Source organism: Nicotiana tabacum, chromosome 16 (genome assembly GCF_000715075.1).
Source record: "Nicotiana tabacum cultivar K326 chromosome 16, ASM71507v2, whole genome shotgun sequence".
NCBI classification, from domain to species: Eukaryota; Viridiplantae; Streptophyta; class Magnoliopsida; order Solanales; family Solanaceae; genus Nicotiana; species Nicotiana tabacum.
This window is the reverse complement of record NC_134095.1, coordinates 35,032,797-35,104,885: the sequence shown is the minus strand read 5'-3', so window position 1 is coordinate 35,104,885 and position 72,089 is coordinate 35,032,797. Positions and strand designations below refer to the sequence as shown.

At 37.4% G+C, this 72,089-nt stretch overlaps 2 protein-coding genes across 2 annotated transcripts; both read right to left on the bottom strand.

The window, feature by feature from the left end:
- Positions 1–37,095: 37,095 nt before the first annotated feature.
- On the bottom strand, positions 37,096–37,709 carry LOC107798044 (uncharacterized). The gene is made up of 2 exons (XM_016620969.2): positions 37,281–37,709; positions 37,096–37,221 (listed from the first exon to the last, which is right to left on the bottom strand). Exons 1-2 carry the CDS (start codon positions 37,707–37,709, stop codon positions 37,096–37,098), a joined length of 555 nt encoding a protein of 184 aa, XP_016476455.2.
- Positions 37,710–66,996: 29,287 nt separating this feature from the next.
- Positions 66,997–67,383, bottom strand: LOC142170193 (uncharacterized). The gene has a single exon (XM_075232038.1). It carries the CDS (start codon positions 67,381–67,383, stop codon positions 66,997–66,999), a length of 387 nt encoding a protein of 128 aa, XP_075088139.1.
- Between the last annotated feature and the right edge of the window lie 4,706 nt (positions 67,384–72,089).

The window sequence follows — 72,089 nt, the reverse complement described above, 5'->3', positions numbered from 1 at the left end:
ATCTAGTGATTGGAGCAGATTTCTTTTCAACCCTTCTAAGTATTGATTTATCAAATCCATTTTATCTCCATCTTGGATTGATATTCTCCGAGCAATATGTTTAACATTGCTTTCTTCTACTATCCTTTTTTGAGGGGCTGTCACATATAAATGAATTTGTGTTTTTATAGAATCTAATAATTCTTGGCCGTATAACGTCTTTGTTTTGGGATCAGTTTTCATCAATTTGTCCCAAAAATTGTTGTAGAATACCCTATATAAACAAGGGATTTGTTCTTCCGTATAACCCATTTCCGGGGTCCATTTATGGATCCAGGGGATAGAAAATTCAATAAAGAAGTAAATCTGATCAATTTTTTCTAAATAGCAGATATGATCTGCGTGATATAAATCTGTTAAGAACGGAGAGGCTTTTGTCCATTCTTTGTATAATTTCAGGAATGGTTCAGGCAAAATTTTGGTAGTAGGACCGTGGTATGACCACCAGTTTAAAAACCAGTTAGGGATAGGTCCTGTAAATACCTTGGCGCATACCTTGATAAACCAAGTATGCTTATGTCTTTCATTATTATAATAAAGCACTCTATCAAATGCTTGAATATAATCCCAATAAGTGAAATTCATTGGTGATTTATTAAGGCTTATCTGCCTTTCTTTCATTGTAGAAATACCCCATTCTTCAACAGATATAATCTGTTTGATAATGACCTTTGAAAAGTTATAAACATTTTCATTTGTGTTATAACCTGAAAAGTGCTGGAATTCTGCACTACCTGTACTGATCAGGATAGTTTCATAATAGGTGCGGGTTTTATATGATTCACCCGGATAGTATAATCCATTAATCAGATATCTCTGAAATATTTTCCACGGTTCTTCTTTTCTCTGAATCTCAGAGTTTTCAAGGAGAAATATCATTTCTCTTTTTGGTAACTTTTCATATGGCTTGATATCATCATTGTCTTCCTCTTTAGCAATTGAAGCAAAAGTATCACTTTGCTTTTTAGATGCTAAATAAGCCTGCAGATGTCCGTATAACGGACTGTCTTCTGGAATATCTTCCAGATGTATAGAATGTCCTGAGGATTCTCCTGTATGCGGCACCTTTGAGTTTATCAAACTCTTTTTTCCTCTTTGTATTACTGGAGAGGTTGATGAGGATCCGTATGACGATCCCTGAGAATAAGTCCTACTAGGGGAAGATCTTCCCCTACCTCTGCCCCGGGTGACCCATGAAGGGTCCATTCTGCGGAAATTGCAAATCATTATTAATTAAAAAGTGATTGCAAATCATTATTAATTAAAAAGGATAACATAATTCTAGTGCTGATATCATCTTGACCGAAGGGACACACATTTTCAATTAACTGAAGAATATCAATAACTTCTTGAAAATTAGAGTGTTCTTTTTCCCTTGTTTGAATAATGTCAGCCATAATAATATCAAGTATAACTTCTTGTAAGTCTCTATTTAATTTAATCACTTTAAGAATAGTGATCAGTACCTTATCATCCAAAAACATGGTATAATAATTCATAATCTATTCTAAATATTCCCGGGATAGAAAATCCGGAAGGGAATTATCAATTCCTTTTTTGTATTGTATTTCAAAATCGAAAGGTGCTAGCTGAGCCTGCCATCTAGCAAATATTAATTTTGAAGCATCGTGCTTAAAATCTTTGTCAAACATGTATTTAACCGATTGAGCATCAGTTTTATCAAAAACTTTTGGTTGTATAAGTCGTCTTGAAATTTTAATACACACTTAACAATTGTTAACATTTCATGCGCCACAGTAGCGTATTTCTTTTGAGCTTCGGTCCATTTACCAGAGTGAAATCTTATTAAGTATTCACTCTTATTATTGGGATTTACTTGTTTCAAAATCCCTCCATATCCAACATTAGACGCATCTGTCTCGATAATCTTTTGCCAAGTAGGATTGGCAAGGGTTAAACATGGTAAAGATTTAACACGCCCTTTAATACTTTTGACTAACTCAGTATGTTGGTTAGTCCAAGGGTGTTTATGATCTTTCTTTAGCCGATCGTATAGAGGGGCTAGATCTCGTGACAAACTTTTATAAAAAGGGGAAATATAATTTAGACTTCCCAAAAATCTTTGTAATTGAGTCCTGTCAGTGATAACATCAGGAAATTTTGAGGCAAAATCAATAGATCTTTGTATTGGGGTAATTTTTCCCTGGCAAATATTATGACCTAGAAAACGAACACTTGTTTGGAATAGACTCATCTTGGGCTTAGAGATTACTAAACCGTTTTGTATAACAATTTTCTTGAAAATATCAAGATGCTTAATATGCATCTCCAGAGTTTTAGAAAATACCAATATGTCGTCAATATAAACGATGATAAAATCCAAATATGGGTTAAAAATATCATTCATAATTTTTTGAAATTCAGAAGGGGCATTTTTCAAACCAAATGGCATAACATTCCATTCATATTGCCCAAATGGAACATTAAAAGCAGTCCTATAAGTATGCTCTTTAAATATTTGAATTTGCCAATAACCAGATTTTAAATCAAATTTTGAAAATATATTGGCGTCATATAATCTGGATAGCAAGTCCCTTTTATTAGGGATAGGATACCTAATCCATTTCAGATGTTTATTTAATGGTTTATAATTTATGACTAAGCGAGGAATACCTCGTTCCTTCTCTGCCGCATTATTAACATAAAAGGCAGAACATGACCAAGGAGATTTTGAGGGTTTTATCAAACCCTTTTGTAACAAACTATCAATCTCGTTTTTGCAGAATTCAACTAGCTCAGCATTCATCTGGCAAGGTCGAGATTTAGTAGGAATATCATCCTCAGAGAAGGTTTCTTCGTATGGAAGAGTTACAATATGCCTTTTCCTGTTCCAAAAGGCACTAGGGTGATCGGCGCAAACATCAACGGCCATTTTTTCAGCAATTAATTTAATCTTCTGCTGAACTTTTGCAGATTGTATAGTATCAAATATATTCATACTAAGAATTTCTAATTGTAGTGAATCAACATGCCTTTGTTTCATATTAATCAAGGCATTAATATCTCTAGTTACGGGATCTGTAACAAAGGAATAACTTATCCTTTTATCTTGATAAGTAGCAGAAAAACCATGTTTATCTATATTATTAAACGGATAAATAGCATTAATAAAAGGTGTTCCAAGTATGATTGGAGGGTATAACTGGTTTTTACCAAAAAGAAGAAATGTGGAATACAGACTTTATTCTGGCAAATATGAGTATTAGGCAATTTGTACTCTATATCTAAAGCATGACCAGAAGCGGATTTCACCAAATGAGTAGTCTTTTGAAAATATCTAGTAGGAATCAATCCTTCCTGAATGCAGCTTACATCTGCACCACTATCAATCATAGCTATATCAGTTATAGAAAAATTATTATCAATTAAAATAGTACATTTAATATACCATTTGTGTGCAGTAACAATTTGCATCATACCTAAAAATAAATCAGATTTTTCATCAGAAATTTCTTTTCCTTTATCATTAGAAAAATCAGAAAATCCTTTAGTCGAAGATTCAGGTAGAGAATTATTTTTCTCAATTTGAGTAATCCGGTGATCGCAAATCATTTGATTTTGCTTAAGAGACTTAATATCTCTTTTCAAATTTTCGATTTCTTCTTTTAAATCATCAAAAGAAGTATCTCGACTAGGAGTACTGGACTTTTGAAGTCTTCTATTTATTTCAGATAAAGAATATGGTGCAAAGTGTTCAAATTCGTTTTTGTATTTTTCAACAGTTTTTGAACTACTAGAACTTGAACTTGCAGCTAAAGTAATAATTTTTTCACGAAGTTTTTCATCAGTAACTTCTTTTAAAAGTTCTATTACATTGTCAGATGTAATAGTTTTTATATTAAGATCATCAAATTGTGATTTCAATTTATAAAATTCGTCACTATCACAAGCACAAATATCACCTTTGCAAGCAGTGCAAGCAGTATCAACATTTTTATTATTATCAGAAAAATCAATTAACTCAACTTCAGCTTCAGATTCAGTCTCTGAGTAATAGTCAGATTCTGATCCCGAAGTGTATAACAAGCCATAAACCTTATCGTGTAACTCATCATCGAGTTCTAAGGTTTTTAGCTTTTGAAGCTTGCAGTTTGGAGAAATATGACCAAACTTTCCACACTTATAACACTTAATATCAGCGAGATCACGTTTGGATCTATTCTTCGCAAATCGAGTAGATTTCCTGTTCGCTTTTCTAGTATCACGTTCTTCCTTAGGCCTATATCTAGACCTCTTTTTCTTATACGGGCTATCCGGGTTAGGGTACCTATGATATTTGGTTTTCTTCTTCCTATTTTGAGTGGAAGTTCCGGGTAAACCAAACTGGGTACAAAAGTCACCTACTTGGGACCTTTCTTTAAGCTTATCTATCTTAAGCTGTCTAGAAAGTCTTAGCTCATTACATAATTTAAGACCTTCTTCTGTACAAACACCTATAAGCTTACCATAGGTATAATTATTATACAGAATCTCTCCGCAACTACCCTTTAACACATTCCTTACTCTTTCAGCAAATAAGGAAGGGAGGCCGTCTATAAACTTGGCTTTCCAGTGCTCATATCTATTCTCGGGTAGTTCCATAACTCTACTCATAAAAGTATCTTTATACCATCTAAACTCACTAAGGGTCTTACATCTAAGTCCATTAAGTAAAGTTCGGACGGTCTGATGGTTTGAGGTAAATCTACCGTTGAAATGCTCTAAAATTGTAAGGATAAGAGTATAAACTGCATCTTCTCTACCCACTACTAGAGCCATACCTATGTTATCAACACCTTCGTCGGTTGCCGTAGCATTTATAACGAACGCCTTTTCCTCTACAGATAAATGATTATCCCACCAGCCACGAAGTTGGCCAGTAAAACCTGCAATAATCATTTTGCAAATAGTTCTATCTGTATTTTTAACACTTTTACAGATAGTCGAATACATGAGCATTCTGTGTACGAGAATGGTTAATTGTCTATCAGTTAGACCATCAAGATTCCATTCATAAATTTCGGAACCGTTATAAGACGTATTAGTCTGATTCCAATCTCGTTCCTCAATCAACACATCTTGAGGAGTAGGACGAGGATAATAATAGGTCTGCATTCTCGGTTTATCAGCATACCTATGATTTTGTTTAACAATCCCTTTGAGTTTATTAAACTCTGACCAAGTCTCAGTTTTATAATCAGAAACGGTCTCCATTTTATCAGCAAAATTTTTTGATAAATCAATAGGTCTAATATTTAAACCAGAAAGCTTTTTATCTAAAAGCTGAGCTAAGTCATCAAGAGATTTAAATTTAAAATCCTGAATCTCAGGAGGTCTTTGAATATGGGTAAGAATGTTTTGATCAACTGTTTTACTTCCTGAAGTGGAGGCAATATCAGTTGGTCCTTTCTTAGTACCCATTTTTTATTTATTAAAATAGTCAAATCATCAAGTTTTTTATCAAGAGAACCAATATGTTCTCCTAAAATTTTAACATATAAACCCAAATAATTGTTTTGAGAAATCAATTTATTAATTTCTGCAATACTAATAGCTGCCACATTATCATCAATAAATTTTTGAAAGGCAGTGAAAGTAATACCAGTATTATTAGGTAAAATAAAGGGAGCCTGAGGCGGATAAATTGCTTTAGTAATATTACCACTCCCGTCTTTATAAGATCTTTCTAATACCTTTATATAAAGAGGTAAATAAGTTGTTATAAACCAAGGAACAAAATACATAATTTGATTATGTAAGGCACAAGTTTCATAAAATTCTTGAGATATATTACTCAAATCCTCTTTACTATAAGTATCAAAAAACCATGTTTTAAACTGGTTCCATTTTTCACTAAAAAATTCTTTTTGAATATAAATACGGGCCCGAGAACCTGGGCTAAAATCAATTTGGTGTGGAATCATTAAATATTATTGGGGTCGAAATCCATCTCAGATGGAGAAGGAATATCCTTATCTGAAATATTGTCATTATCTTGAACAATATTTGTTTGAGGGTTAATCTTAACCCTTTCAACCCTCTTATCTTTGGAATCAGGCTTATCGCTAGCAATAGTGTGTAAAGAAGCCGCACGATTGCGAGCTGGACCGTAAACTGGTTCAACAGGGGAAATATGTTGCATAGCAGGTAGAAGTCTGTGATTAGAAAAAGAATGTCTATTATAAATAGTAGACTTATCATCAAATTGAATACAAATCCTACCATCCGGATTTTGAGTGACATGCGAAAATTCAGTATTTGACAAGTCGTTAGTAATCTGACTTGGGGATATAACAGAATTTAAAGTCCATGTAGTCGGAAAATTAATTTCCTCCCATCTGATAGGTCTCCTAGTGGTGACCTTGGACTTTGCAAAATTGGTTTCGACCAATATGGTCTGATCCGAAGTATCGTATAACTTACATTTCGGATTTAAAGTAGATAATAATTTGAAATAAATCCTATAGGACAGACATATAAGTTCAGAACCAGGCGCATAATTATAACCATGCGTTTTCACATTTAAAGTTAAAGCATCAAGAATATTAACATCAGAAAGAGATAGTTGCAAATTGGGTTGAGTATTAAAATATACTGGACCATAGGCCACTGTAGATTCTATCGAACCCATTAGAGACTGTCTGAAATTCAGATTTCTAGCATCTCTAAGAGCTGCTAAGAAGGTCTCTGGTAACCCTTTAAGGGTTAAAGGTTTAAAAGCAATTTGAACCATACCAATATGCACATAATGGTAATTAGATTTATATAAATCTATATCATGCTTGTTTAACAAACGAATAGTCTGTTCAGATGAATTTAATGCTAAAGACTGTTCAGTCGTTTTTATCAATTGTTTAGAAGAAAGTTTATCAAACCAACCATAATCATAAATGGTTTTTATAGAAACTTTAGGAATTGTCCATTTATTTAACAAATCAAGGTTTTGAGGTATATCTACCTCTTCAAGTCTAGTACTTTTAGTACTTGTTTCTCCCAGATCCATTCCCAAAGGTTCATATCTATGTTGAATCTTTCATATCTATTACACAATTACCATGAAAATTCCTAGGCTCTGATACCATTTTAAATGCTCATGTTGAATGCTCATGTATTCGACTATCTGTAAAAGTGTTAAAAATACAGATAGAACTATTTGCAAAATGATTATTGCAGGTTTTACTGGCCAACTTCGTGGCTGGTGGGATAATCATTTATCTGTAGAGGAAAAGGCGTTCGTTATAAATGCTACGGCAACCGACGAAGGTGTTGATAACATAGGTATGGCTCTAGTAGTGGGTAGAGAAGATGCAGTTTATACTCTTATCCTTACAATTTTAGAGCATTTCAACGGTAGATTTACCTTAAACCATCAGACCGTCCGAACTTTACTTAATGGACTTAGATGTAAGACCCTTAGTGAGTTTAGATGGTATAAAGATACTTTTATGAGTAGAGTTATGGAACTACCCGAGAATAGATATGAGCACTGGAAAGCCAAGTTTATAGACGGCCTCCCTTCCTTATTTGCTGAAAGAGTAAGGAATGTGTTAAAGGGTAGTTGCGGAGAGATTCTGTATAATAATTATACCTATGGTAAGCTTATAGGTGTTTGTACAGAAGAAGGTCTTAAATTATGTAATGAGCTAAGACTTTCTAGACAGCTTAAGATAGATAAGTTTAAAGAAAGGTCCCAAGTAGGTGACTTTTGTACCCAGTTTGGTTTACCCGGAACTTCCACTCAAAATAGGAAGAAGAAAACCAAATATCATAGGTACCCTAACCCGGATAGCCCGTATAAGAAAAAGAGGTCTAGATATAGGCCTAAGGAAGAACGTGATACTAGAAAAGCGAACAGGAAATCTACTCGATTTGCGAAGAATAGATCCAAACGTGATCTCGCTGATATTAAGTGTTATAAGTGTGGAAAGTTTGGTCATATTTCTCCAAACTGCAAGCTTCAAAAGCTAAAAACCTTAGAACTCGATGATGAGTTACACGATAAGGTTTATGGCTTGTTATACATTTCGGGATCAGAATCTGACTATTACTCAGAGACTGAATCTGAAGCTGAAGTTGAGTTAATTGATTTTTCTGATAATAATAAAAATGTTGATACTGCTTGCACTGCTTGCAAAGGTGATATTTGTGCTTGTGATAGTGACGAATTTTATAAATTGAAATCACAATTTGATGATCTTAATATAAAAACTATTACATCTGACAATGTAATAGAACTTTTAAAAGAAGTTACTGATGAAAAACTTCGTGAAAAAATTATTACTTTAGCTGCAAGTTCAAGTTCTAGTAGTTCAAAAACTGTTGAAAAATACAAAAACGAATTTGAACACTTTGCACCATATTCTTTATCTGAAATAAATAGAAGACTTCAAAAGTCCAGTACTCCTAGTCGAGATACTTCTTTTGATGATTTAAAAGAAGAAATCGAAAATTTGAAAAGAGATATTAAGTCTCTTAAGCAAAATCAAATGATTTGCGATCACCGGATTACTCAAATTGAGAAAAATAATTCTCTACCTGAATCTTCGACTAAAGGATTTTCTGATTTTTCTAATGATAAAGGAAAAGAAATTTCTGATGAAAAATCTGATTTATTTTTAGGTATGATGCAAATTGTTACTGCACACAAATGGTATATTAAATGTACTATTTTAATTGATAATAATTTTTCTATAACTGATATAGCTATGATTGATAGTGGTGCAGATGTAAGCTGCATTCAGGAAGGATTGATTCCTACTAGATATTTTCAAAAGACTACTCATTTGGTGAAATCCGCTTCTGGTCATGCTTTAGATATAGAGTACAAATTGCCTAATACTCATATTTGCCAGAATAAAGTCTGTATTCCACATTTCTTCTTTTTGGTAAAAAACCAGTTATACCCTCCAATCATACTTGGAACACCTTTTATTAATGCTATTTATCCGTTTAATAATATAGATAAACATGGTTTTTCTGCTACTTATCAAGATAAAAGGATAAGCTATTCCTTTGTTACAGATCCCGTAACTAGAGATATTAATGCCTTGATTAATATGAAACAAAGGCATGTTGATTCACTACAATTAGAAATTCTTAGTATGAATATATTTGATACTATACAATCTGCAAAAGTTCAGCAGAAGATTAAATTAATTGCTGAAAAAATGGCCGTTGATGTTTGCGCCGATCACCCTAGTGCCTTTTGGAACAGGAAAAGGCATATTGTAACTCTTCCATACGAAGAAACCTTCTCTGAGGATGATATTCCTACTAAATCTCGACCTTGCCAGATGAATGCTGAGCTAGTTGAATTCTGCAAAAACGAGATTGATAGTTTGTTACAAAAGGGTTTGATAAAACCCTCAAAATCTCCTTGGTCATGTTCTGCCTTTTATGTTAATAATGCGGCAGAGAAGGAACGAGGTATTCCTCGCTTAGTCATAAATTATAAACCATTAAATAAACATCTGAAATGGATTAGGTATCCTATCCCTAATAAAAGGGACTTGCTATCCAGATTATATGACGCCAATATATTTTCAAAATTTGATTTAAAATCTGGTTATTGGCAAATTCAAATATTTAAAGAGCATACTTATAGGACTGCTTTTAATGTTCCATTTGGGCAATATGAATGGAATGTTATGCCATTTGGTTTGAAAAATGCCCCTTCTGAATTTCAAAAAATTATGAATGATATTTTTAACCCATATTTGGATTTTATCATCATTTATATTGACGACATATTGGTATTTTCTAAAACTCTGGAGATGCATATTAAGCATCTTGATATTTTCAAGAAAATTGTTATACAAAACGGTTTAGTAATCTCTAAGCCCAAGATGAGTCTATTCCAAACAAGTGTTCGTTTTCTAGGTCATAATATTTGCCAGGGAAAAATTACCCCAATACAAAGATCTATTGATTTTGCCTCAAAATTTCCTGATGTTATCACTGACAGGACTCAATTACAAAGATTTTTGGGAAGTCTAAATTATATTTCCCCTTTTTATAAAAGTTTGTCACGAGATCTAGCCCCTCTATACGATCGGCTAAAGAAAGATCATAAACACCCTTGGACTAACCAACATACTGAGTTAGTCAAAAGTATTAAAGGGCGTGTTAAATCTTTACCATGTTTAACCCTTGCCAATCCTACTTGGCAAAAGATTATCGAGACAGATGCGTCTAATGTTGGATATGGAGGGATTTTGAAACAAGTAAATCCCAATAATAAGAGTGAATACTTAATAAGATTTCACTCTGGTAAATGGACCGAAGCTCAAAAGAAATACGCTACTGTGGCGCATGAAATGTTAACAATTGTTAAGTGTGTATTAAAATTTCAAGACGACTTATACAACCAAAAGTTTTTGATAAAAACTGATGCTCAATCGGTTAAATACATGTTTGACAAAGATTTTAAGCACGATGCTTCAAAATTAATATTTGCTAGATGGCAGGCTCAGCTAGCACCTTTCGATTTTGAAATACAATACAAAAAAGGAATTGATAATTCCCTTCCGGATTTTCTATCCCGGGAATATTTAGAATAGATTATGAATTATTATACCATGTTTTTGGATGATAAGGTACTGATCACTATTCTTAAAGTGATTAAATTAAATAGAGACTTACAAGAAGTTATACTTGATATTATTATGGCTGACATTATTCAAACAAGGGAAAAAGAACACTCTGATTTTCAAGAAGTTATTGATATTCTTCAGTTAATTGAAAATGTGTGTCCCTTCGGTCAAGATGATATCAGCACTAGAATTATGTTATCCTTTTTAATTAATAATGATTTGCAATTTCCGCAGAATGGACCCTTCATGGGTCACCCGGGGCAGAGGTAGGGGAAGATCTTCCCCTAGTAGGACTTATTCTCAGGGATCGTCATACGGATCCTCATCAACCTCTCCAGTAATACAAAGAGGAAAAAAGAGTTTGATAAACTCAAAGGTGCCGCATACAGGAGAATCCTCAGGACATTCTATACATCTGGAAGATATTCCAGAAGACAGTCCGTTATACGGATATCTGCAGGCTTATTTAGCATCTAAAAAGCAAAGTGATACTTTTGCTTCAATTGCTAAAGAGGAAGACAATGATGATATCAAGTCATATGAAAAGTTACCAAAAAGAGAAATGATATTTCTCCTTGAAAACTCTGAGATTCAGAGAAAAGAAGAACCGTGGAAAATATTTCAGAGATATCTGATTAATGGATTATACTATCCGGGTGAATCATATAAAACCCGCACCTATTATGAAACTATCCTGATCAGTACAGGTAGTGCAGAATTCCAGCACTTTTCAGGTTATAACACAAATGAAAATGTTTATAACTTTTCAAAGGTCATTATCAAACAGATTATATCTGTTGAAGAATGGGGTATTTCCACAATGAAAGAAAGGCAGATAAGCCTTAATAAATCACCAATGAATTTCACTTATTGGGATTATATTCAAGCATTTGATAGAGTGCTTTATTATAATAATGAAAGACATAAGCATACTTGGTTTATCAAGGTATGCGCCAAGGTATTTACAGGACCTATCCCTAACTGGTTTTTAAACTGGTGGTCATACCACGGTCCTACTACCAAAATTTTGCCTGAACCATTCCTGAAATTATACAAAGAATGGACAAAAGCCTCTCCGTTCTTAACAGATTTGTATCACGCAGATCATATCTGCTATTTAGAAAAAATTGATCAGATTTACTTCTTTATTGAATTTTCTATCCCCTGGATCCATAAATGGACCCCGGAAATGGGTTATACGGAAGAACAAATCCCTTGTTTATATAGGGTATTCTACAACAATTTTTGGGACAAATTGATGAAAACTGATCCCAAAACAAAGACGTTATACGGCCAAGAATTATTAGATTCTATAAAAACACAAATTCATTTATATGTGACAGCCCCTCAAAAAAGGATAGTAGAAGAAAGCACTGTTAAACATATTGCTCGGAGAATATCAATCCAAGATGGAGATAAAATGGATTTGATAAATCAATACTTAGAAGGGTTGAAAAGAAATCTGCTCCAATCACTAGATCAGTGTGAAAAATCAGACACTTCAATGAGAAGTGAGACGAGTGGTGATGACCTCGTAGAAGATACTCAACCTATACAGCCAGAAATGATATTATCTGACAGAGAAATTGACAAGGTGGAAGAATTCCTCCAACAGATGCAAAATATGGACAAAAAGAAGACTTGACAGCTTATCAGCCGCCAGGACCCACTTAAACAGTAGATACACTGTTCATCAACAGTAGAAACACTGTTTATCTACAGTAAAAACACTGTGTAGGGACCCAGATGTGGGACCCATTTTACTATTCAAGATTCTTTTTTTTGTTATTTAAGAATGCTTCTTCATTTGAAGAAGAAGAAGGCCGGAACCCCCCTCTCTCTCTACTTTCTCTCTCCTCTCTCTCTCTCAACCAACCCCCTTTGTAAACACTTAGTTCATAGCTTAGTTTGTAAATCGAGTTCAAGAATTAATAAAAGTTTTGAAGTTCATCTTCAGGGCCTTGCTTCTCGGCCTACAAGGTACATATTTATTCTTCTTTTAAGTATTTTTAGTATCTCTCCCTAGCCGTGACTATGTCCGGCTAAACGGATTCATATCTATGTTGAAGCACTAATTTCTCTTGCATATTAACCATGAAGAATCCAGACTCTTTCAAAATATAAAGAAATTTTAATATAGTTTCTTGATTTGGTTCCAAGATGGTGGTACAGTCGGTTCTGGTACTACTCTTATTGGCTTTGCCTTAGTGGCTACGTCTAGCCAGCTGTGACATTAAAGCCCGCTGAAGTTGTCAAAAGGGCTATCTCTTTCACAGTTAGAACTGCTAGACACATGGGCTCAGTAAGAGTATGTATCGGCCTTAGACAGGCCCCTTGCTTGGGTAAAAAGATGTAGATCCTTCCATACAGTCATTAAACTATAATAGAATTTCCGTATATTTCGAATCCTTATTGGTCGTGCGGACTACCGCCAACCTTTAAAGTGTACTAAAGCAGCTAGATCTGGATGGCCGTGCGGACTACCGCCCGCCTACCTAGATCCTGGTATAAATTGGTATCAGAGCCTAGGAATTTTCATGGTAATTGTGTAATAGATATGAAAGATTCAACATAGATATGAAACTTTTGGAATGGATCTGGGAGAAACAAGTACTAAAAGTACTAGACTTGAAGAGGTAGATATACCTCAAAACCTTGATTTATTAAAATATTGTCATTTTCTCTCCATATATTTTTCTCTTCCGTATAATTCCTTTGGGAAAGGGTAAAATCCATGCAAAGTTTCCATTATCGTACAGATCATATCTTTACTTCACCAACTTCTTTTACGTTAATTATTAAATTTTATTCACGAATTAATCAGTGGGGTGATTAGTGAGTTAGTTGAGGATTAGCTAGCCAGCCTAATTGCTGCTTGATGGATGTGTGCAGAGCCCTAGTTATTAATATAGAATATAAGTAAAAATATTAAGTAGAGAAGTATCAATTATAAATTATACAGATTTGGTAGAAGGACAATATTTAAAGGATAGAAAAGTATAAAGCAAAGAAGGTCACGAGAATTAAATTGAGTTGAAAATAAAATAAAAAATCTCTAAAGTCGCTAATGAAAAAGAGAGGGAATATTAAATTACGTACTTTAACCCTATTCCTCAGAAAAATAATTGATCATTTGATTCAAATCGACTAAATATTATGTTGTCTGAGCAATTATAGTATGAATACTGTTAGACTTTCCGAAATCTGATGGGACATTTGATCCAACTCTCATATAGTGGACAGCATTTTCATTATCTTGATTCATGAGAATTAGATTCTCTCTCGAAACTTCCTACACTTTTTCTTTTTCTTGCGTTATTTTGGCATGTTATTAGCAAGGGTATATATATATTAGAGAGATATATATACTCCCCAAATGATTCCATTAACGCATTTTTTCCTAACATAAATCTTTCTTATTACCAACAAAGGTTGTGGTGAAAAGATTAATTTCATTTATCCTTAATTAAATATTTTGAGTTCGAGTTCTGGGTATAACATCGTCTTTATATTTTTCAGCGCGAACTCGAATTCAGTCAAACCTCAATGCAAATAGCAGACACCGGTTGAATTTTTTTTTTTTTAATAAATCTTTCCTTATTCATCATATGGGTTTTAAATTAATTAAAAAAGATGTATAGAAAACCAAAAATGCAGATGAGTTTTAGGTTTTGGCCTGTGGGGTTTGTATTGTTATTAATTACTATATTATTTCTTTTCTTGCGTTGTGGGGTTTGTAGGTCAATACAACTGCATTGTGGTTGTTAGAAGAAGACATTTTCTCCAAGGTTTTAAAGGAATACTTTAAAAGAAAAACAAATTGAAGATAGACTACTGGACTTGACCAAGTAAATTTCTGTCCATTAAAAAGAAAGACTTGACCTAGGAAAGAGTGATACATAGACCATCATTAACTAGGGGTATACAAAAAAAATCGATAAACCGCACCAAACCGATAATCCGAGTCAAACCGAAAAAAAAAACCCGATGTGGTTTGGTTTGATTTGATTTGGTATTAGAAAATAAAACCCGACCATAATTGGTTTGGTTTAGTTTTAACTAAAAAAAGTCAAACCGAAACCAAACTAACTCGATAGTACATTTATATAATTTTTAAAAATATTTTATACATATAAATATTTATTATAATGTAATTTATAAATATTTCTTAAACCTTTTTACAGTTTTATCTTTTAATGTATTATTTCAAGTTTGGACTGTCATTCTTGACTGGTAAATAAATTTTATAGCCCATAAATGTAGTAACTCAAACAAAGTTCAAATAAATACTAATGTTAACAAATTAAAAGCAATTCAACACTAGGAATGATGATAGTGTTGGATATCTATTTTTAGTTTCACATTGGTTTATATGAAAATGCATAACTTAGTTTATCTTTTTCTTTAGTGCTTATTATTTAATTAATAATACTTATTAGCTATATTTATTTTAGCATGACCTATATAGTATTTTCATATTATGAGGGCGTTTGGATTGGCTTTTAAACTGGTCAAATCAGCTTTTAAACTCTTTTTAACTTTTTTTTAGTGTTTGGCAAAGTAAAAAAAAATACTTAAAATAAGTTTAAAACTGCTTAAAACAAGCCAAAAACAAGATGCTGGGCAACCGTAACTTTTTTTTTTTTTTTGGCTTAATAGCTATTTCTGTTGAAATACCAATTTTTTTAAGCCAATCCTAACGGGCTCTACGTTAATTTTCATTATGGCTTATTAATTAGCAATATTTGCTTTATGCAATTTAATTATCTTTGTTATTGAATATTTTAGTATAATAATATGATTTATCTCATACTATTGTGTTATTTTCTTGGAAAATATATTATATAGTTATATCTTACTAGGATGAAAGAAATATTTAGAGTACAAGTTACAAATTTTGTGCTATGAAGACTTTACCGGAGAAAAATCCGAAAACTCGAAAAATCCAAGAAAAATTGAGATTGAAAAATCCGACTATGTTGGTTTAGTTGGGTTTGGTTTATAGATTTAAAAACTCGACACTATTGGTTTGGTTAGGTAATTGAAAAATTCGAACCAACCCGACCTATGTACACCCCTAGTTAGGATGACATATCTTGGGACACATAGCACAATATTTTTCAATTTGGCCAAAATAAATTCATACGGTACATTTATTGTAGGCACGTCTAGACATAAGATACAGTATAGCTATATTTTTGTCAAAAATAACTTCAATTTCATCTCAAAGTTGTTAATATAATGGAAGATAGGAAGATCCTTTCCCACAACCAGCTATCGACTGAACAGTTTCATTATATAATCATAAATTAGCGAAAATATATACACCTAATCATAATTAAGAGAAAAACTTATACGAAAAACATGTGCATCTCTTATATTTATTTGTTTCATGCAATATTGAGTGCAAATAAATCTTCACCATAAAAATATGTAATCTCGTGGCTATGAATTTGCATAGACTCCCATTACACGGGGAAGGAGCTTCCGTAATTTGCAAAGATCTCTTATCTTATTTTTCAAATTTTATAATTAAAATAACATTTTTAATAGATGACAAAACCAAATCTCCGTCTATAAAAGAGTATATAGAATTGGAAAATGAAAGTCATCTACTCAAAGTTGACCTTAAGATGTAACAAGCACAAGAATGGCATGGTTCGGGCAACTCCTTTCTATGGTTCAAAAGAAAATAAGAAAACATAAAAAGCATGCAAGATTGTCTCGTACTAGCTACTTCTCAACCATTACAAAAATCAATTTAAAATTGTTCATAAACTACTTGACTAAGTAAGAAGAATTTAATATAAGCAACAGTTAATTTTCCTTAAGTATATTGACAAGAATTGAATCTAAAACCTCAACATTGTTCATGGTAGAGAAATACACTTATCTTTCACTCTGTTGTACACATAAACTATATATTGCATGTCTTAAGCTTTAGGCGGGGGCGGAGCCACAGTGTTGGTTGCTGGTTCGGTCGAATCCAGTTACTTTTGTTCAAACTCTATATTTGCCAATAAATTCAATAAATATGTACAAATTATTAATTTAGAACTCAATAATTAACTTTAAAATATTATAAGCCGAAACCATAAGGTTTATATACTAGCTCCACGTCTGGGTTTAGGTTGGATGTATACTCAAACTTTCATATGGTACCAGAGTTAAACTTTAGTGAACACATGTTTTATCATTGGATTTCTTTCTATAGTAAGCACATCTAGCCGCTCTAGGTTTCTTCTTGTTGAGTTGTCCCACATCAGCGGGATTGAAGTCTTTGGTCTCCTTGTATGGTCTTGGGCAATTCTCACCTCACAAGCTAGTTTTTGGGGTTGAGTTAGACCCAAGATCCATTTATCATTTCTTTATTTGAACGCTCATATTTTTTCATATTTGGTTCATGAAAAAGCAAGTTCACTTGCAAAGTTACTCCCTCCTTTTCCAATTAGATATCAGCTTTTTCTTTTTAGTCTCTCAAACTAATATGCCACTTCTTTTTATGAAAAAAAAAAACTTTTCATGCATATATAATTTCACAACAAGCTAACCCACATTTAACTCATTTCTATACTAATTATTCTTTTCTTTAATCTGCAAAAAGTTAAAGTTTACATATGGCTTACTGAGTTGTTCTGAATCTATAAAATCGTTCCACAAGCCCAGTCCAATTGAGAAAAGTTAGCTATTAGGCTAGTCGGACCTTGTATTTTTGCATGGGAAATTACCAGCTATGTCCATTTATAAGTAGTTCATTATAAAAATTGGTCAATTGATAACATATTATTAATATTAGCCAAATTAACCAATTAGCTATTTGTAGCAAAAAAAATATCAAATTTTTGCTTTGTTTTGAGTGGGTGTTATTAGAATAGATTGGACACAACTTAAGGAGCTTGAATCTCAGTTTTGGGATTATTTGGTGAAGTTTTGAGATGATTTGAATTGAAAATTCGAAGTAAAAGCTGAACATAAAAAAAAATGATATGTATATCATTTGTGTATCACATGCATATCCATGTGTCGCAGAAGACTTTTTTGAACTCGATTTAATTACGAATTTTGATACAAAACCAGTCCAAATCACCTCCAATCTTCCTCAAATTTTGTATATTGACTTATCTTTATATTTTCAATGAATTTCAACTATACCTATTGAAAAAGTTCCTTTTTTGTTTAGATTTTGGAATATTGTATAGATTTTTGTATTTCATCACCTTATTTGTTACCCCGTCCATAAAATTTCCTTTCTGTCTTGTATCTAATGTTGCTAATCACGCAAAAATATGGAAGGTGATTTTTGCATGTGATTCTTTGATAGAAAGAACCCTATTATTTGGCTTTTCAATATTTATTGGTTAGTTTTGGTAAGTCTATGACTAATGGCTAGAAGTTGGTAAGTTGAGATTTATTTGGGACATTTGTGTAAGTTTCCCTTTTCGCATTTCTTGTGACAATCATGGCCCAATATGAGCATTAGGATGAAATTCTAATTAGAGAACTACAGAAATAACCATAAATGTACACTACTTACTAACAAGCCATTAGGTCATGCTACAAAAAAACAGTTACAAAAATTCATCAATGATATACGACATTCAAAAAACCTTGGCAGAAAGGGATTTTATTTTTAATGGGCATAGTTGAATTCGTTAAAAATATATAGACGAAGCAATATACAAAATTTGAGGAGGATTGGAGGTAATTTGGACTGAATTGGAATCAAAATTCATTACCAATCATATATAACATTCAAAAAACAGGCAAAAAAGGTTTGTTGTTCAATAGGTATAGTTGGAATTCATTGAAAACACATAGATAAGCCAATTACAAAATTCAGGGGGGATTAGAGGTAATTTGGACTGATTTGGAATCAAAATTCATTACCAATCATATAAAATATTCAAAAAACATAGGCAAAAAAGCTTGTTGTTCAATGTGCACAGTTGAAATTCTTTGAAAACACATTAATAAGCTAATTTACACAATTCAAGAAAGATTTGAGGTAATTTGAACTGGTTTAAAATCAAAATTCGAGGATTTCCGTGGACAGTCAAAGATCTTGGATTAAGGATGTAAGGAAAGAGATTTGGGTCAGGAATGTTGTAATTGGCCATGAAAAGTTTGTCAGAGATCATCGTGTTCATGGTTTCAGGTGACAAGGAACAGAGAAGAGAATATTAAAGAAAAAGTTTGTCTTTCAGTATTGAACGCGCTCAAAGAGAGTGGAGAATACACACTTTATCATGTCAGCAAAATGTATCTAATAGGTACACTTTTGGATGAGTTAAGGTGTTCAATATGAACAAACCCAAATTGAAGTATCCAAATGAAAAAAAAAGAAGAAGACAAGTTTAAGAGGCTACATATGTATTTGGCCAAAAACTTTCCGTTGAAACATCAATTGGAACCATTACTTCCAAATTTCTTAGGGCATCAGCCCGATAACTAATATAATAATTAAGGAATTAAAATTGTAAGCACTCCGTAGTATTTTTGATATTAAATTGTCGTTGACTAGCGATCTGTTTTTTCAAGCTTTTGATAAGGAAGATGTTAATTCACAAATAAAGATGATAGAAGTCGAAGTAAACGAGAGGCTAGTTCATTCCCAGCACCGAGACCAATATATTCAGGAACTTTATTTAAAAGATTTATAAACCCAAATAGTGTAACGATTTGATGAAGATGTGGCTACAAGATTCAGAGAGCTTTTCGGAGTTGCACTTTAGTACTAAAGTTAATAGTAGTTTTTTACTTTCACCCCATAGTTAGTTTCTTACACAATTTTCCCTTTTCTTTAAATACCGATGTATTGAACATTTTAAAGGATGTTGAATGAAAATTGAGTCTTTCTTTCTCTGCATTTCATTTATTTCTTTTTAGTTCTTGTTTTTCTTTTTCAGACGATTCCAACGTGGGAATCGTTACAATTGCTATCAGAGCCGACGATTCTCGGCCCCGATTGCGCATTGCCTATCCACTATTACTCTCATCCACAAAATCCTTATGAATTTCACAGAATGGAAGAGCAGACCCATTTCTTCCACGCTCCAAGTTCCGAGCAGCCTTCAAGGTGTTACCAAAATCAGTATTTCCATATCCATTCACATGATTCACATAATCCCTACGAGGTTCAAGGTGGGAAGACTGAGCAACAGATTTTAACTGAACCTAGCCTTATCACCAATGAACAGTCTATTTTCGCTGAAATCCTCTCGTTGGTGCGAGAGAACATTCGCCGGTCGGAGCAATTTTGGAGTGATTGTGAAGCCTACCGACAATGGAGCGCCATTTCTTTGGATTCCCCTAATATCGAGTTTAATGGAGGTTCCCCAGCTTCAGCGACTTTGACGGAGTCTACTTGCTTGCTAAAAGCAAGCACTGATGAACCAAACACCAAGGTAACACTGGACACAACGAAAAATTGTTCTAGTGAGTCTTGTTGTTTTTCCTTCATCTGTGGTATCATTTGATCTCATTTCCCACGATCTTGGCGATGGACCACCATTAGAAGCTGATGATGAAGATGCTATAGTTTTGGGTAATAGCGGAGTCTATATGTTCGACAAAAGTCCTCAACAAGATGAAATTGGAGGGGTTGGACTTGTGTCGGTAAGAAGAAATGAGAAAACTTCTGAAAGTAATGGGGACTGGGTGCTTGATGAAAGTCCTCAATGTGACGAAACACATGTCATATTTCAGTATAGTTTTACGCAGTTGCAGTGGTTCCAGAACATTGATGCTTCATTCCATGTTTATGAAATCGATGACAATGGTCCAATTGTCAAGGAAGAACTGGGATCTATAAGTGAACCTGATACTAAAACCATTTTCAGTGAGCTTTCTATGTGCCGAATTGATGGAGAAGGTGAGTTCAAAATTGGATCTCTGGTTGAACTTCAGTCCACAACAGAAATGGAAGAAGAGAGTAGTGAGAAAAATAGGTTCGCCCTCAGATAACAAGCTAAAGCCTAGCGAGGAATCCTTGTAGACCAAGGATAATATGGAGCTGGCAGAAAATCCGATCAGTAACATTTTTAGTTCTGTTCAGTTTCCCTCCTCACTAATGTCACTTGGTCACAATTGGGATGGCATTGCTGTATTTGAAGCTCCAGATGACAATGATCTCAATTCTAACAAGGGTTTATTGATGTCCAATCATTTTGTTCTTATGAATAAAATGTTAGGGGATGATTACCAATATCTAAGTCCTTCAATTTTGGATTCTGGAAAACATGAAGAACCAGCTGATTGGGATAAGGATTCGCCCATGGAAGTTGAAAATGAAAAGGGAACCTCAAGAAATAAAGCAGGTAAGATGTTCGATGATTCTTCTTATGCTCATGTGGATAAGGAAGGTTCAGAGAGCAATGGAGGAATAGTTGTTAACACTACTTTTGGCACTGTCAATTTTAGCGAGCCGAGAAAGTATTTTCCTCCGGTAGTTGCTTCTAAGGAGGAAAATTCAGAAAAAGATGCAGACCAAACATTCAGTAAATGTCTTCAAAGAGCCAGGCAGATTCCTCAAGAGGTTTTCATCCCCGAATGTGATGTAGAGAATGTTGGTTCAGTTTTAGTTATGGTCTTGATGAAAATAAAGAGGGCCAGGTGTTTGATACATATTTCCAAGGAGACAAAGCGGGATTTTCATCTAATATTGCGACATTGAATTATGGAGCTCTTACTAAAGCTCAAAATGAAACCAATTGGAAAAGTTTTGTGTTAACAGAACTCTGTCTATCTAAGGTAAGAGGAAGATTCTCTAGTGCTATTGATCAAACCATGCGAGAGGAGTTGAACGGAAGCGAACGACTCAAGATAATAACTCACAGGAGCTTCAAGAACAAAGTAACAAGTTGGTTCGAGACAATTAAGCTGGTACCTGACAAGTTGGTTTGTGATAGTGTGGCAAGTCGAAAAGAAGATGTGACTGAAGGTTCAAGTTCCAGTGAGATCACATTGTTGCCTCCGTTAGGTGGGAGTTCTTTTATGAATATATACTTCAAGTTTCTTGTGATTGAAAATTTCATCATATATGCCATAAGGTTTTGGGTTCACAATCCAAATCTGGGAATTTTTTGTGAAGAGTTTATGAAGCAAATCATAATGAATTATGTTAATAGAGTTAATGCCTGGTTTGAAAGTTATTTTGGTTCATGCATTTGCGAATTGTTTGTCACCGGACAGAGAATAAAGGCCAATGGGTTCTCCCTCGATGTTTCTATCTGCAATGTTGTGATTGGAAAATATATTAAGTCTGCTAAAGTAGGAGATGTTCAGTTTGTTCTCAAGGAGGTGCCAGAGAAGTTCATAGTAAGATGGAATGTAATTGTTGGTTATGCTCTCTATTCTTTTAGTAATTCTAACTTGTTGCGGATTGTTTCCTCATTTAAAAATGTGAGAAAGAACAGAATGATGTATTTGGTGAATCTTGCTGCCTCTTTAGACTTGCGACTTGGTCCGGAAGCTGATATTTGCGGATACACTGTTGTGCTTTTCTGGCTAGTCTCACTAAATGGATTGAAGCTCATACTCTCCCAGTGGAATAAGGATTTTGGTTTTGGTTCATCCAAACATGTAGATCAATTTCCATTTTTGTCAATTCTACACCAGAAATGGTTGCGGCAGTATTGCATTATTGATGAACAATTACTTCCTGCCTAGTTGAATCATTTGTTCTATAATTTGAGCCGGGCAACGACTGAATTCTCGGTTATAATTCGTAAGATGCAAGAAATGATTGTGCTAGAATCTGGTACCTTTGATATACTTCAGATGCTACAAGCAGTTGTTTCAAATGGCATACCAATGGTTGCAAGGAGATTATACAAGTTTCGCAAAGAGGTGCAAAATGAACTTGGAATAGAGAGGATGTAAAGGTCGTAATTCTGAAATTTGGTGGACAACCTGCAAGTTGGAAGTCGGAAATACGGCACTTGCCAACTGGTTGGTGATGCCTGGTTTGTGTTGTATCTGAGAGACAGCAGCTGTCTCCAAATATCATAAAGCTCAGAAAAGATGGTTATGGTCCTAACAGTAAGGTCCTGGCCTACAGGTTACTGATTGTACTTGTCCATAGAGACTATCTTATTGAAGAACTATTTCTCAGAAATATGCTTGAGAGCTATCAAGGTGGTGAAGTTGCAGCTAGTTTACAAGATATTGCTTATGGTAAAAGCTATATAATAGACAAGCTGAGCAGGCAACATGATGTAATGGTTCTTGGATATCAGTCGCAAAGAGTGCATAGAAGTGATCTTTATATTCCAGATTGGTATTCAAATGTGGACCCAACTAAGATAGAGAAGTGCACCATTAGAGACCTCATAGTTGTTGCTGATCTTTTCAATTGTGAAAAAGATTTCGCTGTGGCAAAATCATCTAGAAGGCTAGCTGGCATGGGTGGAATTTCTTTTCTGGAAGCTTACAAATGCCTATTAGAGAAGCTGTTTAAAGGTTTAATCCCTTACCTATACCATTTAGGTCTCATTCGGAGAAAAATTGCAGCACTGTTTCAAAGAGCTTGCTATGATGTTTGTAGCCTTTTGAGGTTTCAAAATTGTGGAGCATTGTCTAAGCTTGAAGAAGGTCTAATGGGTTGTTGCAGTAATTCTGTCGTTGGCTTCACTATTTTCACGTTTCCAAAATCCCAACCTTGAGGACAAGGTTGTTTTAAGGGGGATGGAATGTAACGATTTGATGAAGATGTGGCTACAAGATTCAGAGAGCTTTTCGGAGTTACACTTTAGTACTAAAATTAATACTAGTAGTTTTTTACTTTCACCCCATAGTTAGGTATTTGCACAATTTTCCCTTTCCTTTAAATACTGATGTATTGAACATTTTAGAGGATGTTATTGAGTCTTTCTTTCTCTGCATTTCGTTTCTTTCTTTTTAGTTCTTGTTTTCCATTTTCATTTCCGTAACGATTCCAACGTGGGAATCGTTACAAATAGAAATTTCGGTTGCAGTACAAATTGTTTGGTTATAGTAAAAGGAAGATACCAGTTTTGCAAAATTAACTTTTAAGTATCCAGCTTAAAAAGTATACGCAATGAAGTGTTTACACCAACTCAATAAATACATAACACATATTTTTTTTAAAAAAAATTTTGCAATCACTATACACATTCACATCTTGATTAAACACTTATTAATCATAATAAATTAGTATAATATTATATAAACATACAGTATAGGTAAGTTTTTACCGAGAAGAAAATATTATCATAAGCTAATATGTGCTCGTAGGTTGACGAACCAGAAATCAATCAATTAAAATGAAGGACTCTAAGAATATTAATACTCTAAAAATAATAGAATTGAGCAAATTTTGGAAACAGACACCAATAGTGAATATCTCCACGGATTATTAATCATGCATAAAATTAATGACCCATAACCATTAGCGTAACTTGAATTAGCCGGCTACTAAAATCATAATAAATATTGTGCATTTCAAATGTTTATACGAGGTTCGGGAAGCAACAGCAGAACCAGCTATCACCTTCATTTTTTGTATCATTTCATTTTAATGTTATCGCAAAAAAAGAAATTATTAATCAAAAGTTATTTACTTATTGGGAGAGCCGCAATTTGTGTTTGGCTAATTAGAATGATATTCCCCCCTCCCCCCTCACTCCTCTAATATTAGAGCAATAATTTGTGCTTGGCCAAGGCGTACTTCTATGGAGAACGATTTTTTTCTAACTTCTAAAAAAGCAGCTTTTCAGCTATTACTACAAAGCTCTACTTTTTTTCCTAATAAGTTTGACCAAGCACCTCAACTCTCTAAAATAAATGAATTTTTTTAAACAAAAATAAGCAATTTCCTGATTTTAGTAATCATTCACACGTTTTTATCATCGTCTGATTAGAAGGCACGATGCCAATATAATATTTTTATTTTCGTTATTTTTAACAATAACTTGCAGGTGCTAATAGCTAAGGACATAAGGTTCTTCCAGCCTTGATGGCCTTTTCACCCCTTTAAAACTAACGAGAATGTTGTCATTAGGAAAATTAGAATATATTAAGGGTGTATTTGGTACGAAGAAAAATATTTTTCATGAAAAATATTTTCCTAAAAAATGTTTTCATGGAAACTGAGTGGTTTTATCACTTCTTTTTTTCTGTTTGGTTGGTGAGTGAAAAACGTTTTTCGAAAAATATTTTATAGTGTTTGGTTAGAGATTAGAAAATATTTTTTAGGAAAATAATTTTTTATGCTACTTTCTTCACCCTCCCACCCTCCAAGTTCCCCCCTCCCCTCCTCCCAAGACCCAACATTTTCAGGACTCTATTTTCTTGAAGAATTAAATTATTCTTTTAAAATTAACACACGCCCAAAGGAACTAATGTACTGCTTTACTTTTTTTATGCAAAAACAACGTTGAAATTTATGTTCCATAACTAAAATAAAATACTTTTTTTTTGGTTGAAAAAGAAAGTACTTTTTCTACAACATGAAAATAAAGTACTCATTTTGTTGAAATAAAAGAAAATACTTTTTCTACATCATGAAAAGAAAATACTCTTTTTGTTGAAATGAAAGAAAATATTTTTTACTACATCATTTTATTGAAATGAAAGAAAATATTTTTTCTACATCATGGAAAGAAAGTATTTTTTTTGCTGAACTGAAAGAAAATATTTTTTACTACATCATTTTGTTGATATGAAAAAAAAAATACTTTGTCTACATCATGAAAAGAAAGTACTTTTTTTGTTGTAATTATATCATGAAAAAAAAAATACTCATTTGTTGCAATAAAAAAAATACTCTATCTATAATATAAAAAGAAAGTACTACTACTAATATCTCTATTAAGGGTGGGGGTAGGGTGGGGTTATGGAGTGGGTTGGTGGGGATGGGAAATGTTGAAAAAGAGTTTTGAAAAATGTTTTCCCATCTCTTAAGGTGGAAAATATTTTCCAAAACATTTAAGCCAATCAAAGATGGAAAAATTGAAAAATATTTTCCGAAAAAATATTTTCTTTCATTCCAAACACACCCTAGATCTGTTGGTTAAAGGTCTTTATTCTTTTGGATAAACTTGTTGAAAGTCTTTTATATTATCTTAGATAAAGACTTATATCAAAATTTATAGAATATTTGATTTTAGAGAACTCTAATTTATCAAGACAAATTTTTTATTTTCTATTTTATTTATTTATTTTGTATTGTAGTCGAGAGACTGCAGAAAGTTCGTTTAACTAACCAAACTAGTTTAGAATCAAATATAGTTGATTGATCAATGATGAATGGTAATATGCTTATTGTAGTTCGATCTTCATTTCAACTCCTCAAATTACTCCAAAATTACGATGAACCTTTTGTTTTACAATATAGTTGAAATACCTTGTCTACGTAAATTTTAGGCTGTCCCACACCACTATATGTATATTTACCTCGGAAAATGTGAATAACAATTAAAGATAATTTGTGATTTTAAAAATACGTGATATATTCTAATACTAGTAATTATATAAGTGATATTGAGCTAAAGTAAGAAGAAATAATGAACCAAATCAATGTTGTCGAAACAGTAGGGGCCTCGAGCTCGTCTACCCAGGAACCTCGGGGTTAACTAAGACCTGGAAAATATGAAAAATAAAGTAAATGCAATAAAGCTGAAGAATAATTGCTGAGCACGTTAAACAAGAGAAGAATAAGAATGTTCTATTACAATGAGTGATCTGATGCCTTACAAAATGATTGTGGTCCCCTTTATATAGGAGGGGAAACCCCCCAACATAGTACCTTGCTCATAAAGGTAAAAAATCCTATTGGTACAGGTGTATAACGGTCTAGTACGGACCTGTACCATTTCGTACAAACGTTATCCTTTAATTAATGCCCTAATCCACGTGTTCCTGAGAAATTCCCGCTCTTTCTTGATTGACTTCGAGATTATGCTGCCCTCGATGCGGTCTGTGCCAGGCATCCAATCAGCTTCCTCGAGGCAGGTGTCCCTTAGCCGGATGCGACATCCACTTCGAGTTTCCCGGACTCGAGCCCATAGCCCGATTTAAGACTTTAAAATCGTGCTCCTCAATTTTGACCGCATACAGATAGTCCCCGTTTCTTAGAATGAAATGATATGAAAAGATTTGAACCTCGATTTTCCCAAGCCCCTTGCGATGACGTCATGCTCGTGACGTAGGCGTTTGCAGTGATCGAAGCGTCCCGTCGGTTCGCCTCCCCAGAAGCATTGAATGTACCGCCGGTCCTTTCCCCCAAAAGCATTGAATGCGCTGTCAGTCCATTTCCCCAAAAGCATTGATTGCACCGTCAGTTTCGTCGTTGTCTTTCTATAAATAAGGGGTTATTCGGCTAAACAAAGCTATGCTCATTCCTTCTTAACTTTTAGTCCTTTCCCTTCTCTATCTCTTCCTCTAATCTCCTATCTTTGTGGTTCAGATATGTGACCACAAGATCATATGGCAGCAATTTTACCAGTTACGCCATGGCTCCCTTTTTTCAAAGTTTTACCCCACTAAGTGGGATTATGTTGTCGTTGTTGTTGTTGTTGTTGTTGTTGTTGTTGTTGTTGTTGTTGTTGTTGTTGTTGTTGACTCGAGACAACGAGAGAAGGGCACCGAATTCTTCCCGTATCAGAAGATATGCGAACTTTACATTGTTGCTCATCTCTCTTAACTTCAACCTGGTGTGACACTTCGTTCCCTTTGCTTTCCGTTGAACGAGGTGGCACTATCATCTACTAAGTTTTGTATCCCACACCGATACAATGTCTCAAGAAGTGGCTTCAAAATAGTAGTGCTGACAAGACCCATACTCGCCAAGTTTTTTACTATGCCACAATTTTTTCTAAAGATCGAGATAGAATCCCCAATGAGGAGGTTCCCAAAGATGTCACTCTCGATGATATGCTCCCCAAAGTAGATTAGATTCTTGGCTTTTTGTTTTTTGCTTCTTTGTTTCTGTGTAAGGGCCCTTCGTGGGTTTTGTAAACATCTTTGGTCAATATAAGAATTTCTCTATTTCGTCTTCGATTCGTGTTGAATTCCATTCTGCCTTCATTTGTGAAAAATCGAGTGTATAACTCTAACGATTAGTCTGAATAATAAACCCTCAGGTTTTAATCGACTGATATAACATCTCTTAAGGTTCTTTGTTAATCCTCGAACTAAGCTTAGACTGTTTTGACGCGAGCTCGGGACACTAGGACTCCTGAGTCCGAGTTGAGTGAGAGCAAGGTCTCAGAGTTAGCTCTTTCAGGCTTCGTAGATAGTCCCCGAATGAGAATTTTCTCGAGCTGGGGTAGCCCTCAGGCTTAGTAGACGAGTGAGCATTTTCTCGAACTCGAAATGGAGATAGCCCTTAGGCTTAGTAGTCGAGTGAGCGTTTGCTCGAACTCAAAATAGAGATAGCCCTTAGGCTTTATAGATAGTCCCCAAATGAGAATTTTCTCGAACTCGGGTAGCCCTTGGGCTTAGTAGTCGAGTGAGCGCTTGCTCAAACTCGAAATAGAGATAGCCCTTAGGCTTTATAAATAGTCCCCGAATGAGAATTTTCTCGAACTCAGGTAGCCCTTGGGCTTAGTAGTCGAGTGAGCATTTGCTCGAACTCAAAATAGAGATAGCCCTTAGGCTTAGTAGTTGAGTGAGCGTTTGCTCGAACTCGAAAAAGAGATATCCCTTAGGCTTTATAAATAGTCCCCGAATGGGAATTTTCTCGAACTCGGGTAGCCCTTGGGCTTAGCAGTTGAGTGAGTGTTTGCTCAAGCTCGACTTGTAGGCTGTCCTTAATGATTTTTGACAAATAAATTCCCGATGCCTAGGTCCTGATGCCAATATCATGACATAAGCAGTTGAAGTAGCGGAAGATTTGATTTCTATACATTTCCCAAAATCATTAATTGGAGACGGCTGACGGACGGCCTTTTGGCTTCCTCTGCATGCTTAAATAATCTTTATAAATAGATAGATCCCACAACCTTACAAACTTTATTCCCATATTGCTTTCAAAGTCCCATTTAGCCTTTTTCGATTTCCTTGAGCTCTCCCTTCTCTTTTCTAACAGTGTTTTTCATTTTCTCGGATCCACCGCAGAGATGGCTAAAACTTTTAAATCTGTTCCTCAAAAGGAAAAAGCTACATCATCTTCTCGATCGTCCAAAGGTAAACCGGTAGTGCCTCTTAGTATCGAGGAGTGTAATCCCCCGCCATGTGAAATAATAGATGATTTTAAAATCGAGAGACCTGCTTCGACACCGGGCGGATGTGAGCCCATGTCTCGATATGTTTGTCTGGTGACCAAGGTCGAGCTCAAGCAAGTAAAGGAGGATTACAAATGGAAAAATAAAGAAATAGTGATTCCTTCCTCCGAGGAGGACATCACCACATATAAAGCGGGGTGCCTGAGCGTATACACGTACCCATTTATGTTGGGCTCTGCAATTCCGGCTCAGGGCCCTGTAGATCCAGTTATTCTTGACTTTTGCCAACGATACCAGGTGACGCTCAGCCAGATCTACCCCTCCTTCTAGCGAATTGTTTACTTAATCGGGTTCTTTTTATCCAAATCGAGGGGATGTCCTTCACCCTCGATCATCTGATCAGACTGTACAGTCCCCAACTTTATCGTGGGGGCTTGATAAAATTGCAACGCCGGTCCTTAAAATCTCTGTTTGTTAGTATCGATGAGGACAAGGACCGGGGGTGGATGAGCCGGTTTGTCCGAGTCAAGCCCTCTGATCTGATTCCTACTGATCAGATGTCTTTCCCCAAGGAGTGGAACATGAAACATGAGTACGCAGCAGGTTTATACCCTGCTTTCTTCTCCTTTCCCCGACTTTATATTCTTTATCGATCTAACCTTTTTACGACGGTGTAGCTATTGCTTGGTTTCCTGGTGGGGTCCCGGACCTTGATGGCTGGGTCCGGAAGCTAGCCTCTGCCTCCTCTTACTCAGAATGTTGTTGGCGGGATCTTGCCAAGGGTCAATGGGAGGCAAAAAACCACGGTGAGTTCTCTCGTTTGTTTTCCTGCACTTCTGTTATGGGATACTTACCTCGGTTTCATGTAGGTCTTGGAGACGCCGTCGAGTTGCGGCCGGCCCTGGCTGATGAAGTGGAGGTTCCGAAGCCAAAGAAGAGCGTGGCTCCAAGATCTAAGGCCGATACAGCGGCCTTGTCTCTAAAAACGGCCCAGCGCCTTCGGGAACAGAAACGGCCCACAAAAGAAAAAATGCTGATGTTTCAAAGTCCATCGAGCGGTGGCGGTTGATATGGCTCATTCCAAAGCCGAAGAAATCTCCGAAGGGAGTTCAAACAAAGTCCCCGAACCACCGTCTAGAAAGAAGGCACCTAGCTTAGGAGAACATTTGGAGGGTGAGGCTGAGCGACCTGATCCTGAACCTCTGCAAGTAAAAGAGAATGCCCCGAGCGGATCACTTAGGGTAATCAACCCCGAGCGGATCACTTAGGGTAATCAACCCCGAGTGGATCACTTAGGGTAATCAATGTGGATGATTCACCTCTTGGCCCCAAGTTCTCCGAGGGACAAATTAATGAGGCTCAGAACTTGAGATCTTCTGAAATGGAGGTGAGCCAAGAGGGGCTTGACATCTTTCGAGAATGTCTTGCAGGGTTTGAAGATGGGCCCGACCCAGATGCTTTCTTCATTTTTGAACAAATGAGTTTTCTATTTTTTATGCCCGCACCATTTTTTAGCTGTTCTGAATCTTCTTTCCTCCTTCTTTACGAAGGCTGTGGTTCTCCAAAAGAGGGCATTTTCCAAGTCCCGAATCGAACTTGCTCGATGCGAGGCTGAGCTTAAGAGGATTTTGGAAGAGAAGGATGTCGTCCAAGCCCTTTATGTTAAGAAAGAGATGGTGATCCAGGATCTCCAAGCCGCGTTGACGCAGGCATGCCAAGGTCGAGCCGAGTATGTGGAGAAGGTAACACAGCTCTCGAAGTTCTGTTGCGTACCTATTCGTTTTAGTGGCTAACACTTTTAATTTCGCAGTTTCAGCCGAAGGCCGACTTGGAGGTGCAGCTTCGAGAGGAGCTTAAAATGAAAGAAAATGAGACCCTGAGGTTGAGGCAAGGTATGGACAACCTCACCTCTGAGAAGGAAATTTTAAAAGATCAGTTAGCTTAGAGGTGTGAGGGAGGAGAGTCAAGCTCGGGGCCTCGAGATCGAGAAGCTTAAAGCTGAATCTGCTGCTGAGCTGGCCAAGGCTAAATCTGATGCTGCGGCAATTGTGACTTCGTATTGAGCTGATGCAGAAGCTGCTAATGCTCGGGCAAGGGAGATTTCTTCTAAGGCTGAGGCTAAGTTATCAAGTGCCTTTGACCATGCTAGGCGACAATCCCGGAGGATAACCCTCGAGGAGATACATGCTCGTGGCTTCGATCTTTCAGCTGATATTGAAGCGGAGAAGGTTTTGGAAGAAGAGGCGGCCACTCTGCTTTCCGATAAGGATGATTCAACTAGTATCTCTGAGAGTGAAAGAGACGGGGATAAAGCCCCCGAGGATGAGGCTCTCCAAGATGCGACTCCTGAAGATGCAGCTGCTAAGGATGTGACCCCGAAGTAGTTTTAGGTCACTTTATTTTGTTTCCTTGTCAGCCTTCCTTGTGTAAATATTTCTTGTAATCATCTTTTGAAAATGTGAGGAGGACTTTTATCTCGTCTTAGCTAGTGCTGGTTTTAACATGGCATGTATCCAACATTGCCTTTATTTATGGAAAACTTCATTTGAATGACCGGTTCGAGGATTGGTTCGGGGTATTATAAACCCATAGATCTTTATAATAATTTTCGAGCTGAGTTTAAATCAACTCGTTGTTGGCTCGGGATATTGTGAACCTCGAGTACGAATCGAAATGAAAGTGGAGTCTCGAACTATAAGTTTTAGAACCTTAAGCCTTTCGAGTTTGGCCCTTAGGCTCTTATATATTCACCCTTAGGCTCTTAAGTTGAGCCGATTCGGCCTCATAGAATGGCTATATAATTTTTCCCTCATTTCGGCTTAAAAGACTTGGTAAAAATTATGCCTTAGCACGTGTTTTTTGCACCCGTAGGATTTTCGAGGGTTCAACATATCGGAACCTTATTAGTGATCTGTTTGTGTAAACATAATCGAACACCTCTTGAGGTGTTTCCAAGGGCCGATGTTACCGAAACCCTTGGAATTTTCGAGGTCTGAATTTATTGAAGACCTTTGTATTTTGCTTTTGTCGAGGGTAGCCAGATTTAAATGGTTTTTACAAAGTGTTTGAAAGCCTTTTAATTTATAGCGGAAGTCGGACGTCTCCGAGCCGCATTATTTGGACGTAGCCTTTATATGACCGTAGTCTTTAGTATGGCCGTAGCCTTTGGGTATGCCACTTAGACTTGTTCCCCGATAAATTTCCGAACTTGTTAGAGAAGTTAAACCCCGAGAATATTGGCCTTGGACTTAATTTCGAAGGGGTGCCACTTTGAGGTCTTATTAATTCGTATTTCGGGTGCCTCTTTGAGGTCTTATTAACTAGAATTTTACGTGCCAGTTCCCGAGTATTCTGGATGCTTCTATGTTTTGGCTTTTAAGCCGTTTCCTGTAGGATTGTAAGTGTAGAGCTTGTACAAGACACAAAGTATTTTTGATAACCTGAGTGTTTCTTCAAATAGTCGATACATGCGTACATGTTCTGCTACCGGGGTTTCGACTATTCTATATGGACACAATTTGTTTGACCGTTTGGCCCATTACAAAATTTTCCTATCGAGGCCCTCTTAGGTGCGAAATATCTTTCCCAAAAATGTGACCTCTGAGGGTGATGCCCCCCCAGTATTCGTGGTTGATTGAAAAGAAGCCTTGAATACTTGTTGGCCGTTCCTCGGGTAGCAATAAGTGTTGCCTCGTTAAAAACCTTGCCGGTAAAACCCATTTGGGACAAAATCTGAGCTAAGGGAAAAAGAGTGCAACACATGCTTTACGACCTACGACCTTTGTGCAGGAAGGGGTATTGCCGAGATCACCATCCTTTGAGAGCTTCCATCGTGCCGAGCCGTCAGATCCTTTATCAATGATTCGGGGTTCTTGCTATCCGCGACCATGGCTTCTCCGAGAAACTTGACCTGGTCGGGGATGATTTTGATTCCCCGCTTAGATATCACGAAGTTCGAGAAACTCAACCGCATCAACTCCAAGGAAGCGCTTCTCTAGGTTCAGCTTCGTGTCGTATTGCCCCGAAATGTTGATTGTTTCCTACAAATGAATTAAAGTGGTCCTCTGCGCACAGGGACTTATCCAGTCATATCATCAATATAAATTTTTAATTATTTTACCTGTTAATCCTTCGAGCGGAGTCCCTGTCATATTTAAATGGGACGAAACAATGCGATCTATATTACGAAACTAAATGAGTTTTATCCTGAGAGCGGGGATTAATCCCGTTCCCAAGTGTACCTTTCTTTTTGGTGGTTGGTTTGGTAGCATCGGGCTTTTCGGGATCAATAAGGGTTCGAGGGTCCGATGAATTCCTTTCTTCGCCTTCGATTACTTGTTATTCTGCTTCCGTTGAGGCTTCGGGCTGTGAATACTACTTAGCCACCTGCTTACCTTTGGAGGTCGGTGTCTCCGAGGTCAGGAGTTCCGGTACCAGCACCACTTCCTCGATTGCGAACATCTCTTTTGTAGCATGTTGTTCTCCGTGGACTGTTTTCACTCCTTCCTCTATTGGGAACTTCATCATCTGATGGAGAGTTGAAGGTACTACCCTCATATTGTGTATCCACGGCCTCATGAGGAGTGCGTTATACCTCATGTCACCTTCGATGACATGGAACCTGGCGTCTTGTATGGTCTCGGCTACGTTTATAGGCAAGATAATTTCTCCCCTTGTTGTTTCGCTTGCCATGTTGAAGCCGTTCAGCACTCGGGATGCAGGTATAATCTGATCTTGTAGGCCGAGTTGTTTCACGACCCTCGATCTGATTATGTTCGCCGAGATACCTGGATCCACTAAAACACGTTTAACCCGAATTCTATTCAAAAGGATAGAGATTACTAGGGCATCATTGTGAGGCTGGGATACATCTTCTGCTTCCTTGTCGCAGAATGCTAGGGCGTTCTTGGGCACATAGCTCTGAGTCCACTTTTCTTTTGTGATGGACACTTTAGTGCATTTGAATGTAGGTCCCTGTGGGATGTCGGCTCCACCAATGATCATGTGAATGACATGTTGAGATTTTTCGGGCTCATTCTTCCTGTTTGCGTCTCTTTCTCGGAAATGGTTTTTGGCCCCGTCACTGAGAAATTAACAAAGGTGCCCTTCATTGAATAGTCGAGCTACCTCCTCTATAAGCTGTCTGCAATCCTCGGTCTTATGCCCGTGAGTACCATGGTACTTACACATAACGTCGGGGTTTCTCTGAGAGGGGTCTGTCTGTATGGGTTTGGGCAATCTACTATCTTTAATTTTGCCAATGGCTAAGACGATACTTGAGGCATCGACACTGAAGTTGTATTCTGATAATTTGTGGACCTCCGCTGGTCCCAAGCGCCTATCGGACCCGATTTTGCCCGCGAATCCCCAGGAGCTTTGGCCTTGATCTACTCTCTGATCATTCCGAGGTGCATTACGCCTTGAAATGTTCCTTCTATCTTCTACGTACGGTTGATACCTTTCCTTGTTGAATCTTGATCCTCGGTCTGTGTCCCTCGGGGGCCTGGTTGCAAACCTGTTTGGGTGAACTGAGCCCGAGGGGGTTCCCAACTAGTCATCCTCGACCCTAATTTTTGACTGATATCGATTGTGCACATCCGACCATGTCACGGCTGGATATTCGATCAAGTTCTGCTTTAGCTGTCGAGATGCTATCGAGCTTCTTTCATTCAAACCTCGCATGAAGGCCTGAACTGGCCAGTCATCAGAGGCCGGGGGTAATTCCATCCTTTCCATATGAAATCGGGACATGAACTCTCTTAGCATTTTGCCGTCCCTTTGTTTTTTCTTGAACATGTCCGATTTTCTTGTGGCCACCTTTATGGCCCCGGCGTGTGCTTTCACGAAGGCATCCACCAACATAGCAAACGAACCAATGGAGTTAGGAGCTAAGTTATGATACCAGATCATAGCTCCTTTTGATAGTGTTTCTTCAAACGTTTTTAACAATACCGACTCGATTTCATCATCATTCAAGCCATTTCCTTTAATTCTACAAGTGTAAGAAGTAATATGTTCATTAGGGTCAGTTTTTCCATTATACTTCGGTATATCAGGCATGCAAAACTTCTTGGAATGGGCATCGGAGCCGCACTCGAGGGGAAAGATTTTTGTATGAATTTTTTGGCATCTAGGCCCTTCAGAACTGGAGGTGCTCCCGGTATCTGGTCTACCCGGGAGTTGTAAGTTTCCATCTTTTATTGTTGTCTTCTATCCTCTTTTCTCCTGACTCGATTCTTTTAGTCAGTTGCTCGAGCATTTTCATGATTATGGGGTCAGACCCCGAGCCGCTTTCATCGGGCCTTTCAAGCACTGGTTCGTGTTGTGTGTTTACTGGTTCGGCGGTGTTAGGAGTTCTATTTTGGCTTTGGAGTTGAGCGATGGCAACTTGCTTAGCTTGCAATATCTCGAATATCACTTGGAGGCTGACTCCTCCTTCTTCCAATCCTCGTGCTTCCTGGCCTCCAGCCTGGGCTTCCCTGTGTGCATTCCTTACAGGATCCGTGCTTGCGTCTGTGTTTAGAGCATTGTGGGAACTGATATAATCTGGCTCCACGTTGGGCACTCCCCCAGGGTTTACGGGTGGAACACCAACCCCAACACCGCTATTTTCTCCGGGTCCCTCACTATCATGAGTAGGTGCGTTTTGTGTGCTAGCCATGTTTAAGCTAAAATCAAAGAATCTTGACAAGAAAAAGTGTGAAGAATAACGTGTGTTATCAGAAAACTAGCACTAAAATAATCACTATTATCCTTAGCCCCACGGTGGGCACCAAACTGTTTACCTTGGAAAATGTGAGTAACAATTAAAGATAATTTGTGGTTTTAAAGATACGTGATATATTCTAATACTAATGATTATATAAGTAATATTGAGCTTAAGTAAGAAGAAATAATGAACCAAATCAATGCTGTCGAAACATTAGGGCCGGGCCTCGAGCTCGTCTACACAGGAATCTCGGGGTAAGCTAAGACCAGTAAAGTATGAACAATAAAGTAAAGGCAATAAAGCTGAAGAATAATTGATGAGCACGTTAAACAAGAGAAGAATAAGAATGTTCTATTGCAATGAATGATCTGATGCCCAAAATGATTGGGGTCCCCTTTATATAGGAGGGGAAAACCCCCCGGCATAGTACCTTGCTCATAAAGGTAAAAAATCCTGTTGGTACAGGTGTATAACGGTCTAGTACGAACCTGTACCATTTCGTACAAACCTTATCCTTTAATTAATGCCCTAATCCACGTGTTCCTGAGAAATTCCCGCTCTTTCTTGATTGACTTCGAGATTATGCTGCCCTCGATTCGGTTCGTGCCAGGCATCTGGTCAGCTTCCTCGAGGCAGGTGTCCCTTAGCCTGATGCGACACCTACTTCGAGTTTCCCGGACTCGAGCCCATAATCCGATTTAAGACTTTAAAATCGTGCACTTTAATTTTGACGGCATACAATATACTAGAGCGGGAGCGGTGTGTAGATTCAAATTTGATGCACCTTGAGTCCAAATTTTGCAAAGAAAAGGACACAGCAACTGTTCAGGAATGAGGACAAAACCTATGAAAAAGGCAGAAATGGGAGCCTACTCTAATTGACTTTAATAAAATCAATTCGTTTGGAATATACAACTACTAATATTATTGGCGTTAAGAAGAATTTGAGCACGAATTCGTCAATAAATTCTGTCGGTTGGACTAATCAAACTCAACTACAAATTTTTGTTTAGCCAACTACTCTTCAGAAAATATATCCTTTTCTTTTCTGATTTTAAGGGAAAAGAAAAACGGGAGAGGAGTTCACTGAAATACATAGGAATGAATCAAGAAATCAGCATCATTAACCTTGCTATTTTGGCAGTAGATATTTAAGATCACTTCCACTTCAATAAAAGATGAGAAAACTTAATACATGTCACAGCCTACTCGTATTTGTAGGATAAAATTTAATATTCAACACTTTCATTTTCGGGGATACAAATATAGTTGAATTACTTTTTGTTTATAAAAAATAGTTTCATGACTTAATTTTCTTTTTTGGTTAACAGGGATACTTTATTAACAAAAACTAAGTAGCATTACAATATTCTATCATGGAAGTCCCAATGGGATCGAGTCCATGATTTGTAGAGTTAAAGGAGCTATCAGAAAAACAGAGGTGCCAATTATAGCACAGATATTCCCAAGATTAGCTAATTTATTACAAGAGTTCTCTGAAATAGTTCTAGTAAAGGAGGCCCCCCTTTGATCTGCTAGAAAGTTGGCAGCCACAAAGTGAGGGACGGTATCAAGTTTCACTTGAGTGCTGAAATAGGCAAGCTTGGTACTTTCTGTTGCCAAGAGATGGGCTACTAAATTTGCTTAGCGAAAACTGTGCCTGATGTTCTGGATCTCTAGCTGGAGCGTTAACCACCTGCAAAACTGAACGATTGAGTTATATGTAGGATGATTACTTTGAATCAGTTGTATTACTTCCACCGAGTCTGTTTCCACCTCTAGCGGCTTCAATTTTCTTTCATGGGCAAGCTGCAGTCCTTGCTTTAAAGCAAGAAGTTCGGCGTAAGTATGATTAAGCACATGAGTATGTTCCTGGAAACCAACAATCCAATCTCCGGTGGAATTTCGGATGATACCATCCAAACCACCAATCTTATCATTGCCTTTATAAGCTCCATCTGTATTAAATTTATAAACACCTTGCCTTGGCTTATGCCATTTAACCTTTATGCTCTTTTTGTTGGTCGGGCTAGAGTGATTGTAGGTAAGGAGCTTAAATTCTTGTGCACGGGTAATAACTAGGCTTAGGGAGAGATCTTGTTTGTCATTGTTAAAGTTTTTATTGTTTCTATTGATCCACAGGTTCCAAAGTGCAAACGGAAAAAATTCTAGCCAATCTAACATTAAGAGAGGTATTGGGGTTGAAACTTTTTTACAATATCAATCCAATGGCCCTCCACCAACGTGATTCTAGTATTATTGATACCAATTTCATTCCAAAACCTGTTAGCTATGGGGCAAGAAAGGAATATATGGGTAATGGTTTCTTCAGCACTCTTACACGTTCTATCAATATTGATGTCAATATTATTGAGATAAGTTCTAGTTGGAAGTCTATTATGGTAACAAAGCCGAAGAAAAAAAATGATTTTTTTTTGAGTGTGAAGATGACAAATCCAGTCAAAGTCATTGACAGACCTTTCATGGTTGTCAATAAGACTATATGTGGATTTAGTGGTCAAAATACCATTTGCATTGATGGACCAAATTGGATGATCATGGCAAAGCTCATTATGAGGGATGTTAATGCTTGTAATATAATTTTTTAAATAATCAGGTAATTCGAAAGATATAGAAGAAAGATCCCATGTTGCATCAAACCAAAGATTACGGATATTAAGGCTCTTTTCGCGCAGGGTTAAGGGACCATGAATAATGGTTCAAAGGGGAGGAAGGTTAAGGATCCATCTACGGTTCCAAAAATTTATATTTTTACCATTGCCAATCTCCCAAGTAATAGCCTCCTTGCAGATAGACCAACCTTTGAGAATATTTTTCCAAATAAAGGAGCTATTTGAAGGATTCTTTTTGAAAGAGTATTGCGTAATGAGAGTGTTAGCCCAGAGCGAAATAGGATTAATAAAAAATCTCCAAGCTAAGCCGGTTAACAAGGCCAAATTTTTTGTAGAAGCTTTTACTAGACCTAACCCCCTTGGCGCTTGGGCTTAGTGATGGTTTTCCAGTTAACAAGATGCAACTTTCTCTTAGTAGTAGTAGTTCCCCAAAGGAAGTTCCATTGAATTTTGTCAATGTGATTAAGAATTTTAACTGGCAGATGAATATATTGCATAACATGATTAGGTATGCTAGAGAGAGTAGAGGAGATCAATGTCGATCTGCCTGCCTAAGGCAACTAATTTTCCAGTTGGCTAGCTTGAATCTCATCCTGTCAATAACAAATTGAAAGTCTGATGCTTTAGGGTGTCTATTTAAGATAGGAAATCCAAAATATTTTCCAAAGTTGCTGCAGCTATTAATGCCAAAAAAATTAGAGATTTCAGTTCTAAGGTTATCAGGGCTTTAAGGAGAATATAATTTTTGATTTTGTAGTATTGATTTTCTGCCCTGATAAATTACAGAAAACATTGATGCCTTCTAAAATAGTAAAGCAAGATTTTTTATTGGCTCTGGTCATTGAGTTAAATCATCAGTAAAGAATAAATGTGACAAAGGAGGGCTCCTAGGAGACAACTTAATAGGGTCCCAATTCGCACAATCAACTGCATGATTAATATATCTAGAAAATATTTTCATGCATAGGATAAAAATATAAGGGGACATAGGATCACCTTGTCTAATACCCCTAGTTGGCATAAAGAAAGGAGTTCTAGTCCCATTAACTAGAATGGAAATGTTAGTAGTGATAACACAAGACATAATCAATCTAGTAATATTAGGAGGAAAATTGAAGTAGCGAAGGGTTCTAAAGATGAATGATCATTCCAATCTGTCAAAAGCTTTTTCTAGATCGATTTTGAGAATCATGCCATGATTAGCACCTTTTCGTTTATTAAAGTTGAAAATGACCTCTTGAATAATAATAGAGTTATCACTAGCTCTTCTATTCTTTATGAAACTAGCTTAATAAGGACTGATGAGCTCATCCAAATAGGGCTTTATATGATTAGCAATAATCTTGGTAATGATCTTGTAGATAGTATTACATAGACCTATTGGTCTAAAGTTTTTGAGATCATTTGCATTCGGAATTTTTGGGATAAGGCAGATAAAAGTGTTATTAAGGAATTCAGGAAATTGTTGAGTGTTAAAGATATTTTTACAATAACTAAGCACCGCAGGACCAACAATGGACCAATATTTTTGGTAAAAAAAAGGATAAAACCCGTCTGGTCCAGGAGCTTTAAAGGGTTTAAAAGAGAAGAGAGTGAAAATAATTTCTTGATCAGTAATCGGTCTGTCTAGGTTGTGTAAATTTAATTTGTTGAAGGAACTAATACTAGAGTTGATGCCCTTCCAATTCGAACTAATGTGACTTGTGGTGAAAATATCCGTAAAGAAATTTAATGTATGGTCAACTACCTGAGCGGGGTCTTCAATCCAATTTCCCACATTATTAAAGTGCGTAATTTATTATGCCTACGCCTATTGATGGTGGAGATATGAAAAAATCTAGTATTTGCATCTCCCTCATTGAGCCAATTAATTCTGGATCGAAGCTTCCGAAAATCCTCTTCCATCCTAAGCACATTATTGTACTCATTAACTAGAGTAGATTCAAGCTGATGTAAAAAGGGGCTCGAATTGTACTTGTCGGAGAATTGAATACCATTAAGTCTAGCAAGAAGTCTACGCTTTTTATGAAAGATGTTACCAAAGACTTCGTTGTTCCACCGAGTAACTTCATGCTCAAAATAATTGACTGCTTCTAAGAGATGTTTGTTCCTCCAACATTTGTCCACTATATTGATAAAGTCCGGATGGGAGCACCACATGGTTTCAAGCCTAAAAGGTTTGCTAGTGTTGCTCTTAAAACTAGGGCTTAGTCTAATAAGGAGAGGGTTGTGATCTGAGTAGGTTATGGGGAGATGGTTTACTATGGCATTTGTATAAATAATAAGCCATTCATCATTAACAAAACATCTATCTAATCTCTCCATAATCAGGCCAGTACTTCTTTTCCTATAATTCGACCAGGTATATTTACATCCCTTAAAACCAAGATCTAACAGCTTACACTTGTTAATACAGTTCCAAATCTTGGAGGCTCTAGTATTATTTATAGGGCGTCCTCTGCACTTGTCATCAGACATTAAAACATCATTAAAATCACTTCCGACCAACCATGGACCAACATAAGTCTCATGCAACTTTTCTAAATTATTCCACATAATATTTCTATTATTAATAGTAGTACTGGCATATAAAGCACTAAAAAGCCAAGGTTTTTGATTCGAAAGTACCTTAATCATAGCATGAAGTTCTTGATCCACTCTCGCTACCTCATCTACAATCACCAAGTTATGCATCCACATAATCACTAAGCCACCAGAAGGACCCTCAGCGGGGATTTTGATCATCTTGCTGAAATGAAATTCATGTTGGAGGGGAGCATGGCCACGCATTCTAGTTTCAAGGAGAGTTACCATACAAGGTTTATGAGTCTCTATAATTTCCCTAAAATTTCTACGGAAGTTTGCATTATTCGCACCACGTACATTTCAAATAACAAAGGAGGTTGCTCTATTTCATGACTTAATTTTCGTGCATGCAAGGGAGCGTTTATTTTTAATTTTAAGATACATAATAAAGCACCGAATATGTTTGAATAAACTTGTGTTACACTAATTTGGCATTTAACACGAAAAAACGATATGTCCAATTAAATAATCTCATATCTCATGTCTTAAAATACGACGATGGAAGTGGATCAACGTTTTCCAAATTAGTCTTGCACATCTAAATCTCTAGAGATCAATATAGTAGTTCCTTGATATTTTTCCTTCTATAATTAACTTGAATTATTATTATTCATGAAAATACATGGAAATAAAGGCGAAGTAAAACATCAACAGCAATTATAGAATAGAGGAATCAAATGTCACTACATAATGAAACGGAGATATATTCTATGGGGGAAAATAAGATATTCAAGATTACTTTTTATCTTTCGCCTGATTTTAAGCGATATCAAAACATGAAAATTCAAGTTATATATTTCTCACGTAAAGAAATAACTGGACAAATAAACATGTGCATGTGGACATTAATTTTGGTTGGCTTCAAAGATATAGAAAATAGTCTTCCGACCCTTTTTCTGTTTAAAGGAGACATAAATGGCCATCTATAGTTAGAAATTAGTTGGGCAGCTTTCTAAAATTCGAGTAAAATAATTCTTCACATTTTCGACATAAAATAAAGTGGAAAAATAGTTCATGGCATGTCTCACTAAATTAAATGCTCTAAAACGTCCTTGTCTATGCTTGCAATCTTCCCACACTTTCCTTTTCCTTAAATATCCTTTTTAGTAGGGAAACGAAAACTATTTCTCACCCTTTTTTTTAGTTGCAGAAGAGAATTCTCTTTCTCTCGCTTTCAAAAATGATGCCTGTGAAATTGACTAATGATTAAATCGACAACTAAAGAGTTGTCATAGTAATTAAGGGCTAGACCAAGAGGGGTTAATTAATTAAGGGAATGTGTTATATAAGCTCAATTAGTCCCTTTCGCACCTAGTCTGATTGCTAAGCTCGAAGTTAAAACATATTAATCACTATATCCCAAAAATAAGATATGTTACTAATAGTTAATTCGGCTGAAGCAGATCCAAATATTGAACTAATTTATGGCATAAATCGTTTGTATATCATCTTATGAAAGAATAAGATAGGACAAAAGTAGAAAAGTTTCTGTATATTACTTTCTGTGCAAGGCTCTGTATTTATACAAGTATGTATCACTAAATATGTAAAATCTAGCGTAAATAAATTATAAAAGAAAATGATAAAATCAAATACACTTGCTCTAATTCTATTGGCTAACTAGTAACCTACACAACAGAAAAATATTCCTTTACAATGATATATCACATGTATGAAGCATGTGAAAATCAGCTACACTTATTTAATTTGGACGGTTCAGAATTGATCTATCAATTAAATCATCAACATTCAAGATTGAGCCACGTGTCAAATTCCCTTTCACATTTTATGTTTCTCATTCTTTGTAAACTCCGAACTTAAGTCACCTTTGTCGGGAACACTAGAGTAGTCATCTTCTTTATTGAGCTTTCTTCTTCATTCTTCTTCTGAGATGAACCATGAGAAAAAGCAACATGAGAGTCCATTATCTCAACATCCCCCCTCAAGTTGGAGGGGACGGAAGTAACACCCAACTTGTGAAGAGCAAAATTATGAGCTGGTCGTGAGAGAGATTTGGTGAAAAGATCTGCGAGCTGTGACGAGGAAGGAACGTGTGAGAGTGAAATTAGACCTGAAAGGTACTGTTGCCAGACAAAATGACAGTATTTCACGTGTTTTGTCCATTCGTGGAATACTGAATTTCGGGCAATATGAATTGCCGATTTTCTAGCAGAGAGAACATGAACAGGTAAAGAGGGAGGTACAGAAAAATCCTCAAGTAATCGAGTTAGCCATGTCAACTCAGCAACAACTCGGCGCATGGATCGATCTTCCGCTTTAGAGGACAAAGAAATTGAGGCTTGTTTCTCGGATTTTCATGAGATGGGTGATCTTTCTAGAGTGAAATAGAATCCACTAACATAGCGCCGGGATTCAGGGCAAGAAGCCCAATCGGCATCGCAAAAAGCAACAAGCTTGAGAGAAGGATCTGAGTTTAAAATGATCCCTTGTCCGGGATCTGAATGGAGGTATCTCAGAACTCGAGTAGCTGCCATATAATGAGAAAGTCGAGGACTTTACATGTATTGGCTGAGCTTAAGGATAACAAAGGACAGGTTGGGCCTTGTGTGAGTTAGATAATTCAGCTTCCCAACGAGATGACAGTATACAGTAGGATTGGATATCAAAGGTCCTTCATCAGTGCTGAGCTTTGAAGATGGTTCAAGAGGGGAGGAAACACAAGATGAATTGGAAACATCAAATTCACTCAATAAATCCAAGGTAAATTTCCTTTGACACACAATAATCCCTTGTGCTTCCTTGAGAATTTCCATTCCTAGAAAATAATGCAGATTTCTCAAATCTTTTACTTTGAATTCTGTACTAAGGAATGACTGAAGTTCTGTAATTTCTTGAGAATCACTACCACTAATAAGAATGTCGTCTACGTACACTGCGACAATAGAGGTTAGATTCCCAGTACATTTAAAAAATAAGGAGTAGTCACTCATAGAGGAAGAATAGCCTTTGAAACTTAATGCACCTGCAAACCAAGCATACCACTGTCGTGAAGCTTGCTTTAAGCCATAGAGAGACTTTCTGAGTAGACAGACATGGTTAGGACTTGGGAAAAATATTCTAGAGGGAATTTCATGTAAACTTCCTCTTGTAGAGGGAAATCATCGCTCACATCTAATTGATAGATTGACCAGTTCTTTTTAGCTGCTATTGCCATTAAACATCTGATAGATGTCTCCTCTAACTACTAATATAGCCTTGAATATCTCTATTGAGTCATCTGACTTATGCTTGACTTTATAAACTCATTTTCAAGGCAATGCCTTCTTCCCTTTAGGTAATAGCACCACATCCCAAGTATGGTTCTCTTGTAGAGCTGCAATTTCTGAGTACATGGCCTTTTGCCAACCAAGATGCATAAAGGCTTGAGAATAATTAACAGGCTCTTGTACTTTTGAAATGGACTGCATGATGTGTTAATTATGTTCTGATAAGGCTCCAAAAGAGTAAACATTAGGCTTAGCAGGTTGTGCTAGACAAGAATCAGTAAACTGAGTGAGGAAGATGTTATTACAACTGTAATCTTTGAAATGTCTTGGCCATTGAGTTTCTCTACTAGATCTTCTAGGTACAGGTGGTGTCAAGATATGATCATGAGAGTTTCTCCTAGGTGAATGAGGTCTAGATGTGGTATTGTTTCTCGATGAATGACCAATGTGAGGTGACTGAAAGCTAGCTGGGATTGCAGAAGAAGGGAAACTCTTACTAGTGCTACTAGAACTAGGTGAACTGAAGTTGTGAGGTAATTGATCCTTAGTAGGAATTGGAGAGTCAAGTGAGTCTGCATTTAGTGAAGGGGAAACTGGTGGAGATATAGGGTAAGTAGTATCTGTTGGAGAAAAGATGGGGAATATATGATCTGGAGAGGAGGAAGTAGGATTAGAAACAAAAGGATACCTATCCTCAAAGAAGTGAACATATCTAGATACAACAATCTTCTTAGTATCTAATTCCAACAATTTATATCCCTTTTGTCCTAGAGGATAACCCAAAAATACACAAGCTTTTGCTCTTGGGTCAAATTTACTTCTTCCATTAGATAAGGTAGATACATAACATAGACAACCAAAAGTCTTGAGTTGATTATAGGATGTAGGTTGGTTAAACAACACAGAAAATGTGTCTTCCTTTGAGAACCTTGGAAGGTAACTTGTTAATCAAATAAGTAGCTGTTAGTAAACATTCTCCCCAATAGGCAATAGGAACATGTGATTGAAACAATAGAACTCTTGCAATTTTCAAAATATGTTTGTGTTTCCTTTCAACTATTCCATTTTGTTGAGGGGTTGCTACACAACTTCTTTGGTAAAGAATTCCATGTGAGGAAAGGAAGGCAAATTCTTGACTGCCTCTCCCAAACTCAAATGCATTGTCTGTTCTTAGCTTTTGTACCTTGACTCCAAACTGCCTTTCAATCATGACTAAGAAGTTTTTCAAAACCCCAAATGCATTATTCTTTGTGCTTAACAGAAATATCCAAGTTCCTCTATAGTAATCATCCACAATAGTTAAAAAATACTTATATCCATTATAAGTAGGGACCTTGTAGGGTCCCCAAACATCAACATATATTAATTCAAATGCTTTTTTTATTTTGATTTGACTTAAAAGAAATAGGTATCTAGTTTGTCTAGCTTTAGGACAAACATCACAAAAACATGTAAAATTAGAAGGAAAGAGATAAAACTGAAGTGTTTCGTTGATGAAAAAGGCAAATGGCCTAATCTAATGTGCCAAAGGTTTACATCAGAGATAGCATTTGCAGAAAAAGGAAAAGGTACCGAAATCTGAACAGAATCACTATGCTTAAGAGATGAAGCTATATTTTCTTGATTACTATTCCTAGAGTTGATAGCAGTGGGTTCTAATAGATATAATCCATCTCTTGCTTCACCAAAAACTTGAGCACTCTTTATTAAAGAGGCCTGCAATAGACATTGATTAGAAGAGAATGAGATGATGCAAAGAAACTGTGAACAAAACCTATTAACAAACAACAAATTGTATCTGAATGTAGGTACATAAATAACTCTCTCCAAAACATAGTTAGGAAGAATGGATATCTTTCCTATGTGAGTGAGTGTTATCCTAGAGGAATCGGGAAGGTTAATGTGTAGGGACACAGGAGAGGGGTAAGTGAAATAAAAACATTTGAATCAAAACACATATTTTCAGAGGCCCTTGAATCTATTTTCCTATACTATTTTCAAAAATGTATATACATCTTTAAAACCATGCATGAGCATCAATTGATATCTTTCCTGATTTCTGCATTTTTCTAAGGATTTTATTAATTTATCCTAGTATTTTTTATATAAATAATTACTAATTGCATCACAAATGATTTTATAATAATTTACTGCTTAATTTTTATTATTTATATTTATACTAAGCTTTAATTATTACATGAATAACCACATTTATATTTTTAGGGTTATAATTGCAATAACTTTGCAATAATAGCCCATGTGTGCATAATTACTTTATTTCACCAGAAAATAACTTTTTATATTATTATAATATTAAGTAATTATTTAAAGTCATTTTTATGCACCAAAAATATTTTTTTATCATTTATTATCTATTTTCAAAAATTATTTTATCAATTAATTGAGTATTTAACAAATAGCCTCTTTAAATTTATTTTGATTTCGGACCTAGCCCAAAACATTACCCCCAGCCCAATTAAAATACCCACAGCCCAAATATCCTGACTTATTTCATAAAACCCGTTCAACCCCCAAATCAAATCATGGCAGTTGGTCTCAGAGATCAATAGTCCTGGAAAGAGTTACCATTTTTAATTAATCTCCCATCCCCAAACCCTACTCACTTTCTCCATTCCGCTGCCTCTGTTTCCCTTTTCTCCTTTCTTCTCTCTCAAGCTCTCCCCTAACCCTAGCCGCCGTCACTGGAAAACACCCCGTTCCATGGGATTTCTCTATGATTTCAAGCCCCCGCCGGCCTCTTACCTCTTCTGTTTGTTCGATTTCTTCGTGGTTTGAAGGAATCTCAAAAGACTCAACTTAGAGTCAACCTAAACTCTTTATTTTTGGTGAACTGCCTTGTGTTCATCGCTATGTTTGTGAGTATTGTTATCTTTATGATTATGGCTTGAAACTCCGGTTCTTAACTGGATTTTTCTCATCTCGCTCCATTTTTCAAAACCCTAATCTCTTTCTACGTGAGTCTGTTCAGATCCTTGTAGATCTGAGATGATCTTAAGTTTATCTGGTATTTTTTTTGAAAAACCTTATGTTTTTCCTTATTATTAATCGATTTCAATGTTTTCTAAAACTAGGGTTTCCTCTTAAGTTCTCTGCAAAAATGTTTTAAAGTTTCTAAGTTTTTGAATTTGATTATGTTTACTAGTTCTACTATTTTTTCATGCCTATGTTCTAATCCCTTGTTTGTTTAATTATTTCACTGTTCGCTTCAATATTTGCCCGTTATTCTTTGTCCTGTCAATTAGTTCAGAGGATAATTAATTTTAATAGCCTAATTAGGGCTTGTAATCATATTTTTCTGTTGAAATTAGTACTTCTCTGTGATTTTTAACTATTTTTCTTATTTATGACTCCTAATTGGTACTACTTGCCTTAATTAGTTTATTAGTCTAATTTCTAGGTTTTGATTTACTCTAACCGACTTATAAATGGCATATGACTTATTTCCTGCCTTATTTGAATCCCAATCTGGGGCCGGTAATTGATTCCCCTTATTTTAAGGTGTCTTTCCCGGATTCTGTTTGCACTAATTAGTTGGGTTTAGCCCCAATTAACTACTGATTTTTATTTGTATACCTTATTTATGAACTCTATTATTCTTTGCCTTATTTGTTTTACCTTGCTAAGTGCTACATAAACCCCATTCTGATTTCTTTCAAACACACGAGCACACTCAGAAAGATACAAAAACACACACACAAACTCTTATTCACACACACACTCTCCATTGTAATTCTTTCTGTTACTTGTGTTTGCTGCACTGTCTAGCCGGTTGAAAGCCAAGGCTAGACTATTGGATTCAACTTGCCTTCACCTTCTTGTTTGCTATCTCTTAACTGGTATGCCCCTATTTCTGTTATCATAATCTCTTCTATGTGCTACATGTCTCTGTATACTTCTGCTTTGATACTTGTCTCCTAGCCATCTCCTTCTCAACTACTATGCTTCAGTTCCCTTTCTCTATGGCTTATATGATTAGTTCACTCTGAACCTCAACATGTGCATGTTTATTATATGCTTCTTGTTTATTTAACTAGTATGCTTTAGTCTTGTTACCTCTTTGTCCCATGTGGCTGTGTGGTTAGTGTTCCAACATGCTTCTGTTCTGCCCTATGTTTCTCTTAATCGTCATGACTTAAGTTCTGTCCTGTTGTATATGATAGCATGTCCCTGTTTTGCCCATTATACTGGTTTACTCATTCTGAAACTAGCATGTATAATTCCTACTGCCCCACTCTGTTCTGTATGGTAGTTTGATTAGCCATTTTGATTTCAGCACGTGTCTCTGTTTAATACATGTCTATATGCTTACCTAGTAATAGTTAAGGGACTATGTCAATTCCAACCACGTGAAGCCTTATTTGACTTCATTGTGACTCTGGTTTGTCTATGATTCCAGTGTCTCTGGTGATTGTAACTATTGGAATTCATATCTGGACTCAATCTGTTAAATGTGGTTCTGTTTGTAGTTTTTGATCTTGCGACCTGTTTCTATTCACTTCTAAAAATCCAAATTGTTTTTTCCTAAAACTATCTCCTACTTTCATATACTATTTTCAACTCCTACTCTTAGATATCTAGGGTCCTGCCCCTCCAATGTGAGCACTGCCTAGGAGTCGATGGAACTCCTCCGATTTCTGACACACTGGGGCTGGCATTTCCAAACTTGTTTACAAAAACTACTTCTTTGAAAAGGTTCTAGTGTGAGCATTGCCCAGGGTCCCTGAGGCTCTTGGGAACTTTGACACACCAGAAGCCCATTTGATGTATTATGGACTAACTGTTGGACTCCAGATTTGATTGAAGGCCTGACTTCCAGGTTTACTTTTGGGCTTGTCAAGGCTCCCTATAGTATAGTAATTTCATTATATGATTCATTTGTTTTGGTCTGTAATAATAATTCTTGTAAAAACAAATATGGGGTTATTAGTAAAGCTGGGAGGGATTTTTATATATCTTTGTTGGGATCGGGTAGAAATCATGCCTATAGGATTGTTGTGATTATTTATATGCATTAGAAACCATGCCTATAGGCCTTATCTTCATATTTGTCCTGAATTTCTACTTTACATCCTAGAAATCCATTTATAGGACGTTTATCAATTATGTATCAAAATTCATGTTCATGCATATTCTCAAGTTTCAATGTGCATTAGAAACCATGACGATAGGATCTTTTTTGGGAATTATCAACTCATATAACATTCTACTCACTTAGATATCATGTCCATAGGAAATCATGTTTGAAATTAGCATGAATACTAAGATATCATGTCCATAGGAAATCATATTTAAAATCAGTTTTGACAACTTAGATATCATGCCTATAGGGAACGTGTATAAAATCAATTTCTATGCCGTGAAATAATGTTTGTAATCAGTTTAAGCACCTAGAAATCATGCCCATAGGGTCCAAAAGATAAAAATCCGCATGTTTAAATCAATCGCTGGTTAATAATTGCGTGCTAATTAACATTTATATACCATGTCTATAGGATTCTGCCCGGTTATCACCTAGGCAAGCCTGTAGGACAATTAAAACTGTGTTTGTTTGACTGCTTATAAACGGGCCCAGCTTCAGTACGTGATAAAAATTAGTAGGCAAACTGATAAATATTCACTGCCTCGCCTTAATAAAATTGCTGTATATTCCGTGCTCATTTAGATATCCTGCCTATAGGACCCTAATCATTTTAAAACTGCTTGTTTGAATAACGTGCATTTGTTTGTCTATTTGTGGAGGTAAATATGAGTCCCCTTAAGTGATCTTTTATGTGACAGTCCTACTTGTTTTGTTTGTCGCTTAGTTTTCTCCTTTTAAGCACCATAGGTGAGTCTAGAACCACCTTAAATAGAGGTCCTAAACACCTCTAGGGCCACAGGTAAGGGATGAGTAGTGCACACATATGATACATATTCGATGCTGTTAGAACGCTAAGGTAATAATTAAAGGGAGGGTGATTGGGTATTAAAAGGAAATGATGACTTGTGCGCTAATGCTATATGTAGCACCCCAATTTGGGGACGATTACCAAGTATTGCGCAGAAGTGATCCTATAGGCTAAAAAACCTAGGACCTCCTTTACTTCTTGTTTTTAAAAGTAATATCTGTTTGTTTATCTTTTTATAAGACCAATTCGCTTAAACTAAGTTTGTCCGGGACCCACCATTGTGGACATCGAGGTGTGCCTAACACTTTCCCCTCAAGGTAATTTCGAGCCCTTACCCAATCTCTGATAATGTAAACTAGTTCATGAGTTAATTGTTCTAGGTACCCCAACGCAGCTTAATATGTTAGGTGGCGACTCTTCAAATCTCATACCCAATTTCCAAAAGGAAAGGAGTTGTCCCCAAAATGTCAAAACCCGGACTCCGCGAGGAAAAAGAGGGCGCGATAGCATGGCGACTCTGCTGGGGATATTTTTAGGCTCTTACCATAACAAACTTGTTTTTGTGAATTAGTATTAAGCATGCTTTATTCCGTTAATACATGTGCACCCTTTCCCTTTCCCCCTTATTTGGATTTAATTGCCTATTTTTCAAGCATTTATGGTTTCCCTTATTACAGAAACTGACTTGTCTCCTTGTTTTCTTTCTTAAATGTCTTTCAATTATTAAATACTGCATTTATCATTTTTAACGTGAAAATACGTGACAACATGCTATTTATTGTTGCATAAATCATGCTCAACATCATATTCCACTCGTGCATAATCAATCCAATAGTAACACTTGATGAGTGTTTGCGTCCTTCCTATATATCACCCTTTAAATTTGGAAAGGCGTATTTGTGGTAAAACTAGTCGATCAGCGGTGCAGTTGATGGTTCCGTACCTTTCCCCCTCAAGTTGTTCACTTGAGGGTACCACTCTAGACCTCTCTACAAACCTTACTTTGATTAATTATACATGCATCATGGTCAAACCTAGCCGGGTTAATATGCTGTCTACATAATAACCCTTTAAGACAAGCCTCGTCCAAAAGTCCATCAGGTTTTCCATAATCCCAACGGGCGCAACCACGATTGTGTGCATTAATTTTGGAGAAATAAGTGCCAATATGCTAATCATTGTTGTATAAATAGTCGGATCTGGAAGGGGAAAGAGCCTAACCATATTTGTTTTGCAGAAAATGAGGCACGAAGTCCCCAGGTTCGGCATGGTCCGTAACATACCACAACTGTTGCTAGATTGGTGGGAGGATCTTCCATCAAGTGATAAGAATCATGTGAAATGGGTCTTGGGAAATTTGCCTTCTTTATTAGACCTCCAACCGAACAACATGTTAATCGAAGCTGACACAATGTTCTGGGACAAAGAAAGAGCTGTGTTTTGCTTTGGAAACATAGAAATGACCCTCTCTGGGAAGAAATAAGGGGATTCGCTGGGCTACCTTGGGATAGTCCTGGTTTATTGGTGTCGGAAAACCGCTCTACTAATGGGTTTCTGAAGATGATGGGATTAAAGAAGAATGATGACTTGGAGTGCCTGAAGAATTCCTACATACCCTTTGACTTCCTCTATGAATGATATGGTCATAGCAGATCTTATCGTATATTCGATGACGAATTCTCCCTCACTTTCTTGGGTTGGATCCACCGTAGGGTTTTTGTGTTCATTGTCTGTTTCTTGGGTATGTTAGTGTTCCCGATCCAAGGGGATAGAATCCACACCAGACTGGACATGGTAGCCAAAATCTTTATGGATAGGATCGAGGGGCAAACATATACCATTGTCCCTATGATCATAGCAGACATATACCGAGCCTTAGAGCGCTGTCAGAAGGGATACAAATACTTCGAAAGTTGTAATCTGCTTTTACAAGTTTGGTTGTTAGAGCATCTCCAAAAAGGTCAATACCATCAAGAGCTTCCACAAAGGATGTGGAATGACCACATAGCTTTCCATCATCCTAAGAGAATGACCTATATCCTAGACAGGTTTGCTCAACCCGAGAATGTTGTAGGATGGGCGCAGTTTTTCAGCAATTTGACTGAGGATCAGGTTCAATGGATGTTCGAGTGGTTCCCTGCCAATGAGTTCATCATCAGATCTAGGGATGTTCCACACTTGGTACTCTTCGGGTTGAGGGGCATATACCCTTATGCTCCCACCATAGTTATGAGACAGGCAGCCAGGAAGTAGGTCATACTGCGAGTTGCTAAAATGAGTCACTACAAGGCAGATTTTCAGGATGACGACGTCCCATACAAATGTGAAGCTCAGCATATGTGGCATTTGAAAGTTATCATGGAAAAGGATACCATCAAGCCAGATCGATATCATGCTGGTCATGTGTACTTTTACCCATAATGCTTAGAGGATAACATAGCAGGAATATTCGAGCCAAGGGTTGGTCCAGGAAATAGAGTCATAGATGAAGTTGCCGAGGTACAAGTGAAGTACAACAAACTGCGTAAGAGTTCACGAGTCCGAGGCCGAGCACATGGAGCGACACAAGACCGATATGGAACTAATTAATGAATGGAGGGAGATGGCTGTTAAATCAAGCGAAAGGCTGGAGTATCTAGAGTATAGTCTGATGGAATTGGAGGGAAAAATAAGGAAGAGAGTCTCTGATTGCCAGAACACTGAAGGAAGCGAAGGAGGATATTTAGCAAAGGCATACCTACTGTTGAACCTGCGCGAACTGGGAAATTTGATTGACGAAACCAAAAACATCCAGCCTGGAGAAGGTCCTTCTGGGACCAAGTAGATTAGATTTATTTACTTTTTCAAATGTAATAAGGCCAAGTGCCATTAGTGATTTATCTTATTTAGTGTCATTTTAGGTTCATCTATTTTTACATTAATGAAATGAGGCAATTATTGGCACTGAAATTCTCCAAATCTATTTGTCGCTAGGCCTACCTCGGGCACAATGAGGCTCCCAAATTAGGACACGAATTTACATTCCCACAATATGTGTTTAAATACTGCAAACACTTTCAGAATCATTACTGACTTGTTTGCCTTTTGTTTTTCTTTATTTATATTCTCATCCCCTAAGGTTGGTTCGCACATACTGGCATCATCAGCATATCGCACCAGATCTAGAGGCCTTCCAACACCTCCTCCTCCGAGTAATCTGAAAAGTAGAGGAAAAGCTAAGATGGATGATTTGAGTGGTATCCGAAAAAAATGCTGAGAATATTGAAACTTCAGATGGTCAGAGTACTCTGGCCCAGTATGATTTGGTCCTACGATTAGAGCAAAAAATACTGGAGTTACAAGGAGAACTTGAGCAGGTTCGCAACTTGGTAAACCTCTCCCTCACTCTAAACGTCCCAGACGTTAACCAACAAAATGCTCAAAACCCAGCACCTCCTCAAAATACGCCAAACCAGCATCCACAAAATCCTCCCGTACCCCATCAATATGCCACACCACCTCAAAATCCTAATCCTCTACCGGTACCAACTCCTCCACAACACCATCATCAACCAACACAGTACCCACAAACCACTACCTATCACACTCCTCAGAATACATCACAACCTATTTTCGATCCTCAAAACTCGACCAACGACCACCACTACACCCAAATCCTTAGCACCCACCAAAACAACCCCATATACATAGAGACCCTACCTCACTCTACTCAATCAATCTCATATACACTAGAATCCGCTGAGAAGGACCTACTCATCAAGAACATGGCCGAGGAGCTCAAGAAGTTGACAAGTCACGTTCAGGGTGTTGAAGGAGGTAAAGGGATAGAAGGTCTGAACTATGAGAATTTGTGCATACAACCAGATGTGGAACTATCAGAGGGTTACAAACCTCTCAAGTTCGAAATGTTTGATGGAATGGGTGATCCCAAGGTTCATTTGAGAACTTATTATGACAAGCTCGTGGGGGTCAGAAAAGATGAAAGGATTCGAATGAAGCTCTTCATGAGAAGTCTTACCGGAGATGCCCTGTCCTGGTACATAAGCCGGAATCCTAAGAAATGGGCCAATTGGGTGAGCATGGCATCAGAATTTATGGACCGGTTTAGGTTCAATACGGAGAATGCACCAGATGTCTTCTATATCCAGAACCTAAAGAAGAGGCCAACTGAGACTTTCCTCGAGTATGCTACTCGATGGAGGTCAGAAGCAGCCAAGGTCAGACCAGCATTAGATGAGGAACAGATGAAAAAGTTCTTTGTCTGGCACAGGACCCACATTATTATGAAAGTCTAATGGTTATTGAGAATCATAAGTTCTTTGATATCATCAAACTCGGAGAAAGGATTGAAGAGGGCATTAAAAGGGGGATAGTGACAAATTTTGAAGCATTGCAGGCCACGAACAAAGCATTGCAATCAGGTGGCATATCAAAGAAGAAAGAAGTAGGGGCAATAATGGTGGCCCAAGGCCCAAAATCTCTACTCACATACCAAACACCTCCACCTACATACCAACCTTCACCTCCCAGATACTCTCAACCCGCCACCGCCTATCACACTTATAACACCCAGCCAGCCTACTATCATTCACCTCCAGCTCATCCAAATTACTTGAAACACCGACCTAATTTTTATCGCAAACCATCCAAACACTACACTGCCATTACTGAACCCATCGACCATCTGTACAAAAGATTGAAGGCTGCTGGTTATGTCACGCCTATTCCCGCTGTGGCAATGGATAATTCATCTCAATGGGTCAACCCGAATAAAACATGTGCATATCATTCCGGTATGAAGGGGCACACCATTGACGAGTGTCGGACATGAAGGATAAGATTCAGACATTAATTGATAACAAGCTTATACAGGAGAAGGAAGATATACCCAACGTCTGCAACAATCCTCTTCCAGATCATAGGGGCGAAGGGATCAATGTGATAGAAACTGACGAGGAGTAGGATCCCGAGGGATTAATTGGACTTATCAAAGAGGGCAACGATCCTAAGAAGCCCACTGTCACTCTCAATCCTATTGTGGTCCAGGTACAACCGCCAGTTGAGGTTGAGTAACCGCATCGGTTCCATTTGAGGTATAAGTAACATCACCTGCAGCCACACCTGTTCCATTTGAGGTAGAAGTGGCCACACCTTTCACAGTGACAATAGCAACCATTCCTTGGGATTTTGTTGCCGAATCTAGGCGATTATGTTGTCGAAGCTAGGCGAAAAGGAAAAGCAAAGATGGAAGAATCTGGTACCGCACAGGGAATGACCAGAACTGAAAGGATCTATACATCCAAGAATTTAGGAGGATCAAGAAAGGAGGCTGCTACCAAACAACTTGTCATTGAAACTGGAGCGGATGATCTTTGGAGGAAAGTACAGGCAAGGGAATACTCTATTGTCGATCATTTAAACAAGACCCCCGCCCAGATATCCATCCTGTCACTATTGCAAAATTCAGAGGTGCATAAGAATGCTCTGATGAAGGTGTTGAATGAAGCTTTTGTGCCCAACAATATCACCAGTGGAAAGATGGCCAACATGGTAGGGCAAGTACTAGAGAGTCACAAGATCACCTTCCACGAGGATGAACTACTGCCTGAAGGGTTAGGTCACAACAGGGCACTACATATCACGGTACAGTTTGAAGACAAATTCATTGCCAGGGTCCTAATAGATCGGGGTTCTAGCCTCAACATTTGCCCATTGACTACTCTGAAAAGGTTGGGCAAAGATTTCCATGAGAAACGGGCAGGAAGTATGAACGTGAAAGCATTTGATGGGTCTCAAAGGGCCACAATTGGGGAGATTAGTCTTTGTCTACAGATGGGGCCAACTTGGTTCGATGTTGAGTTCCAAGTACTAGACATATCAACTACATACAATCTTCTATTGGGTCGACCTTGGATACATGCCGCTGGAGCCGTGGCTTCCACGCTACACCAGGCCGTGGAGTTTGAATGGAACCATGAGGAGGTAATCATTCACGGAGATGGAAGTAACCCCATTTACACCAATCAAACTATCCCGGTTATCGAGAATAGAAAAAGGCTGGGTGGAGAAACTTATCACCACATTGAATATGTCAACGCAATTGAGAAGGACAAGTGGGAGTAACAAAATAGAAAGCATACTAGCATGGTCTGGATTTGAACCCGGCAAAGGGCTTGGGAAGGAACTCCAGGGCATTACCAAACCGATACCATTGAAACGTCACGGCACAACTTTCGGGCTGGGTTATCCATACACCTAGCAAGAATATGATGATTGGTCGCCTCCATGGCGTGGTCCTTATTACCCTCTCGAGCAGCCGGTACCACACCTAAGTTAGAATTTTCACCAGGTCGATACAATATGGGGATCTGCAGAGGAAGAAGCTTTGGCTGGGTTGAGAAACTTGTTCCTGGAAGACGAGAATATGGATTGAAATGTGATAATTAAGGAGGAAGAGGAGGAAGGCCTCACCATTCAGACTGTAGATAAGGAAGTTGTTCTCAAGAATTGGACTGCCACACCATCCCGGGCCCGCCGAGTTCCTGGGTATCTTGGCAATTAGCCTGTATTATTTTAATAGCCATGCTAGGCGTTTCAGATATTTTCAGTAGTTTTGTTTTAAAGACGCATTTTGTTTCAAAATAATTGCTCGAGTCATCGAGCCGTATCTGTTTTGGATATTTTCAAAATTAATTAACGCATTGCTATTTAGTATTCATATATCTTTCACATTTTTCTTCTACAATGTTATTATTACTTTTTCTGATGAATCGATGACTGTGAAATGTAATGAGACAACGCAATATAAGGATAGTGACTCAGAAGAAGAAGATGAAATACCTGAGGAAGTTGTCAGGAAAGTTGAGAACTTTGAGAACAAACCTAAGTCCAACCTAGACAAAATCGAAGCAATCAATTTGGGAGACGCCAAAACCGTCAAGGAGACTCCATAAGCATTAACTTATCACCGCTAAAGAAGGAAGAGTACATTCATTTCCTGATGGAATATGAGGATATCTTTGCATGGTCATATGATGACATGACTGGTCTGAGCATATCCATAGTGGCTCATAAGTTGCCTACGAATCCAATGTGTCCGCCAGTGAAGCAGAAACTCAGAAAGTTCAAATCAGACATGAGTCTTAAAATCAAGGAGGAAGTCACTAAGTAGATCAAAGCCAAAGTCCTCAGGGTAGTTGAGTACCCAACCTGGTTAGCCAATATTGTACCGATTCCGAAGAAAGATGGGTAAGTTAGGGTGTGTGTTGACTATCAAGATTTGAACAGAGCAAGTTCCAAGGACGATTTCCCACTACCAAATATACACATCCTGATCGACAATTGCGCCAAGCATAAACTCCAATCCTTTGTAGATTACTTCGCGGGTTACCACCAGCTCTGGATGGATGAAGAAGACGCATAGAAAACAACTTTCATTACAACGTGGGGAGTGTACTGCTACAAGATGATGCCATTTGGTTCTAAAGAATGCTGGGGATACTTACATGAGAGCCATGACAACCATCTTCCATGATATGATACACAAGAAAATAAAGGTGTATGTTGATGACGTCATCATAAAATCCAAGAAGGCCGCGGATCACATAGTAGACTTGAGAAAGTTCTTTGACAGGCTAAGGAGGTACAATCTAAAACTAAACCTTGCAAATGGGCATTCGGGGTTCCCGCAGGAAAACTGTTGGGATTCATCGTCAGTCGCCGAGGAATCGAGTTGGACCCGTCCAAAGTTAAGTCTATCCAAGAATTACCACTACCAAAGAGCAAAAAGGACGTGATAAGTTTCATAGGATGCCTCAACTACATCAGTCGCTTCATAGCACATTCCACGATAATATGTGAACCCATCTTCAAAATGTTGAGGAAAGATGCCGAAACTAATTGGACCAAGTATTGTTAGAAGGCTTTTGACAAAATCAAGGAATACATGTCTACATCGCCAGTCCTAGTCACGCCAGAGTCTGGGAGACCTTTGCTACTCTATCTGTCCGTATTAGATAGAGCTTTCGGATGTGTTTTGGGGCAACATGACGAGACAGGAAGAAAGGAGCAAGCCATATACTACTTGAGTAAGAAGTTCACACCTTACGAAGCACGATACTCTCTGCTGGAACGCACTTGCTGTGCTTTGACCTAGACAGCTCAGAAATTGAGGCATTACTGTTGTGCCTATACCACATACCTCATATCTAGGATGGACCCTCTGAAGTACATCTTTCAGAAGCCCATGCCAACCGGGAAGTTAACCAAGTGGCAGATATTGTTAAGTGAGTTCGATATCATCTATGTAACTCAGAAGGTGGTCAAAGGACAAGCATCGGTAGACCATCTTGCAGAAAATCCTGTGGGAGGAGAATACGAACCATTAAAAATTTATTTTCTCGTTGAAGAACTATCATTCATAGGAGATTGGAGAATGTTCTTTGATGGGGATGCAAACTTCAAAGGAGTGGGCATTGGAGCAGATTTGGTATCAGATTCAGGCCAATATTACCCGGTATGCGCAAAGCTTAGGTTTTCGTGCACTAATAATATGGCAGAATATGAGGCTTGCATCATGGGGCTCAATTTGGCCATCGATATGAATGTACAAGAGTTGTTGGTAATTGACGATTCGGATCTTCTGGTACATCAGGTTCAAGGATAATGAGCTACGAAGAACACCAAGATAATACCATACTTGTATCATGTGCAGGAATTGATGAAGAGATTCACAAAGGTAGAATTCAAACATGTGCCCAGAATTCGAAATGAGTTCGCAGACGCACTGGCCACCTTGTCATCAATGATACAAAATCCAGACAAGAATTTCATCGATCCCATACCAGTGAGGATCCATAATCAACCGGCTTAGTGTGCTCATGTTGAAGAAGAACAAGACGGAAAACCTTGGTTCCACGACATCAAAGAATATTTGGCGAAAGGAGAATATCCAGAACAGGCAAACCATACTTAGAAACGCACACTGCGAAGGTTTTCCAGTCACTTCTTCCAAAGCGGAGGGACCCTGTATAGAAGAACTTCTGATCTGGGGTTGTTAAGGTATGTTGACGCAAAAGAGGCTACTTGTGGACCACATATGAACGGTTTTGTTCTAGCCAAGAAGATACTCAGAGATGGATACTTTTAGATGACCATGGAAACAGATTGCATCTGGTACGTCCAGAAATGCCACCAATGTCAGGTACATGAAGACATGATAAAGGTACCACCAAACGAGCTCAATGCAACAAGTGCACCTTGGCCTTTTGCTGCTTGGGGAATAGATGTCATCGGTCCAATAAAGTCCACCGCTTCTAACGGGCATCAGTTCATTTTAGTAGCTATCGACTATTTCATAAAATGGGTAGAGGCTGCATCTTACAAAGCTGTAACCAAAAAAGTCATCGCAGATTTTGTCAAGGATCATATTGTTTGTCGATTCGGGGTTGTCGAGTCCATTATCACTAATAATGCCACCAATCTCAACAGTGATCTGATGAAAGCCATGTGTGAAAACTTCAAAATCAAATACAAAAACTCTACAGCATACAGGCCTCAAACGAATGGAGCTGTGGAAGCTGTCAACAAGAACATCAAGAAGATACTAAGGAAGATGGTAGAAAATCACAAACAATGGCACGAGAAACAATGAGGTCATTTTTGCATGGGCTTGGACTTGCTTTGATGATGAGTAGGCTTGTTGTGCTTTGGCCCTTATGTGGGCTTTTATCGAGGAAAGCAGGCTTGATAGGGCCAAGTCTTCATTTGGAGTTACCCTTTTCCCTATTGGAATACCGCACTTAGGTCCACGCATCAACTGGGGCAACTCCATATTTACTGGTTTATGGTACCGAAGCTATCATTCCAGTCGAGGTAGAAATTCCTTCTCTAAGCATCATACAAGAAGCCGGACTCAATGATGCAGAATGGATAAGTTGCCGCTATGAGCAATTAGCCCTCATAGACGGAAAAAGAATGAATGCAGTATGTCACGGTTTATCAGAATAGAATGTCCAGAGTTTTCAACAAAAGGGTCAAACCAAGACAATTCGCACCAGGGCAATTGGTGCTGAAGTGGATCTTCCCACATTAGGATGAAGCCAAAGGGAAATTTTCACCCAACTGGCAAGGCCCCTACATGGTTCACAGGGTGCCAACAGGAGGAGCACTCATACTTGCAGAAATGGATTGAGAAGTTTGGCTGAAACCTATCAATTCAGATGCAGTCAAGAGATATTATGTTTAGATTGTTTACATTCCTTCATCTGATATAACTGAACTATGCTTGATCTGATTTCTGTTTAAGAGGGGATATGTAGGCAGCACTGTGGGTTCGGTCATATCCTAATAAAATCTTCATTTTCCCTCAGAACCAGAAACTGGGGCAGAATTTTGAGGAGGACCCTCAAAATTCCGGAGCAAGTCCAGCCGATGCCATCATATGCCAGAAAGTCAAAAATTAGTTAAGTAACTGGGGCAAAATTTTGTAAAGGATTCTCAAAATTCTAGAGTAGATCCAACAAACTTCACTGCATGCAGAACGATCTAAAGATCAAACTGGGGCAGAATTTTGAGGAGGACCCTCAAAATTCTAGTGCAAGGAAGCCACAATGTCTCTAAAAGTATCACAATCATTAGTTCATCTAATTTACTTGATATTATATATCATTATGTTCCTAAATAACTCTATTTTGTAAATATGTGCATATTTTTGAAAACTTTATTTCTATGGCCGCCAGGTGTTACCCAGGGTAACTCAAACAGGGCCTCTAGAACAGAGCAAAGCAAAGCAAGCAGACAAGGGCACGAAAGAACCTCCCCTTACAAAACTCACGATTTTTCTTTGAATGCAGGCACAATGAACATAACAAGAGTATTCACAAGTATTCACATCACTACCCTCATAACAATTAGACCATCAGACATAAATATATCTCCAGCTAAGAAACAATCTACTCATATTTGCTACTTGTTCACTACATAAGGCTAAGCATTGTCTTCCCTTGCATAAGACTAAGCGTTGTCTCCCTTTCTTGCATGAGGCTAAGCCTTGCCTCCATATCTACATAAGGCTAAGCATTGCCTTCCCTTGCATGAGACTAAGCGTCGTCTCCCTTTCTTGCATGAGGCTAAGCCCTGCCTCCATATTTGCATAAGGCTAAGCACTGCCTTCCCATGAGACTAAGCCCTGTCTCAAATCTTGCATGAGGCTAAGCCCTATCTCCCTATTTGCATAAGGCTAAGCATTGTATTCTCTTTGTATGATACTAAGCTTCATCTCAAATCTTGCATGAGGCTAAGCCCTGCCTCCCTATTTGCATAAGGCTGAGCACTGCCTTCTCCCTGCATGAGATTAAGCCCTGTCTCAAATCTTGCTTGAGGCTAAGCTATGCCTGCCTATTTGCGTAAGGCTGAACATTGCCTTCTCTTTGCATGAGACGAAGCCCTGTCTCAAATCTTGCTTGAGGCTAAGCCCTGCCTCTCTATCTGCATAAGGCTAAGCACTGCCTTCTCATGTGACTAAGCATTATCTCCCCTGCATAAGTGTTGCTCTATTCTAAACTTTGCATTATCTTCTTCTCTCGGGGCTAAGTTCTGCCCCCAAAACTCTGCACAAGGCTAAACATTGCCTTGTTATTACCTTTGGTATCATGTCTCTACATCTCATAGGCTAATATATAGCCAACTTGTCCAAAGGCGTCATAGTCCGAAGGCATCATCCTCATAGCTTGAAGACACCATGTCATGACTTGAGGATCTCTCAATAATTGCATATCATTATTCAAAGGTGTCATGGTTCGGAGGCACCATTTTCATGGCCTGAAAACATCATTTCATGGCTTACGAATCCCTTACCGCCCAATTCATGGCCCAAGACATCATGGTCTAAGGACGTCATCCTCAACCGTCCAAAGACAATTCTCATGGTCCGAAGGGAATTTGCATCATGTGTAAATTTATGCAAAATATATGCGTGTAGTGCGTCTTTCATTTGCAGGTTACCCAATGAGCAATCGTTATCCATCCAGGAGAAATCCGCACCTTCATACTATTTCAAACCTAACCGCTCACCGTAACCATTTAATTTATTCAAAACCTTGTGTCTGTTCATGTGATAACTTCATCGATATATTTCGTCGATGAATCTAGAACTACACACGGCCTGATTTCTATAAAACCAGGGATATGTAGGCAGCTCGGAAACTATAGTGCGGCCTATATCTCTCAAATCGTCTTAGTCGGTCAAAATTAACCATCATATCTTTACCCGATAACTCTTTCATCCTTCCCGGGTAAAGAGAGGCAGCTGTTGATACCCAATTTTTTTCCAATATTATTTTCAAAACTGTATATACATCTTTAAAACCATGCATGAGCATTAATTGATATCTTTCCATGATTTCTGCATTTTTCTAAGGATTTGATTAATTTATCCCAGTATTTTATTATATAATAATTACTAACTGCATCACAAATGGTTTTATAATAATTTTACTGCTTAATTTTTATCATTTATATTTATACTAAGCTTTAATTATTTCATGAATAGCCACATTTATATTTTTAGGGTTATAATTGCAATAGCTTTGCAATAATAGCCCATGTGTGCATAATTACTTTATTTCACCAGAAAATAGCTTTTTATATTTTATAATATTGAGTAATTATTTAAAATTATTTTATGCACCAATAACATTTTTTATCATTTATTATCTATTTTCAAAAATTATTTTATCAATTAATTGAGTATTTAACAAATAGCCTCTTTAAATTTATTTTGATTTCGGACCTAGCCCAAAACATTACCCCCAGCCCAATTAAAATACCCACAGCCCAAATATCCCTGACTCATTTCATAAAACCCGTCCAACCCCCAAATCAAATCCTGGCTGTTGATCTCAGAGATCAATGGTCCAGAAAAGAGTTACCATTTTTAATTAATTTCCCACCCCCAAACCCTACTCACTTTCCCCATTCCGCCGCCTCTGTTTCCCTCTTCTCCTTTCTTCTCTCTCAAGCTCTCCCCTGACCTTAGCCGCTGTCACCGAAAAACAACCCCTTCTATGGGATTTCTCTATGATTTCAGCCCCCGTCGGCCTCTTACCTCTTCTGTTTGTTCGATTTCTTCGTGGTTTGAAGGAATCTCAAAAGACTCAACTCAGAGTCAACCGAAACTCTTCATTTTTTGATGAACCTGCCTTGTGTTCATCGCTATGCTTGTGAGTATTGTTATCTTTATGATTATGGTTTGAAACTCCGGTTCTTAACTGGATTTTTTCTCATCTCACTCCATTTTTCAAAACCCTAATCTCTTTTTACTTGAGTTTATTCAGATCCTTGTAGATCTGAGATGATCTTAAGTTTATCTGTTATTTTCTTTGAAAAACCTTCTGTTTCTCCTTATTATTAATCGATTTCAATGTTTTCTAAAACTAGGGTTTCCTCTTAAGTTCTCTACAAAAAGGTTCTAAAGTTTTTAAGTGTTTGAATCTGATTATCTTTACTAGTTCTACTGATCTTTCATGCTTATGTTCTAATCCGTTGTTTGTTGAATTATTACACTGTTCGCTTCAATATTTGCTCGTTATTCTTTATCCTGTCAATTAACAGAGGATAATTGATTTTCTTCGCCTAATTAGGGTTTGGAATCATATCTTTCTGTTCAAACTAGTACTTCTCTGTAATTTTTACCTATTTTCCTTATTTCTGACTCCTAATTGGTACTACTTACCTTAATTAGTTTATTAGCCTAATTTTTAGGTTTTGATTTACTCTAACCGACTTATAAATGGCCTATGATTTATTTCCTTCCTTATTTGAATCCCAATCTGGGGCTGGTAATTGATTCCCCTTATTTTAAGGTGTCTTTCCCGAATTCTGTTTGTACTAATTAGTTGGGTTTACCCCAATTAACTGACTGACTTTTATTTGTATACCTTATTTATAAACTCTATTATTCTTTACCTTATTTGTTTTACCTTTCTAAGTGCTATATAAACCCCATTCTGATTTCTTTCAAACACACGAGCACACTCAGAAAGATACAAAAACACACACACAAACTCTTATTCATATACACTCTCCATTGTAATTCTTTCTATTAATTGTGTTTGTTGTATTGTCTAGCCGGTTGAAAGCCAAGGCTAGACTATTGGATTCAACTTGCCTTCACCTTCCTGTTTGCTATCTCTTAACTGGTATGCCCCTTATTTCTGTTATCATAATCTCTTCTATATGTTATGTGTCTCAGTATACTTCTGCTTTGATACTTGTCTCCTAGCCTTCTCATTCTCAACTACTATGCTTCAGTTCCCATTCTATATGACTTATGTGATTAGTTCACTCTGAACCTCAACATGTGCATGCTTATTATATGCTTCTTGTTTATTTTAACCAGTATGCTTTAGTCTTGTTACCTCTTTGTCCCATGTGGCGGTGTGGTTATTAGTGTTCCAACATGCTTCTGTTCTGCCCTATGCTTCTCCTAAACATCATGACTTAAGTCTTGTCCTGTTTTATATGATAGCATGTCCCTGTTTTGCCCATGATACTGGTTTATTCATTCTGAAACTAGCATGCATAATTCCCACTGCCCCACCCGGTTAGTTATTTTGATTAGTTATTTTGATTTCAGCACGTTTCTCTGTTTAATACATGTCTATATGCTCACCTAGTAATAGTTAATGGACTAACTCAATTCCAACCATGTGAAGCCTTGTTTGACTTCATTGTGACTATGTTTTGTCTATGATTCCAGTGTCCCTGGTGATTGTAACTATTGGAATTCATGCCTGGACTCAATCTGTTAAATGTGGTTCTGTTTGTAGTTTTTGATCTTGCAACTTGTTTCTGTTCACTTCTAAAAATCCAAATTGTTTTTTCCTAAAATTATCTCCTACTTTCAAATACTATTTTTAACTCCTACTCTTAGATATCTAGTGTCCTACCCCTCCAGTGTGAGCACTGCCTAGGAATCCATGGAACTCCTCCGAACTCTGACACACTGGGGCTGGCCTTTCCAAACTTGTTTACAAAAACTACTTCTTTGAAAAGGTTCTGGTGTGAGCATTGTCCGGGGTCCCTAAGGCCCTTGGGAACTTTGACACACCAGAAGCCCATTTGGTGTATTATGGACTGACTGTTGGACTCCAGATTTGATTGAAGGTCTGGCATCCAGGTTTACCTTTGGGCCTGTCAAGGCTCCCTATAGTATAGTAATTTTCATTATGTGATTCATTTGTTTTGGTCTATAATAATAATTCTTGGAAAAATATATATGGGGTTATTAGTAAAGTTGGGAGGGATTTTTATATATCTTTGTTGGGATCGGGTAGAAATCATGCCTATAGGATTGTTGTGATTATTTATATGCATTAGAAACCATGCCTATAGGCCTTATCTTCATATTTGTCCTGAATTTCCACTTTACATCCTAGAAATTCTGTTATAGGAGGTTTATCAATTCTGTATCAAAATTCATGTTTATGCATATTCTCATGTTTCAATGTGCATTAGAAACCATGCCTATAGGATCTTTTTTGGGAATTATCAACTTGTATAACATTTTACTCACTTAGATATCATGTCTATAGGAAATCATGTTTGAAATTAGCATGAATACTTAGATATCATATCCATAGGAAATCATATTTAAAATCAATTTTGACAACTTAGATATCATGCCTATAGGGAACGTGTATAAAATCAGTTTCTATGCCGTGAAATAATGCCTGTAATCCGTTTCAGCACCTAGAAAGCATGCCTATAGGGTCCAAAAGATAAAAATTCGCGCATTTAAATTAATCGCTGGTTTATAATTGCGTGTTGATTAACATTTAGATACCATGTCTATAGGATTCTGCCCGGTTACCACCTAGGCAAGACCTGTAGGACAATATAAACTATGTTTGTTTGACTGGGTATAAACGAGCCCAGCTTTAGTAAGTGATAAAAATCAGTAGGCAAACTGTTAAGCATTCACTACCTCGCCTTAATAAAATTGCTGCATATTTCATGCTCATTTAGATATCCTGCCTATAGGACCCTAATCGTTTTAAAACTGCTTGTTTGAATAGCGTGCATTTTTTTGTCTATTTGTGGAGGTAAATATGATCCCCCTTAAGTGATCTTTTATGTGACAATCCTACTTGTTTTGTTTGTCGCTTAGTTTTCTCCTTTTAATCACCGTAGGTGAGTTTAGAACCACCTTAAACACCTCCAGGGACACAGGTAAGGGACGGGTAGTGCACACATAGGATACGTATTCGATGTTGTTAGAATGCTTAGGTAATAATTAAGGGGAGGGTAATTGGGTAGTAAAAGAAAATAATGACATGTGCGCTAATGTTATGTGTAGCACCCCAATTTGGGGACGATTACCAAGTATTGCACAGAAGTGATCCTATAGGCTAAAAAACCTAGGACCCCTTTTACTCCTTGTTTTTAAAAGTAATATCTGTTTGTTTATCTGCTTATAAGACTAATTCTCTTAAATTGAGTTTGGCCGGGACCCACCATTGTGGACCTCGAAGGGTGCCTAACACCTTCTCCTCAAGGTAATTTTGAGCCCTTACCTAATCTCTGGTAATGTAAACTAGTTCATGAGCTAATTGTTCTAGGTGCCCTAACGCACCTTAATATGTTAGGTGGCGACTCTTCAAATCTCATACCCAATTCCCAAAAGGAAAGGACTTGTCCCCAAAATGTCGAAACCCAGACTCCGCGAGAAAAAAGCGTGCGCGACCAATGCATCATTATAGTTTTGTTGGAGTCTCCTCCATGTTCCTCTAAGAAAGCCCCATTACTCCTGATGGATCCTTGACCTGTCTTCCCATTTGTGAACTCAAAATTTTCAGGAAAGCCTATAATTCTATAGCAATCTGCCACTGAGTGCCCTATTTTCTTGTAGTAGGTGCAGGACACATTGGGATTAAACTTTAATTTATTTGCCTTAGCAGTAGGTAGTTTTGAATTTTGATTCCAAGATCTCTGAAAACCACTTTGGTTCTTTTGAAACTGTGTTGTGAGTTTTTTCTTTCCATTCCTTTGTGGAAAACTGTTTTGATTTGGAAAATCCCTTGGTTTACTAACATGAAAACTGATGAATCAGAGTATATTAGAGGATTAGCACATATATATCTATCTGATTCTCATCTTGAAGAATGAGTGAATAGGAATGGTTGATATTTGGCAGAGGATTCATCATTAAGATATTACTTCTAGCTTGACCACAGGCTTCATTCAAGCCCATGAGGAATTGAATCAACCTTTCATCTTCTTGTGATTTCTCCAACAATTGCTTTCCATCACACGCACAAGTGCAGTTACATTTCATGTTTGACTTCAATGAATCCAGTTCATTCCATAAACGTTTGCGTTTGGTGAAGTAAGTTGCTATGTCATTTGTTCCATGTGATAATCCATGTAATTCCTTCTGTAGGTAATATAGTTTTGCACTATTGGGCTGCCCAAATTTTTGTTCAAGACTAGTCCACATATCCATTGCAGATTTGGAATAAATGACACTGACTCCAATGTCTTTGGACAGTGAGTTCAATAACCATGAGGTGACCATGTCATTACACCTACTTTATGGTTGATGGTCCTTTGAGGCGGTAGCAGATGCTGGAAAATTCCATTGATAAATCCCAGCTTATTCTTTGCTGAGAGAGATATTAACACAGATATGCTCCAGCCTTGGAAACCCCTGCCATCGACGACTGCATTCACTAGACTCATTCCATGTGCGTCTGGCGAATGAAGAAAGTATGGGTGATTTGGGTCAAGATTGACTCCATTTCCAGCAGTAGATGGAATTATAAAGGTTTCAACAGCATCATGCATGATGAAACAGATGAATTAGTGACAAAAAATCAAGAAAGAAAGATTGAATTCTCCAGAATTGAGCTATTGCTCTGATACCATGAAAGAATAAAATAGGAGAAATGTAGAAAATTTTATGTGCATTACTTTCTGTGCAAGACACTGTATTTATACAAGTATGTATCACTAAATATGTAAAATCTAGTGTAAATAAATTATAAAATAAAATGATAAAACCCTATGCATTTGTGCTAATTCTATTGGTTAACTAGCAACCTACATAACAGAAAAAGATTCCTTTACAATGATATATCACACGTATGAAGCATGTGAAAATCAGCTACACTTATTTGATCTGGACGACTAAGAATTGATCTATCAATTAAATCATCAATGTTCAAGATTGAGCCACGTGTCAAATTCCCTTTCACATTTTATGTTTCTCATTCTTTGTAAACTCCGAACTTAGGTCGTTTTGTCGGAAACCCTAAAGTAGTCATCTTCTTCATTGAGCTTTCTTCTTCTTTCTTCTTCTGAGATGAACCATGAGAAAAAGAAACATGAGAGTACATTATCTCAACATCTTATCATAAAATAAATGCAAATGTTGATATTGATTGACCTCTATTTCATTCTTGTGTTCTTTTTTTTGGGAAAATTGAAAATATGCATATAATATTCATGGATACACTCGTTTTACATTATCAAGTAGAGCAATTAATAATTTGGACAATCTAATTTAAATAATGTATTTAATTTATGTAATAAAACAAAACAAAACAAATTAAATATCGGTATCTAATTTAAGATCATTGAATTAATTACTTTGTCGAAAAGGACAAGGACATGTCTTTATAGACGACACACTACTTCTTAAGTTTGCTCAATCAAATTGTTAAGTCGATCTACAAATTACACCAAATTATTATGCAGTTAACGAGAAGCTGGAGGTTTAAAGACAGGCCCTTGAGTCTAAAGGTTTCAAGTTGAACATGACTAAGACAGAATACCTGGAGGGAAAAGTTTAGCGCCGCATCGAGGGAAGCGAGCATGGACGTGAGGCTTGGATCACAGTTCATCCCCAAATGAGGCAGTTTTAAATACCATGGGTCGGTTATCCAGGAGGACGGGGAGACCGACGAGGACGTCACACATTGTATTGGGGTGGGATGGATGAAATGGAGGTTATCATCTCGAGTCCTGTGTGGGATAGAGTGTTGGCCGGTTAAGAACTCACATATACAGAAGATGAAAGTAGCAGAAATGAGGATGTTGAGGTGGATGTGCGGGCACACCAGGATCAGGTTCGGAGCGAGAATTTTTCCTACGGGTTCGACTGAACCCAGTAGCTTTGGTTCAAACTTTATATTTACCTTTAAAAATTCATTAAATATGTATAAATTATTCATTTAGAACCCAATAACTTAAAAGGATTAGAATCTCCAAACCCATAAACTTCAAATCCTGACTCTGTCTCTGACTAGGATGGATAAGATTAAGAATGAAGACATTTTAGAGAAGGTAGGTGATAAGTAGGGATTTTAACCGATTATTTGCCCTCTTTTACTTGTGTTTTAGGGCATAAATGCTTGAAGGTATTTCCGGAAACTAATGAAATATTCCTGCTTGTAGGAATTATTCAAAATGAGCCAAAGGAACCTTAATCAACTCACAAAGGAATCAAAAGTTGAACAAAAACCAAGACTGGGAAAAGAGTTCTGAAGCGCGGACCGCACAAATATTGTGCGGCCGCGAGCATAATTACACTGGCCGCATAAGGGAGATTCAGAGAGTGTGATTTTTGGGTTAAAAGAAAAGCGCGGACTGCACCAGAAATGTGCGGCCGCAAAAGCCCCTGTACTGCCACGATGATTGAGGTTCAAAGAGCTTACAATTTGAGCAAAAGAAAGAAGTGCGGTTCGCGTCAAAATTGTGCAGGTGCGGAAGTCCCTTGTGCGGCCATCGAAATTATGCGGTCCACGAAAGCTCAGCTCAACCCAGATTCAATTGAAGAATGCGGACCGCACTCAGAATTGTGCAGCCGCGAAAGCAAGAGTGCGGCCGCACAACCTCCGCAGGGGCAATTTTGTCAGATATTTTCAGCTTAGTATAAATAGATCTTTTTGACATTTTTAGGGTATGTTATGTTTTGTATGATCACGTGAGACGACTGGGTTTTCTGTTTTGGGAATGTTTGTTCTAGATTCATCTCTTAACATTTGATTTTCATTCCATAAATTAATATTATGGATTTTATCTTCATTTCATCTTTCATTTCTGTTATTTCCATGATTAGCTAAACCCATAGCTAGGGTTGTGACCCAACCCTAGTGTGTATATTTAATGGGTATTTGATTTTAGGGCTTGAATGTGAATGGGTTAGTGATATTTAGCCTAATTCTTGCTAGAACTATAGAATTAATGGTTGCAAACATTGATTCATCCCTTTATGACTTAGTCTTTACTTGAGAAAGAGGGACTAAGTCTAGGACAACTAGGCTAACAAGGAATTGGGGTGAACTCAAGAAATTTATAGCCCAAATTAAAGGGTTAAACCTAGAGGTATAGAGTGAGTACTCGGGTGTGATAGCTATATTACGATCCCAACTAATAAATCTTGCCCTAGATTTTTGCTACCCGTTAGATATCCACCTAGGTAGAAGTCATGACCCTAGTCTCTTTAAACACTTGAAAAACAATAACAAAAATTATTGTCCTTAGTTTTAATAATTGCAATCTTTAGAGTAAAGTTAGAAGTAGAAATCAAACCCAAACTTATGGAAGTGTAATAATACTCAAAGCTCGTATCTAGCTTAGATATAAAACTAATTCCAAATATTAACTCCCTGTGGATTCGATCCCGAACTAGTTGGGTTAAAACTGCATCGACCACCCTCACTTCTCAATAGTAGTGTAGGCTTGGACCCGATCAATTTTTGGCGACGTTGCTGGGGAGTTAGATTGTTTAGCTATATATCTAAGTATTTGTGTGTTTTATTTTTCTTTCCTTTCGTTTTTCTAATTTGGTGTGTGAATTGCTTTTAGGTACCAAATGGCTCTTAACAACGAAGCCCTCAGGAATTTGCCATTAGGGTAGGAGGTAGATGATGATCAAGTGGATGAGATTCGACCCGAACCTCAATTAAAAAGGTGAGGCCGACCACCTCATGATAATATCCCAAACCCTCTCCTACCTCCACCAAGAGTAGCACACCGGGTGTTGCCCAACGAAGGCTATGCGAGTGCAATAGTCCCACCCCGAATTAGGGAAGGCAACTTTCAAATAACCAATGTCATGCTTACACTGTTGGAGCAGAGAGGTTTCTTCACCGTAGCTCCACACCAAAATACTTATCAGCATCTCAAAGGTTTTGTTGACACGTGCTGGGGGAGCAAGCAGACTAATGTCTCCAAGGACGTATTGAGGTTAAGGCTTTTCCTATTTTCTCTAAGGGGGAAGGCTTTAGATTGGCTAGAGAGGTTGCCCAACCATTCCATCCACACTTGGGATGAGCTGGCCGAGAAGTTCATCGCAAAGTTCTTTTCTCCGGGACATATGACAACGCTAAGAGATGAGATCCTTGCTTTTAAACAAGAGCCAAATGAACCGTTACATGAGATTTGGGAGAGGTACCGAACAATGGTCAAAGAGTAACCGAGCAACGATATGACTGAGGTCGTGATCCAACAGACCTTCTACAGGGAGATCAACACAACAAACCAATGTGTGGTTAACCAACTCGCAAGGGGAACTTCATGAACACACCATATGCTGAAACTTGTGAAATACTTGATGAGATGGCGGATACCTCTTCGGTGTGGAAAAGTAGACCCAATGTGCCACAAGGTGACCCTAATGTTATTCACCTACACAAGGAGCTACATGACCACGGGCAAGCTATAGCCGAGTTGACTACTACCATGAACCAATTGGCCAAAGCTCAGCTTCAACAAGTTCAAGGGCCAAAATAAGTGAATTCCATGGAAGGAGTGAACATGATAGTCAACAAGAGAAGGCAACAAGGTCAACAAGTTCAAAATAATCCAGATCAATTTGTGCAAAGTGGTTGTGGGTATAATCAAGATGATTCATATGTTGATCAAAGTGAAGAGGTTCAATATGTCAACAATTATCAAGGTCAACGGAGCAATGCTCCGAATCAACAACAGTGGAGATCACAGTGAAACCAAGGAAATTGGGGCAATCAAGGTCAACAAGGAAATTATAATAGTGGCAACAACAACAACCAAGGTAATTGGGTGAACAACAACAATCAAAATTGGGGTAATCAAGGCAATTAGGGTGGAAACAATAATAGTAATTAGGGAAGCAATAACAATCAAGGGGGTTGGAACAACAATAATCAAGAAAATCAGGGGTCGGGC

Excerpts from the sequence above, each read along its gene's own strand:
- LOC107798044 (XM_016620969.2), bottom strand. The coding sequence starts at position 37,709 with ATGTTAGATTGGCTAGAATTTTTTCCGTTTGCACTTTGGAACCTGTGG. Across the intron at positions 37,222-37,280 it reads TGGAAACAGACTCGGTGGAA|GTGGTTAACGCTCCAGCTAG; the intron begins GTAATACAACTG and ends TCAGTTTTGCAG.
- LOC142170193 (XM_075232038.1), bottom strand. The coding sequence starts at position 67,383 with ATGGATATGTGGACTAGTCTTGAACAAAAATTTGGGCAGCCCAATAGT.